The sequence below is a fragment of the Coregonus lavaretus genome (genome assembly GCF_964263955.1).
Source record: "Coregonus lavaretus genome assembly, chromosome: 20".
Lineage (NCBI taxonomy): Eukaryota > Metazoa > Chordata > Actinopteri > Salmoniformes > Salmonidae > Coregonus > Coregonus lavaretus.
Window position 1 is genome coordinate 20285889 of NC_140007.1, and position 68860 is coordinate 20354748.

Genomic DNA, 68860 nt, shown 5'->3' on the forward strand with positions numbered 1-68860 from the left:
GTGGTAAGGGTAGGTAACAACACATCTGCCACGCTGATCCTCAACACAGGGGCCCCGCAGGGGTGCGTGCGCAGTCCCCTCCTGTACTCCCTGTTCACCCATGACTGCATGTCCAGGCACGACTCTAACACCATCATTAAGTTTGCCGACGACACAGCAGTGGTAGGCCTGATCACCGACAAGACAGCCTATAGGGAGGTGGTCAGAGACCTGGCCGTGTGGTGCCAGGACAACAACCTCTCCCTCAACGTGATCAAGACAATGGAGATGATTGTGGACTACAGGAAAAAAAAAAGAGGACTGAGCACGCCCCCATTCTCATCGACGGGGCTGTAGTGGAACAGGTTCAGAGCTTCAAGTTCCTTGGTGTCCACATCACCAACAAACTATCATGTGCCAAACACACCAAGACAGTCGTGAAGAGGGCACGACAAAGCCTATTCCCCCTCAGGAGACTGAAAAGATTTGGCATGGGTCCTCAGATCCTCAAAAGGTTCTACAGCTGCACCATCGAGAGCATCCTGACTGGTTGCATCACCGCCTGGTATGGCAACTGCTCGGCCTCCGACCGCAAGGCACAACAGAGGGTAGTGCGTACGGCCCAGTACATCACTGGGTCCAAGCTTCCTGCCATCCAGGACCTCTATACCAGGCGGTGTCAGAGGAAGGCCCTAAAAATTGTCAAAGACTCCAGCCACCCTAGTCATAGACTGTTCTCTCTGCTACCACACGGCAAGTGGTACCGGAGCGCCAAGTCTAGGTCCAAAAGGCTTCTTAACAGCTTCTACCCCCAAGCCATAAGACTCCTGAACAGCTAATCATGGCTACCCGGACTATTTGCATTGCCCCCCCCCCCCCCTCTTTTACGCTGCTGCTACTCTGTTTATTATTTATGCATAGTCACTTTAACTCTACCCACATGTACATATTACCTCAATTACCTTGACTAACCGGTGCCCCCCGCACATTGACTCTGTACTGGTTTATCCCTGTATATAGCCTCCCTACTGTTATTTTATTTTACTGCTGCTCTTTAATTTAATTTTTTACTTATCTATTTTTTACTTAACACATTTTATTTCCTTAAAAACTGCATTGTTGGTTAAGGGCTTGTAAGTAAGCATTTCACTGTAATGTCTACACCTGTTGTATTCGGCGCATGTGCCAAATAAAATTTGATTAAAATGCTGGTTTTTGTAATGATAATGTAAAGAAACATAAAACGTATAGTCAATGATTGCTACATAGTTTATTTTTCCAGCTCATGGAATCAACAAATTATACATGTGCATCTATATTCATACATTTCTTTACTACTTTAAAACATTTTCATTAAATGTGATAAAAATGTACATCATATAGTATTGATAAGAAAATACTGAAAATGTTCAGTACAAATCTATACCTTAGGATTTATCTGGCAAGCAAAAATCCTTGCTCATTATCTTTAAAAAAGGAACTGACACAAACCAAAATAATTCCGAAGCCTGTTTAGTGTATTCTCTGACATACAGGGTCTCCCATGAATAAAGGAATTCACAGTATGGAAGAAAAAAAAAAACTGTCATAGTGAGTTATAATCTAAACCCCTATAAACTGCTTGTACAGAAAAACAATTGAATCAAACTACTTTTAATAGGGCAAGAAGATGTACCTACCAGGAATAGATGAGATAATGAACTTCAACCATGAATTAACAGTGGATCAGCTACACAAATGAAATGAATACTTACTTAGCAATGAAAAGTAATATGCTGAAACATGATTAGAAAATAAATAGTTGTGGTTACAATCCCAATGTCCTGTGTGGTTAAAACAAAAATAAATTAACAGATTTCTAAAATTCATCCATTCAAAATGTCACTCGTCATGCTTTGAATGTTACAGAACTGTTTGGAATGAGACAAAGCAATCTCAACTCTTCAACACCCTGTGTACCATAACAGAGAATGGAATAGTACCTCACAGTGTCAATGAGTCAGTATGATAGGGAGGGGGAGTTCAGTTCACATACCCTGCTCTGAGCAGATGTTTGATCACAGAGATGCAGTGTTTATGATTCTCATCAGGTATTTCTGCAGGTAAGACAGACTGCAGTCCAGCTCAGGAGAGGGGTAGAGGGGGTTAGAGCGGGTGGTGGGGAGTAAGGCAACTGTTCCCAGTACATTTTGGTTCCCCTAGCAAAAGCCAAAATCAATATGATGGGGCACATCAATGCCCCATCTGCTCTCAGAGGAGTATGTTAGCTTCTATTACTGTTTACATGTTGAGTACAACTTTAGTGTTAATTCCCAATTATACTTCACAACAGCTCAATGGGAACTAATCACACAGATAATAAAACTACAATCTATTGGAATGAAGATTTTCTGCAGTAGTATCCTTATTAGTTTCATGTTAAGCATTTGTAGTTTGGTGCATAGCCGCGGGAAGTAGTTTGGGGGCGGGGGTGCTGTTATTTTTTTTCTTTGCTGGGGGGTGCTGCAGCAACTTCAGCACCCCTACTTCCTATGGTTTGGTGAGGAACTGTCTAGTGTTTTGGGGAAGTCTGTTGGATCTACACTACCGGCATTCTAATCACCTTGCTGGTGTTGACCTTCCTGAACAACCACAGGTACAGACATCAGGTGACAGACATGTGACCAGGAACAAGTGAGAACACACACTCCCTCACCTGATCCAAGTCACACACAATGCGTAGCGGTAGACAAACTCCACCTTACTCAAATACAAGGTGCAAACACAGAGACTGGGTCGGTATATGTGAGAGCATGTGCAAGTCAAAATAGTAACTTCTTCCTGCTGACTGGGTTCTTTAACATTAGTCCCATCCCTCTCTTGGGGCATTAGTGTCCTAGCTCTAAATTATGTAACATCAGAAGCACTGTGCAGTACTCTGAGTCACAGTCCAGTTATCAATGTGCAATATATATCAGTATTACATTCTTTGAAATAGGGGAAAATACTGTAAATGAAGTTAGGGCACTGCTCAAACATGAATGATTCAGGCCACATCGAAGTGAACTTAGAGATGGAAAACTGTAAGAAAGCCAACCCTAACTGTTACATGTACTTCCTCCCTTACAAAACATGGACAGATGAAAAAGAGAGAGAACATGAGGAATATACTGAGATGAGTGAAGAGTCATGGTCAGAGAAATCAGAGAATCACATGTACAATCACATTCTGTCACGCTTTATAGACAAAGTGGGGAAATAGCCCTTGTCATGAGGTCAACGATGGATCTTCCTCACCCACACAACGACAGCGACATTCTGGATTATTGACCGATGACAGTAATGTAGAGATCTGGTCCTTAACCATGGGTCCTTATAATTTCCAATATGGTAAGTTGAGGTACACTTATTTTCCACTAAATAAAAAATCATACAGTAAATCATTTGATTGAAATAAAACAGAAAAGCCCCAGCATTAAACCTTCGAGATTTTCGAAAGTCCAGTTGCTTCGCATAATTGCTTCTAGTTTGTTTTTCGTGATTATCAACATTAAAAGCTTGGGGGGAAAACACAGGAATAGTGGTTAACCCTGTTCAGGTCCACACAAAGAGACCCATATTAGTTTTTTCTCCTCAGACTAAAATTAGAGTATTATTGCAGACCACTGCTCTTTGTTGGTTACTATGGTAACACGTAGGATGGAAGCCATTACTTTAGTTCCCACATGCTGTAATCACCTAGGGGAGGGGTTGTTTTCATTTGCAAAGTGACATGCCAAAAGCAGATTGTCAAAATGTGCTCAAGAGATAGTCTCCTCTATCTAACAAGCCAAGGTAGAATAGCTAGGGAGAGGTCAGAGCCTACAGATATGTGCATTCATTTGTTCACCTCGTTCATTAAATCAGTCCTTTCATACTGTTGACAAAATTGAAAAAACAACTGAGAATACCATCTCATTGCTGTCCTCAAGAGGAAGGATACAGAAACAGTCTCCCCCTTCCAAAATAGAAACAAGTGATTTTTGTGGTTTTGAATCAGGAGTTTCCCCTTCCACACAAACACCATGTGTAATTAATGTGTCTGTCTGTCTGTCACACAGTGTAGGGAGGGCTGTGTCGATACTATGGCACGCATGCGTGGGTCTTGGCATGGGTGTTCTTTGTGTATGCATGAGGGTATCTGAATGTATGTGCTTGAGTGTGTAAGACTATGTGTTTGCATATAAGAGAGAGAGTAAAAGTATGCATGTACAGTGAGGGAAAAAGTATTTGATCCTGTGCTGATTTTGTACGTTTGCCCACTGACAAAGAAATGATCAGTCTATAATTTTAATGGTAGGTTTATTTGAACAGTGAGAGACAGAATAACAACAACAAAAATCCAGAAAAACGCATGTCAAAAATATTATAAATTGATTTGCATTTTAATGAGGGAAATAAGTATTTGACCCCCTCTCACTCAGAAAGATATCTGGCTCCCAGGTGTCTTTTATACAGGTAACGAGCTGAGATTAGGAGCACACTCTTAAAGGGAGTGCTCCTAATCTCAGCTTGTTACCTGTATAAAAAGACACCTGTCCACAGAAGCATTCAATCAATCAGATTCCAAACTCTCGACCATGGCCAAGACCAAAGAGCTCTCCAAGGATGTCAGGGACAAGATTGTAGACCTACACAAGGCTGGAATGGGCTACAAGACCATTGCCAAGCAGCTTGGTGAGAAGGTGACAATAGTTGGTGCGATTATTTGCAAATGGAAGAAACACAAAATAACTGTCAATCTCCCTCGGCCTGGGGCTCCATGCAAGATCTCACCTCGTGGAGTTGCAATGATCATGAGAACGGTGAGGAATCAGCCCAGAACTACACGGGAGGATCTTGTCAATGATCTCAAGGCAGCTGGGACCATAGTCACCAAGAAAAGAATTGGTAACACACTAGTCAGTGAAGGACTGAAATCCTGCAGCGCTTGCAAGGTCCCCCTGCTCAAGAAAGCACATACACATGCCCGTCTGAAGTTTGCCAATGAACATCTGAATGATTCAGAGCAGTGTGTGGTCAGATGAGACCAAAATCGAGCTCTTTGGCATCAACTCAACTCGTCGTTTTTGGAGGAGGAGGAATGCTGCCTATGACACCAAGAACACCATCCCCACCGTCAAACATGGAGGTGGAAACATTATGCTTTGGGAGTGTTTTCCTGCTAAGGGGACAGGACAACTTCACTGCATCAAAGGGACGATGGACGGGGCCATGTACCGTCAAATCTTGGGTGAGAACCTCCTTCCCTCAGCCAGGGCATTGAAAATGTTGTCGTGGATGGGTATTCCAGCATGACATGACCCAAAACACACGGCCAAGGCAACAAAGGAGTGGCTCAAGAAGAAGCACATTAAGGTCCTGGAGTGGCCTAGCCAGTCTCCAGACCTTAATCCCATAGAAAATCTGTGGAGGGAGCTGAAGGTTCGAGTTGCCAAACATCAGCCTCGAAACCTTAATGACTTGGAGAAGATCTGCAAAGAGGAGTGGGACAAAATCCCTCCTGAGATGTGTGCAAACCTGTTGGCCAACTACAAGAAACGTCTGACCTCTGTGATTGCCAACAAGGGTTTTGGCACCAAGTACTAAGTAATGTTTTGCAGAGGGGTCAAATACTTATTTCCCTCATTAAAATGCAAATCAATTTATAACATTTTTGACATGCGTTTTCTGGATTTTTTTGTTGTTATTCTGTCTCTCACTGTTCAAATAAACCTACCATTAAAATTATAGACTGATCATTTCTTTGTCAGTGGGCAAACGTACAAAATCAGCAGGGGATCAAATACTTTTTCCCCCTCACTGTATGAATGTGTGTGTGCCGTAATTATTGTGCAAGTATGAAGGGTGTATGCGTCTACAGCGTGATGACTGTGCCGTCCTCCTCTAAGCTCCTTCCCTCTAGGCCCCTATCGGGCGTGCTGACCGTGCTCAGTGAACCGGTGCTGTTGCTGGAGGCCAGGGCTCCGTTGGCCGTGGTGCGGAGGTTCAGATGGGGCTCGTAGCGGGGCAGTGAGGGCATGCTGCAGCTGGCCAAGGCTGCCCGTGGGATGGGCACGGCCTCCCCGTCTGCCTCTATCACCAGGTCCTCATCATCCTCATCACTCTCCAGCTCCTCTGGATGGAAGTTCTGCATGATGTGTGCCGGGGTCGTCGCTATGGCAGCGCCCGGGGTGAAATAGCCGTAGAAACTGGCGCCGCTGTCGGAAGAGCGACCCGAGCTCCCGGAAGCCACCCCACCCCCTCCGCCACTGCTCCGTATGATGTTGTTGCGCTGGTTGGCTGGCTTCACCGTCACAATGAGGTTGTGGCTGTTGGCGATCATCATGTCAGTCACCTGGTCCAGAGACTTGCCTTGCACCTCGATACCATTGACCTCAAGCACCTCGTCGTTGACGGCCAGCAGGCCTGTGCTCTCAGCCAGGCCCCCAGGCACCATGCGGGAGATGAAGATCCCAGGCACCTTCTCCAGGCCCTGGGGCGTGACCCGGACGCTGGAGCCGTCGCGGATGTAGAAGCCCAGCGGTTTCTCCTGGCCGTGCTTGTAGAGGCGCACCCGGCGGTGTGTCTCAGGGAGGATGTCCACGTCGATGATGGAGGAGACGGGCCTGAAGTCCCTGGGCAGGCTAATGATCACAGGGGGCTTCTTCCGGTTGGCATCAGGCCGCAGCAACACGGCCGCTAGGACCGTCTTCTTAGGACGGGTCAGAGAGTCCGTACCAAACGCAGAGTAGTCTGCTTCCTCTGCAAAGAGAGAGATGGGAAAACATAATATGTATTAGAACCAACCACATCAATATTACATCAGTACAGTTGGGATCGAATCTCATCCCATAAATGCTTATTGACAATAATTATCATGGTGGAACTATAAATCATTACTGACATTCTACTGCAGACTATATTGTAGTTATGCAATAGCGATTGTGTTGCTCTAAGCCTGAGGGTTCCCTTAGCTTAGAGCCACTCCCTCCCTCCTTTCACTAGACTTGTTTCAGTGCTTTCCTCTGCCCACCCTTCCCCTGGTCTTATTCCTCATGTGCAGTAAATGTAGGCATAGACTCCGGTCTCTCTTTCATGAAAGGGCTTTCTGAATTCCTCACAGGATTACTCATGGCGACTGTGCTGCTGTGGGACATACCTGAACTTTCACCTGAGCATGGCTCAGAGCAGAGACAGGCCTCTAGACTAGATCAAAGGTCTGGGAGGACAGAGAGAACCAGGCAATGGCTCTCTAATGGTTAACCACCAGCACACGGATGCTAAACATTAACATCATAAACGTTGTGTGCCCCAGTCATTCCTTTTATCTATCGCTCTCTGTCTTTTTTCTCTCCCGCTGGCTATATATATATATATATATATCCTAGAATGAAAGGCATGTTCTTACATTTACATTTTAGTCATTTTAGCCAGAGCGACTTACAGTTAGTGAGTGCATACATCTTTTTATTTTTTTATACTGTCCCCCTGTGGGAATCGAACCAACAACCCTGGCGTTGCAAACGCCATGCTCTACCAACTGAGCTACATCCCTGCCGGCCATTCCCTCCCCTACCCTGGACGACGCTGGGCCAATTGTGCGCCGCCCCATGGGTCTCCCGGTCACGGCCGGCTACGACAGAGCCTGGATTCGAACCAGGATCTCTAGTGGCATAGCTAGCACTGGAATGCAGTGCCTTAGACCACTGCACCACTCGGGAGGTTCTTGTACCCCGTGGTGTTGTAATGTAGTGTACACTGTGCAGTTTGCTCAGGTGATGTGGATATACTGTATGCACCTAAGCATCATCTGTAATTGCCCAGGGATAGTTGCGTTGTCACTATAGACTGTGTGCGTGTGTGGATCTGGGATAGGGCCCAGACAGGTTGTAGATAAGGATTCATGCACTCAGATTCTGACAGGTACTCCCTCCTCCCCTCCCCATACCAACAAGAAAAACAAAGGATCAATTGTACAGAGAAGCGCTATCCCATTTCAATTCCCATGAGACATACGTTCATTGCCTCCTTATCAGGATGAATAAGAACTGTACAACAAAATACAGGTTTACATATTCACAAAAACACTCTGGTATGTTGCGTTAAAATACATACACACACACACAATAATCCAGACTCAATGTTTTTAAAGCATCCAGCTAATACATGAACAAAGGTATGTGGACACCTGCTCGTCGAACATCTCATTCCAAAATCATCAGTATTAATATGGAGTTGGTCCCCCCTTTGCTGCTATAAGAGCCTCCACTCTTCTGGGAAGGCTTTCCACTAGATGTTAGAACATTGCTGCGGGGACTTGCTTCCATTCAGTCACAAGAGCATTAGTGAGGTCGGGCACCGATGTTGGGCGATTAGGCCTGGCTCGCAGTCGCCGTTCCAATTCATCCCAAAGGTGTTTGATGGGGTTGAGGTCAGGGCTCTGTGCAGGCCAGTCAAGTTCTTCCACACTGATCTCGACAAACCATTTCTGTATGGACCTCGCTTTCTGCACGGGGGCATTGTCATGCTGAAACAGGAAAGGGCCTTCCCCAAACTGTTGCCACAAAGTTGGAAGCACAGAATCGTATAGAACGTCATTGTAAAGCCTCCCGAGTGGCGCAGCAGTCCAAGGCACTGCATCGCAGTGCTTGAGGCGTCGCTACAGACCCGGGTTCGATCCCAGATTGTGTCACAACTGGCCGTGACCGGGAATCCCACAGGGCGGCACACAATTGGCCCAGCGTCGTCCGGGATAGGGGAGGGTTTGGCTGGGGGGGCTTTACTTGGCTCATCGCGCTCTAGCGACTCCTTGTGGTTGGCCGGGTGCCTGCAGGCTGACTTCAGTCGTCAGTTGAACAGTGTTTCCTCCGACACGTTGGTGCAGCTGGCTTCCGGGTTAAGCGGGCGGGTGTTATGAATCCCGGTTAGGCATTATTACTCCTCCACCAAAATGTACAGTTGGCACTATGCATTCAGGCAGGTAGCGTTCTCCTGGCATCTGCCAAACCCAGAATCGTCTGTCGGACTGCCAGATTTTTACGCGCTACGTGCTTCAGCACTCCCATTCTGTGAGCTTGTGTGGCCTACCACTTTGCGGCTGAGCTTTTGTTGCTCCTAGACGTTTCCACTTCACAATAACAGCACTTCGAGTTGGCCGGGGCAGCTCTAGCAGGGCAAAAATGTGACAAACTGACTTGTTGGAACGGTGGCATCCTATTACGGTGCCACAATGAAAGTCACTGAGCTCTTCAGTAAGGCCATTCTACTGCCAATGTTTATCTATGGAGATTGCATGGCTGTGTGCTCGATTTTATACACCTGTCAGCAACGGGTGTGGCTGAAATAGCCAAATTCACTAATTTGAAGGGGTGTCCACATACTTTGGTATATATAGTGTATGTGTGATGTTCACACATAGGTATATTTACATCTACACACAGTAGGGCATTTCTAAGGACAGGCACGCACAGGTCTGGCAGACTGGTCCCTACAGTGCAGTCAAGCATACCAGTGAATCTCTAAATATTTCCCCTCTTCCTTCTTTATTTTTTTTACTCCTCTTTCTCGCAGCCCCCCCCCCCCCAAATATCAAAGTCTACCAATGAGGTTATAGTCAAGGATAGTGTAGAATAGGACGCCCCTGTGGGCCACTCATACAGCCTCAGCTAAGACATGCTGTTCTATAAGTCACATAAAACCCCACACACAACAAACCTGTGTTTAAACACAAACACTGCTCCATCCCTTGAGTGTTTCTCTGACTAATGATCCTCTCGCTGTGTGACAACTGATGCCAGTGAAAACGAATATCTCATCACTCATATCTCATTAAAGCAGCAAGAAAGGCTTTCAGTCTAATTAGACCACACACACACACCTGATCTCTCACACACACACCTAATCGAAGAGTTGACCCCTCCTAAATTGTCTTTCTCCAACCTGCCACCACTGGTTTCCTATGGTCGATAAAGCAGGCGGGTGTAAATAGTCAATACTATGGCGCTAAAGCCACATGGACCCAGAATAATCATCTGTGACTCTCTTGGTGTGTGTCCCTTTGGGGGTCCCCCACTGTCATATGTCCCAGCACATTTCCCTAGGGTCGAGCCGCCGGGTTCACCGTCACACTCAGTGCCTTGAGACAGTTTATGAGTTATCCTCATTATGTGCAATGGTTGGAAGTAAGCAGGCTAATAAACACGCACACAACAATAGAAATAACACCTGAAGTGAAGATATGAGTTCACCTTTATGCTCATTAAATACGTGACTCAAACTTCAGGAATGCAATGTAGTGAGCATAGTTCCTTCAGGAAGTACTCATACCCCTTGACTTATTCCACATTTTGTTGTGTTACAGCCTGAATTCAAAATGGATTAAATGGATTTTTTGTGTTCAACCATCTACACACAATACGCCATAATGACAAAGTGAAAACATATTTAGAAATGTTGGCAAATGTACTGAAAATGAAATACAGAAATCTCATTTACGTAAGTACTCACACCCGAGGCAATACTTTGTAGAAACATCTTTGGCAGCGATTACAGCTGTTAGTCTTTCTGGGTAAGTCTCAACAAGCTTAGCACAAGCAACATTTGGACATTCAGAGACTTATCCCGAAGCCACTCCTGCGTTGTCTTGGCAGTGTGCTTAGGATCGTTGTCCTGTTGGAAAGCGAACAGTCACCCCAGTCTGAGGTCCTGAGCACTATGAAGCAGGTTTTCATCAAGGACCTCTCTGTACTTTGCTCCGTTCATCTTTCCCTCGATCCTGAATAGTCACCCAGTCCCTGAAAAACATCTACACAGCATGATGCTGCCACCACCCTGCTTCACCGTAGGGATGGTGCCTGGTTCTCTCTTGGCAGAGTTCAATATTGATTTCATCAGACCAGAGAATCTTGTTTCTCATGGTCAGAGTCTTTAGGTGCCTTTTGGTAAACTCCAAGCGAGCTATCATGTGCCTTTTACTGAGGAGTGGCTTCCGTCTAGCCACTCTACCATAAAGGCCTGATTGGTGGAGTGCTGCAGAGATGGTTGTCCTTCTGGAAGGTGCTCCCATCTCCACAGAGGAACTCTGGAGCTCTGTCAGAGTGACCATCGGGTTCTTGTCACCTCCCTGACCAAGGCCCTTCTCCTCCGATTGCTCAGTTTGGCCGGGCGGCCAGCTCTAGGAAGAGTCATGGTGGTTCCAAACTTCTTCCATTTAAGAATGATGGAGGCCACTGTGTTCTTGGGGACTTTCAATGCTGCAGACATATTTTGGTACATATTTTGGTTCCAGGGACGGCCTGTTCAATAGGGCGATATGGGCGACGCACTGCCAAACGGGAAAAGGAAGGGATTTTTTTTCTAATCAATTATATCACGGCAACAGTAGTTATCAGTGTTCACGTCTGATCTGCCAGCCACTAAATGTCAAATCAGGCTAGAGTCGTGCTTCAAATGGCCCCGCCCGTTTTTGGGGCGATTTCAGTCAAGTTGAAAATCGCCCAGAAGTCTCTCATAGCCTGTCATGTAAAATCTATTTTTTTCAAATTTCAAAGCTTTCAATACATTCTCTATGGGTGTCTGTGGGCTTGCACTTACGCGCTTTCGTCATACGTGACGTAACCATGAACGTAACTAAGACAATAGCGGCTAGCAGCGTCTCTGTTGCGACCTGCAGTGTGGCGTTATTTTATGTTTTTAATTTGTAGACTTAGTTTACAAACATTCTGCCAACCATGGATTTCCAGTGGTTGGTTTTGGACTGATCTTGTTGATCGTGTACATACCCGCTACGAACGGACTAAATAATGAAAACGCTGCTGGCAGCGGAATCCCAATACAGCTGGGAGACTTGGCTGGATGACAGAGTCCCGGACAGAGAAGTGGAGCCGGCCGGCTTCACCCTGGTCAGAGCGGACCGCGATCCTGGTAAGAGAGCGACTCTGTACCCCGACATTGAACTGCTTTCTGTGTCATTGCGACCTTACTATCTGCCCCGTGAGTTCCCCCAATTGTTTGTTACCGTTGTGTACTGTTGATAATCACAAGTTTACTGGAGAACTGAGACCAAGTAGAGACTTTGGACAGGGTGGATATGGTATAATAAAGGCAGTTTATTCAGAGGTAAAGATATCTGGAATCGCGTGCACGGACTCGTTCGTCAAACTCTTAGGGAGAAGAGAGCCCCGAAAACATTGTGTGCAGACATTTTATACAATAAATGATGTAGGTTGAATCTAGTAGTTCTGATCTTCTGATTGGTCCTGATGAGTTGGGCGAGGTCCCCTCCACTGTTGCATTGGCTCTGAGTCGGGTTCTCTGTCTTCAAATGTTCAGCCTAAAGAGAGGGGATTTTTGTGTGTGTGTGTGTGTGTGTGTGTGTGTGTGTGTTTAACAGTGATGATGTGTGTGTGTGTGTGTGTTATCAGTGATGATGTGTGTGTGTGTGTGTGTGTGTGTGTGTCCTCAGAGCAAGAACTCGTGAGTTGGAAGAACTGAGAGACCTATGGCGTGGGTGTTGTCCTTGGCCACCTGCTGACAAGGCTGACAAGATAGGACTCTTTTGTCCATTGTTATAGGATAGGAACAGCATTGATTGAAAACAAACGCCCAACACAAAATGGGTCATGCACAAGATTTTAGTCAGACCAAGCTATAACATTATATATTTACTACGACAGTACATTCAACCAAAAGCTAATATAACAAAGGCATCAGAGATTATTTATAATCTGTCACAGAAACTGGAATCCATCTCCCCAGATCAGTCAATAAATGCTTCTGGTATTGACTTATATGCTGCCCCTGTCTTCATGTTGTTGCTGGACATATCTTTTTTAAAATGTGTGTAGGTCACCTAAATCATCAGAAAAATTGCCCCTCCTGAGAATTTTTTCAGGAGCCGCCACTGTTTGGTTCCCCAGATCTGTGCCTCGACACAATCTTGTCTCGGAGCTCTACGGACAATTCCTTCGACCTCATGGCTTGGTTTTTGCTTTGACATACACTGTTGACTGTGGGACCTTATATAGACAGGTGTGTGCCTTTCCAAATAATGTCCAATCTATTGAATCTACCACAGGTGGACTCCAAATCAAGTTGTATAAACATCTCAAGGACGATCAATGGAAACAGGATGCACCTGAGCTCAATTTCTTGTTTCATAGCAAAGGGTCTGAATACTTATGTAAATAAGGTATTTCTATTTTTAATACATTTGCAAAAATTTATAAAAACCTGTTTTCGCTTTGTCATTATGGGGTATTGTGTAGATTGCTGAGGACATTTTTATTTTATTTTATCCATTTTAGAATAAGGCTGTAACGTAACAATATGTGGAAAAAGTCAAGGGGTCTGAATACTTTCCGAAGGCACTGTAATACTTCATATTCAGGACAAAAAGTTAATTGCTTTGCCACATTCTTTGCATTATTACTTCAGTGCCTTATTCCAAAACATGCATCCTGTTTGCAACATTTTATATTCTGTACGGGCTTCCTTTTCACTGTCATTTGTGGAGTAACTAGAATGTTTTTGATCCATCCTCAATTTTCACCCATCACAGCCATTAAACTCTGTTTTAAAGGCACCATTGGCCTCATGGTGAAATCCCTGAGCTGTTTCCTTCCTCTCCAGCAACTGAGTTAGGAAGGACGGCTGTATCTTTGTAGTGACTGGATGCATTGATACACCATGAAAAGTGTAATTAATAACTTCACCATGGGAAATTCAATGTCTGCTTTTTCTTTTACCCATCTACCAATAGGTGCCCTTCTTTGCGAGGCATTGGAAAACCTCCCTGGTCTTTGTGGTTGAATCTGCGTTTACAATTCACTGCTCGACTGAGGGACTTTACAGATAATTGTATGTGTGGGATTCAGAGATGAGGCAGTCATTCAAAAATCATGTTAAACACTAGTCTTGCACACAAAGCGAGTCCATGCAATTGGATGTCACTTAAGCAAATGTTTACTCCTGAACGTATTTAGACTTGCCATAACAAAGGGGTTGAATACTTATTGACTCAAGACATTTCAGCTTTTCATTTTAAATTCATTTGTAAACATTTTGAAAAACATAATTCCACTTTGACATTATGGGGTACTGTGTGTAGGCCAGTGACAAAAAATCTCAATTTAATCAATTTTAAATTCAGGCTGTAACAACAAAATGTGGAAAAAGTCAAGGGATGTGAATACTTTCTGAAGGCACTGTATATGGGAGTTAATAATTAATCAAACCAATCAGTGGAAACTCTGTAGGAAGTAAACACTCAGGAGTTAGGTGAGGGTTGGGTACACAGCGGAAACAATAGAGTTGTTAAACATCAGACCTGTGTAGGACACAGAGTTGGGGTCAATTCAAATTTCAGTCATCAATTCAGGAAATAATCAGAAATATAAATTAAAATAATTGCCACCCATTTTTAATGACTTCACAAAAAACTCAAAATGACTTCAATTCAAATTGACTCCAACCCTCGCATACTGGATAAAATCCAACAGCTAGACATGTTTCATGGGTCTATACAGGTAAGCTATTCATACTATGCTATGATTATTATGATTTCCCACACACCCGTTTGAATAGTCATTGGAGAGAGAAACAGGCCAAGATTAAAGAGAGAAACAGAGCAGTAGAGGGAGACATGACATTCAAACTCTCTCTCGCACACAAGTGTGTACTGTGAATGGAATGCACTTCCAACCCCCACAGGGTCTGTTTAAAGTAGGGACTCTCCTCTCAGTTCAGGAGTTTCAACTTACTACGGCCTATCATACCCAAACAATAGTCACATAAAACTCACTCGATAGATCTTTGCGGTCTAGGCCCGTCTCAGGATAGAAGTGCCGATCTAGAATCAGTTTAGCCTTTTAGATCATATAATGAAAAATATTATAATGGACAGGAGGGACCTTGTCATAGATCAGCACTCCCACTCTGAGGCCCTTGATAAATACGGTGTTTAATCCTTATAAGGTCACGTCATCAGCTCCTGGCCCTATTCATCATGTATAGTCAGTCAGATATTTTGTCTACACCATATTTCTAAAAAGCTACTGTTACAATATCTATATCTGGTGACGTGATACCTGGAGGAGCCTCCGGACATCCTGTCTGTTGTTAGTCACAGACAGAGCAGAGGGCCATGTCAGTGTAATGTGACACCATGCTCAGGTGACACAATTACCTTCACAGAGCAACAGGACTGTCAATCACCCATGACCGTTAGAGTACTGTGAGTTAATGAAGAAAAAACACATTAATCAGTCATCTAAATACATATATTGAATGGAGTTTGTTACTGTACATGTGAACTGAACATTTCCAAAATTACATTACTAGGTGTTGAACTCTAGGGAACAATGTTTTGCATCTGTTCTGTGCTGAATGTTGCTCAATAATAACTGCTCTGGAAACAGTCTCATATGTTGACGACAGGCCCAGATATCCCCAACATGGTGAGTACCATGGTGTTCCAGTCACAGAGCGATAAAACTGGGAGGGAGTGCGTGAGGGGGTGAGTGAGGGAGGGGGTGAGTGCAGGAGGGGATAATGAATGATCATTAAAGAATGGGGAGAAATTATGTTCCTGTAGTGTTTCTATTCTGGGTGCAGTGAACTTTCCTTGCTACCCAGACTCCAAACACTACGCCCACAAACGTTAGTTTCTTCTCCGCAATGAGTCTGGATCCGAGTACCTCCACGATCCTTCACCGAATGCGAACACATTCGGGGGCCGTCTGATTGGTCCAGAGCCAGAACACACGTGGGTAAAGCGGCGGTTTGAATACGTGTCATTGGCTTTGATACTCTGATCGGTTATAGACGATCCAATCGCTGATGACTTTGTTTTGTACAACGCCCCTTGTCACCACAAACAACTTCAATGATGGCAGTCTCAGACTAAAGTATGTAGCGAACGACAGCGCAGCGGAAGAATTCAGTGTGAGTCCTCAGGCTAGCAGTGAACATACCTCCCTGGCACAGCTGAGATAAAAAGAGCCGTATGCTGATAAGAGAAGGGAGAGAAGGAATAGGAGAGAACAGCCGGGGAGAGCATGAGAGAGAGGGGGAGGATAAGGAGAAAAGCAAATCGGAAGAATGAGGGGAAGAGAGCAAGAGGAGTAAGCCAGTCCTTTGGTAAAGGGAAGTGGGGAGCAGAGACTAGTGTGTAGGTGTAACGTTTAACGGTAGATGGGAAAAGAGATGGGACAGATGTAGAAGGGGGGATGGACTAAATAAACACTGACCAAGCTACATTGCTATCATGGTCATACAATAACTAGGCCTTGTGCCGACATGGCCGTAATCGTATCCGTAAATTGACAGTTAATAGTCGGATCGGATGATACTCGTGATCGGGACAAAACGTAAATGTTTTAATATGCCCAAGTAAAATGTATATCTCCCTGAACGTTTATAGCGGAGGGGTGCGTGTCTGAGTGTCCTCAATTTGCAATCTGTCAGAACGCGCGTCGACGGTTCATATTTTTTCCCTACCCCCGCTTCTTGGATATTATGACACATTGATAGCAAGCGTCCTTGCCATTTGATTTTATCTTAGTAGCAGGCTAACAGGAGGCAGTAGCAGTCAATGATCAGACCGAAAAAGAGAAGTGAAAGTGAACGGGTGAATTTATGAAATGAGCGGACAGAGAAATACAGCTTCACTCTATCCAATCAAAGCAGCAAGATCATCGTACAGCCCGCCCTTTCCCTTTACAGACAGGCAAACTAGCCAGTTGAGTTATTTAGACCACGTAGCACCTCACTTGACTTACTGATATGAGAAAGTTGCGTGCTGGCACCCAAAAATTACTTTTATCCGATAACGGATAATAAAAAAAGAAATACTTGGATCGTATCCAGAACATTGCCCACATCAGTTACGATACTCGTTTTGTTCGACTATTCGGCACACCTCTAACAATAACACACCCCTCTAACAATAACACACCCAGCATATGAGCCAAAAGTTCAAGCAATTTAATGCTTTTCAACTGTTTACACTAGGATTATTTTCAGCAGTGGTGGCAGAGTTCTTCCTGGGACATACATCTGTACATCTACATTATATTTGTCAAAATAAAAAATAAAATACTTTTTTGCATTGGCGGCCACGATTTCGCAGCGCCGGTGCACCGCTGGCGCATTTAGCAGCGGCACACCAGCGACTCAGTCTCTCCCTGCCTCTTGCAGTCTCTCCTTCTCCCTCTGTCCCTTTCATCCACACTGGCTTGGTTCTCTCTGTCCTGCCTCTCTCGGTTGTCTGACTGACTGCTGATGATGCTGGACCATGCCTGTGCTGTATTTCAGTGTGTTGCTGCAGCCTGCTACACACAGCCTCCATGGCGAGAGAGGTGAGGGCAGAGGAGCAGGCACATGGGCTATTAAGTCCCATCCCTAGCCGGGCCATCCTATCACTCATTCTCCTAAACAAAGACTTTGCTGGTGATGCAGCCTGGCTCAGAACATATCTCTCCCTCTCTCTCTCCCTCTCCCTCTCGGGGTTCTGTAAAGACAGGGAGCTCAGCTGTCACTTTGATCTGGGCTCTGAGGGGGAAATGATAGTGTATAGTCAGATATACATTGTATACTGCGTTGTCTGCTTAATTAGGGCTGGGCGATAGAGACAAATACCCGTCACATCATGGATAACAATATGATCATGTAAATTAGCATTTATGAATAAGCCTTCATTATACTGGACACGTTCGGGTGGCACAGGAACAGGCTCCTTTTGAGATATTAGCAGCCAACTGAGTGTAGCCCTGGTAAGGCTGCGGTATGTGGAGAAATACTGTAAAAATTAAGGAATTATGACATCCAAAGATATGCGTATCTCCAACATTCATATCATGATCAGGATAACACCCAGCCCTACAAGGAGATAGCATCAGTTGAGGAAATCTACCTTCTTTTCTCTAAATGCAAGTACAGTACTACACCGCATAAAAGCACTGCCCTTTGACCAACATGGCAAACAATACCACATGTACTTTCCCGCCAATTTAGTCCCTCACCCCTTGCGTCATTTTGTTTCCCTCTCCCTAACTCCCTCCCTCCCACTGTCACCTCCCTCTCCACTGGCCCTCAGTAGTAAGTACTAGTTCCCTCTCCCCCTCCTCCCGTCATCCCCCTCTCCACTGGCCCTCAGTAGTTAGCACTAGTTCCCTCTCCCCCGCCTCCCTGTCTGTGTCATCCCCCTCTCCACTGGCCCTCAGTAGTTAGCACTAGTTCCCTCTCCTCCCTGTCTGTGTCATCCCCCTCTCCACTGGCCCTCAGTAGTTAGCACTAGTTCCCTCTCCCCCTCCTCCCGTCATCCCCCTCTCCACTGGCCCTCAGTAGTTAGCACTAGTTCCCTCTCCCCCTCCTCCCGTCATCCCCCTCTCCACTGGCCCTCAGTAGTCAGGACTAGCTCCCTCTCCCCCTCCTCCCGTCATCCCCCTCTCCACTGGCCCTCAGTAGTCAGGACTAGCTCCCTCTCCCCCTCCTCCCGTCATCCCCCTCTCCACTGGCCCTCAGTAGTTAGCACTAGTTCCCTCTCCCCCTCCTCCCGTCATCCCCCTCTCCACTGGCCCTCAGTAGTTAGTACTAGTTCCCTCTCCCCCTCCTCCCGTCATCCCCCTCTCCACTGGCCCTCAGTAGTCAGGACTAGCTCCCTCTCCCCCTCCTCCCGTCATCCCCCTCTCCACTGGCCCTCAGTAGTCAGGACTAGCTCCCTCTCCCCCACCTCCCGTCATCCCCCTCTCCACTGGCCCTCAGTAGTTAGGACTAGCTCCCTCCCTCCATAGCGGGGTGGTCCAGCTAACTCCTGTCCCATGGCTCCACTCTAGTGTGCGGTATGCTGTCCTGTTTAATCTACCCAGCAGTGGTGATCAGAGACTAGCCACATTCCACTCAAATGAAGCCCCCTCCTCTTCCAGCTCCCCATCCCCCACCTAAGGCCTCTCTGCCTCCCTCCAAACTGCATTCTTCACTCACTTGTTCACTCCTCTTCCTTTCGCTCGCTCTCATTACTTCTCCATGCTCGGTCTACTCGGTCACCCTTAAACTCAGTTATCATGCTTCATTGATTGCTTTACTGGGTGGGTAGACTTTATCGTGTACGCAAACACTATGCAGTGTTGTTCTCTTTATGAGTCATAGTTAATTGCTTTGCCAGTCATTGCTTGAGTAGCACAGTAATTTCACTCACCCTCATAAAAACCCTTCTGCTTTTCAGAACTGAAACTATGACGGTGATGACCTCATCAGTTGAACAAAACACACCCACCCAGATTCCCTGAATAACTGTGTTCCATCAGTAGATGTATGGAAACCTGGCCAGCGTCATGCTGTGAGGACAGGACAGAAGGTGAAGGGAGGGTGGAGTGTTCTGCTCTGTATGACAGACACAGATAAAAAATGTCATACGAAAATTGAATTCTATTATGACAACCCTGTGTTCCACTTGTCTGACAAACCCATTCCAGTGACAACTGATACCAAGGTTTACCTACTGTATTTGAGAGGGGTGTCCCCTACAGAGGTCTACATTTATTAATGATGATGGTGGAGGTAACCACAACGAGGCCAGGAGGTTCAAACTGTTGTGGTCACTGTGCTCAATTTTAACAAACCTAACGCAATGGTACATTTTAGTGCTGATGATAGCGCTATAGGTCACACTACAAGTTACAGTGCATTCGGAAAGTATTCAGACCCTTTCTCCACATCTTGTTACGTTACAGCCTTATTCTAAAATGGATTAAATTAGATTTTTTACTCAATCTACACACAATACCCCATAATGACAAAGCGAAAACAGGTTTTTAGAAATTTGCGCAAATTTATACAAATAAAATAAATAAATACCTTATTTACATAAGTATTCAGACCTTTTGCTATGAGACTCAAAATTGAGCGAGATGTTTCTACAACTTGATTGGAGTCCACCTGTGGTAAATTCAATTGATTGGACATGATTTGGAAAGCCACACACACAAACACCAGTCTATATAAAAAGGTCCCACAGTTGACAGTGCATGTCAGAGCAAAAACCAAGCCATGAGGTCGAAGGAATTGTCCGTAGAGCTCCGAGACAGGATCGTGTCGAGGTACAGATCTTGGGAAGGGTACCCAAAAATGTCTGCAGCATTGAAGGTCCCCAAGAACACAGTGGCCTCCATCATACTTAAATGGAAGAAGTTTGGAACCACCAAGACTCTTCCTAGAGCTGGTTGCCTGGCCAAACTGAGCAATTGGGGGAGAAGTGCCTTGGTCAGGGAGGTGATCAAGAACCCGATGGTCACTGACAGAGCTCCAGAGTTCCTCTGTGGAGATGGGAGAACCTTCCAGAAGGACAACCATATCTGCAGCACTCCACCAATCAGGCCTTTACGGTAGTGACCAGACGGAAGCCACTCCTCAGTAAAAGGCACATGACAGCTCGCTTGGAGTTTGTCAAAAGGCACCTAAAGGACTCAGACCATGAGAAACAAGATTATCTGGTCTGATGAAACCAAGATTGAACTCGTTGGCCTGAATGTCAAGTGTCACGTCTGGAGGAAACCTGGCACCATCCCTACGGTGAAGCATGGTGGTGGCAGCATCATGCTGTGGGGATGTTGTTCAGCGGCAGGGACTGGGAGACTAGTCAGGATCTAGGGAAAGATGCGCTCAAGGATCTCAGCCTGGGGCGAAGGTTCACCTTACATTTTTACATTTTAGTCATTTAGCAGACGCTCTTATCCAGAGCGACTTACAGTTAGTGAGTGCATACATTTTCATACTGGCCCCCCGTGGGAAACGAACCCACAACCCTGGCGTTGCAAGCGCCATGCTCTACCAACTGAGCTACAGGGGACCTTCCAACAGAACAACGACCCTAAGCACACAGCCAAGACAACGAGTGGTTTCAGGACAAGCCTCTGAATGTCCTTGAGTAGCCCAGCCAGAGCCCGGACTTGAACCCGATCTAACATCTCTGGAGAGACCTGAAAATAGCTCTGCAGCAACGCTCCCCATCCAACCTGACAGAGCTTGAGAGGGTCTGCAGAGAAGAATGGGAGAAACTCCAAATACAGGCTGTAATCACTGCCAAAGGTGCTTCAACAAAGTAGTGAGTAAAGGGTCTGAATACTTATGTAAATGTAATATTTCAGTTTCTTACTTTTAATAAATTGGCAAAACTTTCTAAAAACCAGTTTTTGCTTTGTCATTATGGGATATTGTGCGTAGATTGCTGAGATGTTTTGTTTTTTAAATAAATTTTAGAATAAGGCTGTAACATATCATGTGGAAAAAGTCAAGGGGTCTGAATACTTTCCGAATGCACTCTGTCTCAGAAATATTTTTACAGCGGGAATTATGGCCGCAAAAGCTGGCGGTGGTGCGGAAGGGCTGGGTTTTGATGAATAAATACGTTGTAGGTGGGACGAGGGCTTGACCATTCACTGGCCAATCAACATGTTCCATGGCTTAATACTGCATGCGGTTGTCTCAAGTTTTGTATGTTATTGACTGTCTTTGCATTGTCATCACCTCTAATTCGGCTGGGGGGCACAGAATATTCTCGTCCTAGTCCGTTTATGAAATAGAATAGGCTATAATAACAAATGATAGCAACGGTACAATACATCAAGTTTTTGCTAACTATGTTTGGTGTTGGCAATCAACATTGTTGTAATTGCTTCAACGAGTATAGGCCTATACGCGCCTTTACGCATTGCATTTCTACAGAAATAAAAGAATACTAGGCTCCCCTTAAAATTAATTGTAGGCTGTGTGTGAGGCACGTTCGCAATAAGAAAGATACCCTATCCAACATTGATATGGCATTATAGGACTGAATAATTTGAATACGTTTGGGAGGACCTTTGTTAACTGTACAAGAGGCGCTCTTTGGAAATGGGGATGGATAAGCTACAAGCGAAATGGAGTATGCAGGTAGGCCCATGTATTGTGAATAATGTAAAAGCCTCACAAGTAGACCATTTAGAAACATTTTATGGATAGGCTGGAAAAGAACTTCAATGTTTCTAAATACCAGGGTCACCGGCGTCATCTCATCTCTCGTTCCATGACGGGCATGTAGCCTGCATGAAGGGGATTTTACGCTCATCCAAAATAACAGGAACTGCCTAAAATAATGTACATACACACTACCAGTCAAAAGTTTGGACACAAGGGGTTTTTCTTTATTTTTACATTGTAGAACAATAGTTAAGACATCAAAACTATGAAATAACACATATGGAATCATGTAGTACCCAAAAAAGTGTTAAATAAATCAAAATATATTTTATATTTGAGATTCTTCAAATCGCCACCATTTGCCTTGACAGCTTTGCACACTCTTGGCATTCTCTCAACCAGCTTCATGAGGTACTCACCTGGAATGCATTTCAATTAACAGCTGTGGCTTCTAAAAAGTTAATTTGTGGAATTTCTTTCCTTCTTAATGCGTTTGAGCCAATCAGTTGTGTTGTGACAAGGTAGAGGGGGTATACAGAAGATAACCCTATTTGGTAAAAGATCAAATAAGCAAAGACAGCTCAAATAAGCAAAGACAAATGAAGTCCATCATTACTTTAAGACATGAAGGTCAGTCAATACAGAACATTTCAAGAACCTTGAAGGTTTTTGTGACTGCACTTGAAGAAACTATCAAGCACTATGATGAAACTGGCTCTCATGTGGACCGCCACAGGAATGGAAGACCCAGAGTTACCTCTGCTGCAGAGGATAAGTTCATTAGAGTTACCAGCCTCAGAAATTGCAGCACAAATAAATGCTTCAGAGTTCAAGTAACAGACACATCTCAACATAAACTGTTCAGAGGGGACTGTGTGAATCAGGCCTTCATGGTCGAATTGCTGCAAAGAAAACCACTACTAAAGGACACCAATAAGAAGAAGAGACCTGCTTGGGCCAAGAAACAAGAGCAATGGACATTAGACTGGTGGAAATGTGTCCGTTGGTCTGGAGTCCAAATTTGAGATTTTTGGTTCAAACCGCTGTGTCTTGTGAGACGCGGTGTGGGTGAACAGATGATCTCTGCATGTGTAGTTCCCACCGTAAAGCATGGAGGAGGTGGTGTTATGGTGTGGGGGTGCTTTGCTGGTGACACCATCTGTGATTTATTTAGAATTCAAGGCACACTTAACCAGCATGGCTACCACAGCATTCTGCAGCGATACGCCATCCCATCTGGTTTGGGTTTAGTGGGACTATCATTTGTTTTTCAACAGGACAATGACCCAACACACCTCCAGGCTGTGTAAGGGCTATTTTACCAAGAAGGAGAGTGATGGAGTGCTGCATCAGATGACCTGGCCTCCACAATCCCCTGACCTCAACCCAATTGAGATGGTTTGGGATGAGTCGGACCGCAGAGAAGGAAAAGCAGCCAACAAGTGCTCAGCATATGTCGGAACTCCTTTAAGACTGTTGGAAAAGCATTCCAAGGTCAAGCTGGTTGAGAGAATGCCAAGAGTGTGCAAAGCTGTCATCAAGGCAAAGGGTGGCTACTTTGAAGAATCTCAAATATAAAATATATTTTGATTTCTTTAACACTTTTTTGGTTACTGCATAATTCCATGTGTGTTATTTCATAGTTTTGATGTCTTCACTATTATTCTACAATGTAAAAAATAGTACAAATAAAGAAAAACCCTTGAATGAGTAGATGTGTCCAAACATTTGACTGGTACTATAGATAAACAGGGGATGTCAGCTCACTGTTTTGCTGCTCCCAAACTTGATCATATAAAAAAGTTTTGGTGATTAAAGATTTATTTGAAAGCGGTCTCATGAGCCAAACCCTTTTTTGACAGTCTTAGGTACTTGGCGATTGCATTGCAAGTTTACGTTTATTGGGATGAGGCTTGTCCTTGAGGCAGAACTGAGCGATTTCCGCTAGCTGGGCCAGCTACAAAGTCAAAATTGCCTATATTGTAGAAATTCATGAAAACAAATTAGCTTTTTAGTCTTAATTTTAAGGTTTAAAGTTAGGGTTAGGCATTAGGGTTAGCAACGTGGTTAAGGTTAGGTTTAAAATCAGATTTTATGACTGTGGCTGTACCAGCTAGTGACCACTCTGCTAACCTGCGAATGGATTGGCCAGGACCCCCCAAGGCGATGCTTGGTTTTTAAATCAACAACAACAAATAAATCTAAATAAATAAATAAAGTTTCTAAATACAAGGTTCATGGGAACAAAAAGCAGATCTCTCTTGCTCCATGAGTATATGGGCACTGTGCATCACAGCTGGTTTGTAGAGGTGTGAAAGTTTAAACACAATTGGGATCCTTAATGTTAAGTTACTGCTTTACTGAAGCTGAGACATTGCAAGCCATGAAATTGTGAAATACAGCATTCCATTGCGAAATACTGCTTTTGATTGCCGACAGATAGGCCTAGTGCATGGTTCTGACTTCATCTGCCTAGTGGCAGACCTGCCTATACTGTGCTCCTCCCCTCTCTCTCCGTCCCTCGCTAGTTCACTATGAAAGATGCAAGTGTTTGTGTTCTCAGAAGTATGGCAACTAATCAGTCTCCTCCATTCCAAAAATACTGAATCTTAGGAGTCGATTCCTAGCGGAAGATGTGTTTTCTTTCTACCTAGGCAGGTCAGGCTGTGCACAGGCAGCTCCATATTATTTGATTGACAGTTCTGGTCGCCTAGTGATGGACGTTAGTCCCACTTCAGAAGCGGCATTCATTCACAGACAAGTAAAAACGCCCGTTCAGTGGCGCTTCAAAACTATCTCCAGAGAAGGTTGTGTGTCTGCATTTAAAAAGCAATAGTGTACCCTTACAGACAAACAAACATGCCGCAGTCGAGGCGCTTTCAAGGGTATATGACTGCGGTATATATATATATATATATATATATAAATAAATAAATAACTTCATTGCCCGGCCCTAGCAGTCATACAAACATAATAGGACCCTTATTCTGCATTGTGAATTGACATGTTTTTTTTATTTTTTGTTTTTTTTGCTGTTTAAACGTTATGCAACATTGTCCATTTGTCACGTTCCTACTGGATAGGCTGCGCTTCCGCTGTCAAAATCCATGCCATAACCAACAGCGTTACCACTAATACCTGCTAAATCTCCCGATTTGTGCTGAATTAAAGTTGTCACTTTTGCGCTCGTTTTTAAGGACACACCTCAAATATTTCCACACCTCCCACCTCAGCACAAGCGAGCTGATGTTAGACAGGTCAATTGCAGAACCTTACGCAAAGGGTGGAAAATGCCAGAGCGCCAGTTTTTACATGCCGAAATCAGAAACTAACGTGCGTTTGACACTTGCGCCGCCTTAGCGCCAGCCAAAAATAGAGCCCATTATCTAAATAGTGTTTAAGTGATGAGAACAGAGGAGTACAGCGCTCTTTCTCTGGCTGACCACAATAAACACTTACACTGACCTCAGCAAAAACAGTGTGCCTGTATGACATGGGGAAGGTACGAGAAAAGGCACACTGCTCTCCTGCTGGTCTCATTCAGTAAATAGAAAAATAAAACAATAGTTAGACTCCTATGTCAGAACATACTGCACTGGGAACAAACGCAGCAGCTTCACAAGTGGCCACATGAACTCCAACCAATTTGTCGTGCAGGGGAAAGAAACAGTGTGTCATTCATAAACATAACCCTTGAACTTCACACATCACAAATGACAGAAAAAAAGTATACAAACTGTAAATGTTTGTCTGTGTGTGTGTGGGTATTTCCCCCAGCAGGCTTTGCAGCTCCCACCAGCCCTAAACAATACCCAGGGCCATTAATACAATGGTTCACAGGCCTCTTCAGGCTACCATGGCAACAGGTAAACAGGCATGGGACTGGTTGCACTGCAGCCATCCAAACATTGTGTAAGATTTAGGGCTGGGATTTGCCAGGGACCTCAAAATACAATATTATTACGATACTTAGGTACTGATGTTTTCCCCCCCCCATCACTAGTAAGAGTCTTTTTTTCAGTGTGTGTATTACTATCCTCATAAGTACCAGAAATTCCCAAAAGGATAGTAAAACATGGGGACATTTCCCAGGTCTCCCACAAGGACAAAGGCTTAGGGGTTAGGTTAAGGGTTACAATTATGGTTAGGATTAAGTTTAGGGAAAATAGGATTTTGAATGGAAATCAATCTTTGGTCCACACAATGATAGTAAAAACATGTGAGTGAAAGAGTGAGAGAGGAGAATCACTAGGTAATTTCGATCATCAATAGCTTGACATACTGAAATCAATCATTTGGACACACACACACACACACACACACACACACACACACACACACAAACACACACAGGCTAAAGGAGGCAAGCAAACACTGCCCAAGAATGCTTTCATACATTACCATCAACAGAGACATATCATGTCCAAAAACGTTCACAACCCCCACAATCTCCCCACATCTGAAGCCCATAAACGGCATGTGTAGACACACAAAGAACAATTTTTCATTCAGATTATTTGAATACCGCTGCATATTTAATGTGTGTTGCCAACATATTAACTCCACACACATTCCACAGAATCCCCATCAACATGTACAATATTCAACAGCCACACAGCTCATCAAAACAACTATATTCTTAAAATCTGGCTTTAAAAGAGAAGTCTGCTACTTGCTTAAAAGTCTAGTTTACTTCCACAGTGACAAGGTCAGCCATGGCTGGAGGGAAAACATTCTGGCTAAACACATACAGCTCTTTTACAACCCCCATGAGTTCTTGTCAAACAAACGTATAGCCTAGAGAGAATTCCCAGACTGCAACAGAGGGGAGTAAAGACAGTGATAGGCAGCCAAAGAGCACAACCTGCTCTTTACATCCTAACAGACTGAGTCCAGAGACAGAGAGAACGCTGATACAGCCATCGTTATTTGTTATTAAGAACCCTGCCATCATTTAGCCTAGCAGTCCGGAAACCATTAGTAAAAGAAGACAATACATGGACCCACATCCAGACAACTTCCTATGGCCATGCAGTAGTGCTGAGTATTAACTGAACATTTTAAACAACAAATTGACCAATGTAGTTAAATTATTTGAATTCCATTTCGTTCCGTTTTTTTCTGTGAGCTCAATGCGCACATTGCGCAGATCCTCTAGAGATTAATCAGATCAATCCCAAACTGTGCGATGTAGTAGAGAGTTAGTTTCCAACAGGCCAATATTCTACATAGTTTAAAGGCAGAACATGTGGTAATTAACTACAATGGCCATAATCCATTGCGCGCCTACTTGTCCGGTCTGTGGGTTTCTTTTACTCCTGCTATGTTAGGTTAGTGTGCAGCAGACATGGAAAGGGAGTGAAGAGACAGAAGAATGTGTGATCGAGAGGGATGAAGAGTAGTTGCTTCGCGAGGCATCTCTCCCTGAAAATACATGATCTAAGTGATTGATAGTTGGTATTCAGCAGTCATAAAAGTATGCCTCATTTACTTTGAAGAACTACTAAAATAGTGATTTTGTCAGACAGTATAGGCAGCAGCTCTACAGAGATGAGATAATGACTTGGAATCAATGAAAACAATGATTCCAAGTCAAATAAAACAAATACAACTGGAATATTTTATTAAAGTAAAGGAATAAATTATGCAGGCAGTCACTACCATCATGGGGCTTTTATTAATTGTTGTATTCTGTGTTCTTACAGTATTCAATCCACATTTAAATGTAAAACAAATATATATATTTTTAATAACCTAACTGAAACTACCTCAAAAAACACTAATCGCTCAGCACTACTAGGCAGTCAGAACGAACTGCTTCCTATACTGTTGGGTAAAGGCGGTGGGCAAAGATTAAGAGTGTGTGTGTGTGGTTGAGGGGTGAGGGGCTGCAGCCAAAGATGTTAGTGTCTAGCATGTAATTGAAACACAGGGCCCACACAGCGTGACACAGTGACCCCTGTAATCCCCTCCTGACAAAGAGGCTTAGCATCTATAGGTCATATGGCACAGTGAGACAGCTTAGACTCACCGCCCAGAGCTCCAGTCTCTCTGGTTTGACCAGATTGCACTGAACACTCAATTATGACAAAAAGACTACAAGACTGATGAGTTCAACACCCATACTAAAAACAGCAATTATCCCCTCAGTGAAAAACAGACACACACAACTAGGCCTAATTCATTGCTCAACGATTATCAAAATGTCCAGAATTCTATAGTACCATACTATAGTACCATAGTGAGACAGTAGGCTAAATTAGGGCTGGGAGGTATACCGTATTTTACTACTGTATATACCGTTATTGATGCACGTACCGGTTTGGGTTTTTACTTTATCTTTTAGGCTTGTTAAATGTGATACGCCACTCTGTTTTTATAGTTTACTCTGCTACTTGAGTCGTCTCCCAATCACCAAGCCCACCCAGTCACTCAAGGAGTGCAGTTGTTGCTCGACCCAAGGGGCCAGGGTTCCGGTCTAGAAGCACGGTTGACTGCTCCTATAGTTTTGCTTCGGTACTGCAGTTTAACTGACACCCGGCCAATAAAGAACATTTCCATACACAGCCACATAGAGAAGTCAGATTAGAAAATTCCTAACAAGACAATTTAGTCATCACCTTTGCGCACAAATCATCCTTTGAATTATTCCCCCCCAAAAAACTGCCATGTTTTTGGATGACGTGATGTCGTCGCTGCTCGCACTGCTCCCTGTGCGCAATGAGTGCTAGTGCGCATGTTATGTTGGTCCGTATAAACCGGATGCAACCCGGATATAGACGGTCCATGAATCGGTGTATGCGAACGTGAGTAGATTACCTTAAACAGTCGGACATCTTGGACACAGTCTCCAGTTCTTATTATACCTCAGTGGCTCGACCACAAGATAATTTGCTGATCGTTCAGATCGTTTAGAATTGCCAGACGGACTCCTTTTCCTAACTTGATCAATATTAAATCAGAATAATTTGAGTGCTCTTCTCGACCATTGATGGCCTGATAAATCCTACCCCTGCAAACCTATGAACTTCCCTCCACATCTAAACGTGAAGAGTTTGCGGCATATTTCAGAGATAACCAACATTAGGCTGGGTTTCAGTGAAGCAAGACCTGATGAGAAAATTGATGATATGTGCCCTAGCCTACCACGCAAAGGCACTATGGATTTATTTTCGCTGGTAGACAAAGACCTGCTCAGGAAAGTGATATCATAACTTAAGCCTTCTACCTGCCTTCTTGATCCTATCCCCTCCACCTACTTCAAAATAGTTTTTAATTGCATATCTGAAGAAGTGCAAGCTATTGTTAATCACTCTCTGTTCTCAGGTACTTTCCCCACTGCACTAAAACATGTTATGGTGAAACCCCTTCTGAAGAAAAGTAATTTAGATTCTTCAGCTCTTAGCAATTTTCAGACAATCTACAACCTTCCATTCAAAATTCTGGAGAAATGAATGTTCAAATAGCTAGAAGATTTAAGTGCCAACTGTGTTTTTGAAAAATTCCACATCTGGTTTTCGTGCCCACCACAGCCTTAGTTAGTGGTAAATGATCTTATAGCCAACACAGATGCCAAACAGCTCTCTGTCCTTGGACTCTTAGATTTAAGTGCTGCATTCGACACTGTTGACCATGATGTCCTTCTGGACAGACTGGAGAGGTGGGTTGGCCTCTCCGGTACAGTTCTAAATTGGTTTAGGACCTATTTAACAGGTTGAGAGTTTATCAACCTTGGTGAACATAACTCAGAGAAAATACGTATCACATGTGGTGTTCCACAACGTTCGACTTTGGGTCCGGTACTGTTTAGTGTATGTACAGTGGGGGAAAAAAGTATTTAGTCAGCCACCAATTGTGCAAGTTCTCCCACTTAAAAAGATGAGAGAGGCCTGTAATATTCATCATAGGTACACGTCAACTATGACAGACAAATTGAGAAAAAAAAATCCAGAAAATCCCATTGTAGGATTTTTAATGAATTTATTTGCAAATTATGGTGGAAAATAAGTATTTGGTCACCTACAAACAAGCAAGAATTCTGGCTCTCACAGACCTGTAACTTCTTCTTTAAGAGGCTCCTCTGTCCTCCACTCGTTACCTGTATTAATGGCACCTGTTTGAACTTGTTATCAGTATAAAAGACACCTGTCCACAACCTCAAACAGTCACACTCCAAACTCCACAATGGCCAAGACCAAAGAGCTGTCAAAGGACACCAGAAACAAAATTGTAGACTTGCACCAGGCTGGGAAGACTGAATCTGCAATAGGTAAGCAGCTTGGTTTGAAGAAATCAACTGTGGGAGCAATTATTAGGAAATGGAAGACATACAAGACCACTGATAATCTCCCTCAATCTGGGGCTCCACGCAAGATCTCACCCCGTGGGGTCAAAATGATCACAAGAACGGTGAGCAAAAATCCCAGAACCACACGGGGGGACCTAGTGAATGACCTGCAGAGAGCTGGGACCAAAGTAACAAAGCCTACCATCAGTAACACACTACGCCGCCAGGGACTCAAATCCTGCAGTGCGAGACGTGTCCCCCTGCTTAAGCCAGTACATGTCCAGGCCCGTCTGAAGTGCATTTGGATGATCCAGAAGAGGATTGGGAGAATGTCATATGGTCAGATGAAACCAAAATATAACTTTTTGGTAAAAACTCAACTCGTCATGTTTGGAGGACAAAGAATGCTGAGTTGCATCCAAAGAACACCATACATACTGTGAAGCATGGGGGTGGAAACATCATGCTTTTGGGCTGTTTTTCTGCAAAGGGACCAGGACGACTGATCCGTGTAAAGGAAAAAATGAATGGGGCCATGTATCGTGAGATTTTGAGTGAAAACCTCCTTCCATCAGCAAGGGCATTGAAGATGAAACGTGGCTGGGTCTTTCAGCATGACAATGATCCCAAACACACCGCCTGGGCAACGAAGGAGTGGCTTCGTAAGAAGCATTTCAAGGTCCTGGAGTGGCCTAGCCAGTCTCCAGATCTCAACCCCATAGAAAATCTTTGGAGGGAGTTGAAAGTCTGTGTTGCCCAGCGACAGCCCCAAAACATCACTGCTCTAGAGGAGATCTGCATGGAGGAATGGGCCAAAATACAAGCAACAGTGTGTGAAAACCTTGTGAAGACTTACAGAAAACGTTTGACCTGTGTCATTGCCAACAAAGGGTATATAACAAAGTATTGAGAAACTTTTGTTATTGACCAAATACTTATTTTCCACCATCATTTGCCAATAAATTCATTAAAAATCCTACAATGTGATTTTCTGGAAAAAAATTTCTCATTTTGTCTGTCATAGTTGACGTGTACCTATGATGAAAATTACAGGCCTCTCTCATCTTTTTAAGTGGGAGAACTTGCACAATTGGTGGCTGACTAAATACTTTTTTCCCCCACTGTATGTATGTATGTATGTATGTATGTATATATATATACACTGCTCAAAAAAATAAAGGGAACACTTAAACAACACAATGTAACTCCAAGTCAATCACACTTCTGTGAAATCAAACTGACCACTTAGGAAGCAACACTGATTGACAATACATTTCACATGCTGTTGTGCAAATGGAATAGACAACAGGTGGAAATTATAGGCAATTAGCAAGACACCCCCAATAAAGGACTGGTTTTGCATGTGGTGACCACAGACCACTTCTCAGTTCCTATGCTTCCTGGCTGATGTTTTGGTCACTTTTGAATGCTGGCGGTGGTTTCACTCTAGTGGTAGCATGAGACGGAGTCTACAACCCACACAAGTGGCTCAGGTAGTGCAGCTCATCCAGGATGGCATATCAATGCGAGCTGTGGCAAGAAGGTTTGCTGTGTCTGTCAGCGTAGTGTCCAGAGCATGGAGGCGCTACCAGGAGACAGGCCAGTACATCAGGAGACGTGGAGGAGGCCGTAGGAGGGCAACAACCCAGCAGCAGGACCGCTACCTCCACCTTTGTGCAAGGAGGAGCAGGAGGAGCACTGCCAGAGCCCTGCAAAATGACCTCCAGCAGGCCACAAATGTGCATGTGTCTGCTCAAACGGTCAGAAACAGACTCCATGAGGGTGGTATGAGGGCCCGACGTCCACAGGTGGGGGTTGTGCTTACAGCCCAACACCGTGCAGGACGTTTGGCATTTGCCAGAGAACACCAAGATTGGCAAATCACCACTGGCGCCCTGTGCTCTTCACAGATGAAAGCAGGTTCACACTGAGCACGTGACAGACGTGACAGAGTCTGGAGACACCGTGGAGAACGTTCTGCTGCCTGCAACATCCTCCAGCATGACCGGTTTGGCGGTGGGTCAGTCATGGTGTGGGGTGGCATTTCTTTGGGGGGCCGCACAGCCCTCCATGTGCTCGCCAGAGGTAGCCTGACTGCCATTAGGTACCGAGATGAGATCCTCAGACCCCTTGTGAGACCATATGCTGGTGCGGTTGGCCCTGGGTTCCTCCTAATGCAAGACCATGCTAGACCTCATGTGGCTGGAGTGTGTCAGCAGTTCCTGCAAGAGGAAGGCATTGATGCTATGGACTGGCCCGCCCGTTCCCCAGACCTGAATCCAATTGAGCACATCTGGGACATGTCTAGCTCCATCCACCAATGCCACGTTGCACCACAGACTGTCCAGGAGTTGGCGGATGCTTTAGTCCAGGTCTGGGAGGAGATCCCTCAGGAGACCATCCCCCACCTCATCAGGAGCATGCCCAGGCGTTGTAGGGAGGTCATACAGGCACGTGGAGGCCACACACACACTACTGAGCCTCATTTTGACTTGTGTTAAGGACATTACATCAAAGTTGGATCAGCCTGTAGTGTGGTTTTCCACTTTAATTTTGAGGGTGACTCCAAATCCAGACCTCCATGGGTTGATAAATTTGATTTCCATTGATACTTTTTGTGTGATTTTGTTGTCAGCACATTCAACTATGTAAAGAAAAAAGTATTTAATAAGATTATTTCATTCATCCAGATCTAGGACGTGTTATTTTAGTGTTCCCTTTATTTTTTTGAGCAGTGTATATATATATATATATATATATAACCCCCAACTTTACATTTCTGTGTCACCAGAGGCTTTTAGCGCCACAGAAATTATTATACTATTAGTGATTTAAATACTTGGATGGCTCACAACTTCCTCCAGCTAAATGAAGACGAGACCGATGTACTTATTGTTGGAGGCAAAGCACAGAGAGAATCTAGCTGCACATTTTAATTCACAGGCAATAAAGATAAAACATTAGGTCAAAAACCTAGGTGTTATTTTAGAGATTCTGAACTAAATTTTGAATCACACATTAGGAATGTGACCAAAATAGCTTTTTACCACCTGAGGAACGTTGCCAAGGTTTGACCGTTTTTCTCTCAGGCTGATGAGACTCATCCATGCTTTTATAACAAGCAGGCTTGACTACTGTAATGCTCTCTACCCAAGAAAGCCATTGGTCAACTGCAAAACATACAGAATGCTGCAGCACGGGTACTGACCAAGGCCAGACGGCGAGGACACATTACACCGGTTTTAAGGTCTCTGCACCGGCTGCCTGTGAGTTGTAGAAATAAATTTAAAGATTCTTCTATTGATTTTTAAATCAATCCACGATTATGCACCCCAATACATGTCAGACATGCTTTTAAGTTATGTACCCAGTAAGTCCCTCAGGTCCTCTGGCACTGGCCTTTTAACTATCCCAAAGCCTAGGACCAAGAGGCATGGAGAGGCAGCCTTTAGTTATTATGCCACCAGCCTCTGGAATAGCCTGCCAGAGAACTTGAGGGGGGCTGAAACTGTAGACTTATTTAAAAGAGATCTTAAAAACACAGTTTTAGCTTTGCTTTTCCTTAGGGTGCTTTTTAGTTGTTCAGTTTGTGTATCTTATGTTTGTTGTGTAGTAAATATTCCAGCTTTTATTTTCATAGTTTTTTAATGTAAAGCACATTGCTTTGCATTACATGTATGAGATGTGCTGTATAAATAAAGCTTGATTTGATGACAACAATGCTGCTTTCCACTTTGCTTCTTAATATAAATCCACAAGTGTTCTATATTTACACTATTAGTTTGTGTATTTTACAGTCTGCAAACAGCTAGTTTGTCTTAGCAAGTTGTGGCTAAAATAAATAATGTTAGCCGCTAATGCTAATCACAAGTTAGCTAGTTAATAAATGTACTGAGTCAGATCAAATGTAGCTAGCTAATACAGCCTGATACCAGTGCTGGTGTAGGCCTAAATCAGCATATTGTTTGTGCAACAGTATCTTATAAATCAGAGAGGAATAGGCTAAGTATGAATGTGTTAGCTACATGAAGTAAGAGAAAACATTTAATTGGTGTCATCTAGAACAGGTACAGCCTTTGTCAAAATTGACTTTTTGTAGCAGGTTTATGAGAACTTAAGAACCAGGTTAGAATAATTAGGTTAAGTTTAGGAAAAGGGTTAGGGTTAGCTAAAATGCAATAAAAGAAAATCTACTTTTGATGTCAAATTATACAAAAGCAATATCCCATCTAGACATTAACCATTTAATGTAGCCAAAGATTATAGGGTCCCACTCCCCTGGGAAACACTGACCAACACTTTGGTTCCTACCCTGTCAGAATAATGCCTCCATAGAGATCCTATTAGTATTAGAACGCCTCTCTGGCTTTTTCATTCGTTGTTATGTCAAACATATTCAGTGCCTACTATTACATTCTAACTATAGATTTAGAATCTTCATTCTATTTCCATTCTATTTCCATGATTCCAACCGTTCACCCAAGTGTTTTGATCTAAATCGCACTTGCAATATTTGGTAAAAAAATAAGGCCTAGATTTTTTTGCCCATATCGTGCAGCCCTACGTGGCAGTGTGGAAATGATCTCAAATGAGATCCAACTTTTGGTTTGATTGAACAGTATAAAACAAATCAGAATGGAGAAAGCCGACATTGAAATCACTTACAATTTGTGTTGCCACCCTAGGGTCATGCACAACTCATTAAGCAAATGTAGAACTGTTATTTTACAAAAAACGAAATACCGTCAAAAATATTGTGATATGATATTTTGCCCAAATCCAATGCGTCCAATGCGCCCAGGCTTGACAGACCTATTTACAGAACACATGTTTGTCATACTAAAAGGGAGATTTTGGCATGCTAGCTCAGGTAGACTTCCAGTCATTGCGCTAATTCTAGTTATCAATGGCTCCAGAAACTGCACAGAGAGACATACAAATGGTATCCATGAGTTCACCTGACTCTGGGTAAGTAGACAAAAGGGCTTAATTGTCAAAATCTCAAAGTATCCCTTTAAACATTCAAGAGAGGATAGGCTACTAAAATAGCAGAAGGCAATGGCCATACAGAGGGTGGAATAGGACACTTCGCTTGAAACCACAGAGATTGTTTTAGGAGATGGAGGAAAGACTGTGGGATTACACACATAGAATCTCACGTGACTGTTAGATAGCTGATTTAAAAAACAAAAAAAACAACAAGCTAACTCACACGAACAAGGAACACCCGTGTGACTAAGCAAGTAAGCAATTCACTACAATCACCATAGAAGAAGAAGTACCAGTAAAAAGTTACAATAAAAAAAAAGATAAACTTCGAAAAAATAATCCTTCCCTCTGCCCCATGCTGACCTGCCCCCTGGCTCTGTGCGATCCTTCTCTACCCGGTACAGCCAGAAGAGGACTGGCCACCCCTCGGAGCCTGGTTCCTTTCTAGGTTTCTTCCTATGTTCCTGCCTTCTAGGGAGTGTTTCGTAGCCACTGTGCTTCTGCCTCTGCATTGCTTGCTTTTTGGATGTAAAATAAATTTGTTTGATCCTTTCTTACCTTTCCTCTGCAGGAAGAGCCGTAGCAGCGGGCTAGCCACAGAGATGGCCTTGTGGTAGTTGTCATCGTTGTTGATTGGCAACAGGTCGCCTTGGACGTCGGCGTAACCCACCAGCAGGTCCACGTTGGGGATCCGGTGCACGTGCTGCAGGAGTCCATAGAACTCGTCGAACCGACCCGGCTTCGACCGGTCCAGGGAGAACCGACGGAATTCGGCCCCAAACTGAGACACATAGGAATGCGCAAAGACACACAGACAGAGACAGACAGACAGACCGCAGTTAAAGATTGGATAGGAGGAAGGATAATGATCTTGGTGTTTGTAGAAAGAATTAAGCAGCAAACAGTTTTGACAAACCAGAAAAACATTACACAGTGGTTGGAATAAGTATATTGAGTGTTTAATCCTTAAGAGTATATTGACACAGCTGTGTGTGTCAATCTACACTGAACAAAAATATAACGCAACATGTAACAATTTCAAAGATTTTACTGAGTTACAGTTCCTAAGGAAATCTGTCAATTGAAATAAATAAATGAGGCTCTAATCTATGGATTTCAGATGACTAGGAATACAGATATGCATCTGTTGGTCACAGATACCTTTAAAAAAATGTAGGGGCATGGATGAGAAAACCAGTCAGTATCTGGTGTGACCACCATTTGCCTCATGCAGCACAACACATCTCCTTCACATAGAGTTGATCAGGCTGTTGATTGTGGCCTGTGGAACGTTGTCCCACTCTTCAATGGCTGTGCGAAGTTGCTGGATATTGGCGGGAACTGGAACACGATGTCGTACACGTCGATCCAGAACATCCCACACATGCTCAATGGGTGACATATCTGGTGAGTATGCAGGCCATGGAAGAACCGGGACATTTTCAGCTTCCAGGAACTGTGCAAAAATCCTTTGTGACATGGGGCCATGCATTATCATCCTGATACGTGAGGTGATGGATTAAATAGCAAGACAATGGGCCTCAGGATCTCATCACAGTATCTCTGTGCATTCAAATTGCCATCGATAAAACGCAATTGTGTTTGTTGTCCGTACAGTGAGGGAAAAAAGTATGATCCCCTGCTGATTTTGTACGTTTGTCCACTGACAAAGACATGATCAGTCTATAATTTTAATGGTAGGTTTATTTGAACAGTGAGAGACAGAATAACAACAACAAAAATCCAGAAAAATGCATGTCAAAAATGTTATGAATTGTTTTGCATTTTAATGAGGGAAATAAGTATTTGACCCTCTGCAACTTAGTACTGACTTAGTACTTGGTGGCAAAACCCTTGTTGGCAATCACAGAGGTCAGACGTTTCTTGTAGTTGGCCACCAGGTTTGCACACATCTCAGGAGGGATTTTGTTCCACTCCTCTTTGCAGATCTTCTCCAAGTCATTAAGGTTTCGAGGCTGATGTTTGGCAACTCAAACCTTCAGCTCCCTCCACAGATGTTCTAAGGGATTAAGGTCTGGAGACTGGCTAGGCCACTCCAGGACCTTAATGTGCTTCTTCTTGAGCCACTCCTTTGTTGCCTTGGCCGTGTGTTTAGGTCATTGTCATGCTGGAATACCCATCCACGACCCATTTTCAATGCCCTGGCTGAGGGAAGGAGGTTCTCACCCAAGATTTGACGGTACATGGCCCCGTCCATCGTCCCTTTGATGCGGTGAAGTTGTCCTGTCCCCTTAGCAGAAAAACACCCCCAAAGCATAATGTTTCCACCTCCATGTTTGACGGTGGGGATGGTGTTCTTGGGGTCATAGGCAGCATTCCTCCTCCTCCAAACACGGCGAGTTGAGTTGATGCCAAAGAGCTCAATTTTGGTCTCATCTGACCACAACACTTTCACCCAGTTCTCCTCTGAATCATTCAGATGTTCATTGGCAAACTTCAGACGGGCATGTATATGTGCTTTCTTGAGCAGGGGGACCTTGCAGGTGCTGCAGGATTTCAGTCCTTCACGGCGTAGTGCGTTACCAATTGTTTTCTTGGTGACTATGGTCCCAGCTGTCATGAGATCATTGACAAGATCCTCCTGTGTAGTTCTGGGCTGATTCCTCACCGTTCTCATGATCATTGCAACTCCACGAGGTGAGACCTTGCATGGAGCACCAGGCCGAGGCAGATTGACAGTCTTTTGTGTTTCTTCCATTTGCGAATAATCGCACCAACTGTTGTCACCTTCTCACTAAGCTGCTTGGCGATGGTCTTGTAGCCCATTCCAGCCTTGTGTAGGTCTACAATCTTGTCCCTGACATCCTTGGAGAGCTCTTTAGTCTTGGCCATAGTGGAGAGTTTGGAATCTGATTGATTGATTGCTTGCTTCTGTGGACAGGTGTCTTTTATACAGGTAACAAGCTGAGATTAGGAGCACTCCCTTTAAGAGTGTGCTCCTAATCTCAGCTCGTTACCTGTATAAAAGACACCTGGGAGCCAGAAATCTTTCTGATTGAGAGGGGTCAAATACTTATTTCCCTCATTAAAATGCAAATCAATTTATAACATTTTTGAAATGTGTATTTTTTCTGGATTTTGTTGTTGTTATTCTGTCTCTCACTGTTCAAAACCTACCATTAAAATTATAGACTGATCATTTATTTGTCAGTGGGCAAACGTACAAAATAAGCAGGGGATCAAATACTTTTTCCCCCCCCTCACTGTAGCTTATGCCCGCCCATACCATAACCCCACCGCCACCATGGGGCACTCTGTTCACAATTTTGACATCAGCAAACACAACGCCATCTGCCCGGTACAGTTGAAACCAGGATTCATCCGTGAAGAGCACACATCTCCAGCGTGCCAGTTGCCATAGAAGGTGAGCATTTTCCCTTACGACGACAAACTGCAGTCAGGTCAAGACTCTGGTGAAGACGACAAGCACGCAGATGAGCTTCCCTGAGACGGTTTCTGACAGTTTGTGCAAAAATACCTGTTTCATCAGCTGTCTGTGTGGCTGGTCTCAGACGATCCCGCAGGTGAAGAAGCCCGAATGTGGAGGTCCTGGGCTGGCGTGGTTACATGTGGTCTGCGGATGTGAGGCCGGTTGGACGTACTGCCAAATTCTCTAAAACAACGTTGGAGGCGGCTTATGGTAGAGAAATGAACATTCAATTATCTGGCAAAAGCTCTGGTGGACATTCCTGCTGTCAGCATGCCAATTGCACACTCCCTCAAAACATGAGACATCTGTGGCATTTTGTGTTGTGACAAAACTGCACATTTTAGAGTGCACCTGTGAAATGATCATGCGGTTTAATTAGCTTCTTGTTATGCCACACCTGTCAGGTGGATGGATTTTCTTGGTAAAGGAGAAATGCTCACTAACAGGGATGTAAACAAATTTGTGCACAAAATTGGAGAGAAAAAAGCTATTTGTGGAACTTTTCTGGAATTCATAAGGAAACATGAGACCAACACTTTACATGTTGAGGTTATATTTTTGTTCAGTATAAGTAACATAAAAGACTCCCCATCAAAATCCGTCAGTTTAATAAGCATGGCTGCATCTCGATCCACCGCATCCGCCTATGTTGGCCTTTCGCATCTGCGGTGGAAGGTGGCCGAGCTACAGCTGTGTTTGTCAGACCATGAGACATCCCGAAAATCGGTGGTTCTCTCTACGACCCCCACAAGTGTCACAGGACTCGTCTGAAGGTAACTTATACAAACAAATGGAAGTACAGTGCTTTCGGAAAGTATTCAGACCACTTCCCTTTTTCCACGTTACAGCCTTATTCTAAAATGGATTCAAATTAATTTTTTCCCTCAAACTACACACAATACCCCATAATTACAAAGAGAAAACAGGTTTTTAGAAATTGTAGCAATTGTATAAAAAAATAAAACAGAAATACCTTATTTACATAAGTATTCAGACCCTTTGCTATGAGACTCAAAATTGAGCTCAGGTGCATCATGTTTCCATTGATCATCCTTGAGATGTTTCTACAACTTGACTGGAGTCCACCTGTGGTAAATTCAATTGATTGGACATGATTTGGAAAGGCACACACACCTGTCTATAAAAAAACCAAGCCATGAGGTCGAAGGAATTGTCCGTAGAGCTCCGAGACAGGATTGTGTCGTGGCACAGATCTGGGGAAGGGTACCCAAAAATGTCTGCAGCATTGAAGGTCCCCAAGAACACAGTGGCCTCTATCATTCTTAAATGGAAGAAGTTTGGAACCACAGAGACTCTTCCTAGAGCTGGCCACCCGGCAAAACTGAGCCATCGGGGGAGAAGGGCCTTGGTCAGGGAGGTGACCAAGAACCCGATGGTCATTCTGACAGAGCTCTAGAGTTCCTCTTTGGAGATGGGAGAACATTCCAGAAGGACAACCATCTCTGCAGCACTCCACCAATCAGGCCTTTATGGTAGCGGCCAGACGGAAGCCACTCCTCAGTAAAAGGCACATGACAGACCATGAGAAACAAGATTCAAGCGTCACGTCTGGAGAAAACCTGGCACCATCCCTACGTTGAAGCATGGTGGTGGCAGCATCATGATGTGGGGATGTTTTTCGGTGGCAGGGACTGGGAGACTAATCAGGATCGAGGGAAAGATGAACAGAGCAAAGTACAGAGAGATCCTTGATGAAAACCTGCTCCAGAGCGCTCAGGACCTCAGACTGGGGTGAAGGTTCACCTTCCAACAGGACAACGACCCTAAGCACACAGCCAAGACAACGCAGGAGTGGCTTCGGGACAAGTTTCTGAATGTCCTTGAGTAGCCCAGCCAGAACCTGGACTTGAACCCGATCAAACATCTCTGGAGAGACCTGAAAATAGCTGTGTAGCGACGCTCCCCATCCAACCTCACAGAGCTTGAGAGGATCTGCAAAGAAGAATGGGAGAAACTCCCCAAATACAGGTGTGCCAAGCTTGTAGCGTCATACCCAAGAAGACTCAAGGCTGTAATCGCTGCCAAAGGTGCTTTAACAAAGTCCTGCGTAAAGGGTCTGAATATTTATGTAAATGTCATATTTCCATTTATTTATTTTTTGCTAAAATTTCTAAAAACCTGTTTTTTTTTTTAAATCAATTTTAGAATAAGGCTGTAATGTAACAAAATGTGGAAAAAGTCAAGGGGTCTGAATACTTTCTGAATGCACTGTATGCAGGTAGTTTTGTGCCAACAAAAATAAAGGGTTAAATATGTGTCCAAAAAAACTAATATTTCCTGAGCTTTGTTATCTCCTAGATATAGGATAGACACTTCAAAACCTTATTCCTTATGATTTATTATTGTTTGCCATTTATGAATGTGTTATTCAATGCGTTTCAATCAGTTATAATAGTAAAGGCCAAATTCAACATTTTATAAAATAAAACTCTACCACATAGTGGTCGTGAGTCAATTGGTTGAGTGTCTAGTAGTCCAGAGCGTCACTCAGTTAGTATAAACACTGATTATGTGTCCTTGGCTTGTATGTGTGAAAATGAGTACAATCTGTGCATCAGTGAAAATGTTCAATATGCAGATGTGGGTGTGCTTGTGCCTGTGTATGTCATAGCAGCCTATAATTACAGAGATAAGGACTCACACACCCATCTCGATCGCTGGCACATCGATAGGAAAAGCACTGATCTGAAATCTACCAAGTCAATCACACTGTGGTCACTGGTTGCAGTAACTCTTGTTGGTGGTACTCTATTAGAGAGGGCAGTTTGCCACAAACATGTTTTGTTTGACATGGTTGGAGTAATGCCTGTTGCCAAAGTGAAACGAAAGACAAGGGTTGGATCCTCCCGTCCCTTTTTTGCATTACGATGGTACACCCAGCGACTAGCAGTGTTGTGGTTACTGCTGCACAGTGCTGGGGACTGGGTTTGTATGGTTGATTAGTACCCCATTGTCTAATCAGGCTGAAGATGACAAACAAATTGTATTCTTCTTTATCTGCACTTGGGAAACTGGGGATCAGTACCATTGTCACCCTTTTCATGAGACTAATGTCTGTAACCTTGACAACATCTCATAACATGTATTGATGAAAAAGTTAGTGTTTTGAATGGATTTAGGGACCCCTGCATTATTATTAGTGACATTCCAATAGTGACACTGAATATTAATTTGGGGATAATCACAATAATGGAAAATGTAGCTATTTAGAGGTATGGAATATTGAACCCAAACTGCGCAATGACTTATGTTTACTATTAGAAATCATATGCGGAAGGAACCAAGATCACCTGTGCCTTTGGCACCTGCGCACGGGACAATGAACAGCAGAATGACTTGTCAGCGCTCTAGGCCAACAACCTTCATAACCGATTAGCAAACCTAATTAACAACCAGACAGTAGGCGATGCAATCTCAGATGCTTTTAAAGCTTGTTAAGTATGGCTATTTTAGTTATTTTATTGTAACCATAAATATTCACCCAATCAGATCATATAAAATTGTGTAACATATTGTCCAAACTCAACCACAACAATGTGTGGTTCGCTGACAAGTATTCGCTCATTATGTGGGTGGCTGGGTACAGTCACAACATTGCCTAATCTCCAAAGCTTTTGACAGGGTTCCGACCGCGGCGTAATAATAGAATTCGTACAAATAATGTGGTAAAACATCGATCCATGCATTGGATACCAACACATGCCTTCCTCACACCAATCCACATTTTACACTTGTTTGTTCGTTCGCTGGCTAGATAACTGGCTCTAGATAACTGGCTGGCCAACTAGCTAGCAAGCAAACTGGTACAGCTAACTGGCGCAGAAGAGACAATTGAATTACAACATAACTTGCTGACAAGCCACTTAGCAGGCTAATTTAGCCATCATTTGTAAGTAGTAACCTAGGAGCCTTCAATAACTCATAAAATAGTTACATAGTAGCTGTTTTGTACTGGCAACTAGCTAGCTAATATTGCAAGCAACGCACCTTGCTCTTCACCTCCACGGCGCTCAGAGTTCGGTTGCTCGGCACTCGGTGGTTCTTGTTCATCTTTCGCTAGCAGGACCGCCACAGCAGCACACACTTGCCCTCGCGGGGCTGCCCTCGTCTGTTTCGCACTCCCCTATATCCCAAATGACATCAACACAGGTATTCCAGTTAGCTGTGTGTCCTCATAAGACACTTTAATTCCCTCGTTTGCGTTGTCCTCCTCCGAGAATGCGACAACCGCTGCCAACCAACCTGCTGTAACTTATCTTCTCATACTCGCCACATCGCCAGCTAACCACTTCATCGTCCTGTGTGACGCTTTCACGCACCCAGGAAACTGCGCTCGTTCCCAACAGGCGCGTTCCCGCTTGTAAGAATCAAGTAAAACTTATCTTGATCACTTTTTACCTGTAAAAATGTATTAGCTTATATGACGTAACCAAAAAGTAAATCAATGTTTGTCTCTTGTCCACATAATAAAATAATATTGTCTAACTGTTTTTCTGCATGTCCTAAGTGTCTTTTAAAATGGTCAAGTGTTTTTAGTACAAAGAAAGTAGCCCTAAGAACTACAGGTGCTATATTTCTGTCTATAAAGTAAATCAAAGATAAACATTCACAAATTCACCTTGGCCAAGGTGTTTGCTCCACTCCTTTCCCAAACTCCTTACTGTTCGTATCTTATGAAATTGCGATATCTTGTGGCCATCTGGTGTTAGCGCAGACCATTGTCCTCAAAAGATGCAATCCAGCTATTTCAAATTTACATACAATATGAGCATCGATTATATGAGTCAGAAACATTTATTCTAGTGTCAAAATGTACTAAAATGTGCAAATAGGAAAATGTTGGTCATAAAGTCAGTCTCATCCAAAACTGAGATTTGCGAGATGATAGGAAAAAATGTCATGGAATGAAGGGTACCATAACAGTTTTCATTTGGTTGCGTTTATGGTGCGTTCAAGACAACTGGGAACTTCGGATAAACCGAAGTCAAGTCATGACGTCAGTGATCTTCAGGACGGAAAGTCAGAGCTCTAGAAAGAGGCCAGTGTTCGCGACTTGGAATTCCAAGTTGGATGACATGCAAATAGATTTTTCCAAGTCGGAGCTAGTTTTTTCGAGTTCCCAGTTGTCTTGAACTCAAGGAAGTCGGAGATTTCCGAGTTCCCAGTTGTTTTGAACGCGGCATTATTTCAATTCTGCCCACATGCCCACAGCTGGCAGGCAGCACCCAAGTAATCATCAATTCTGAGCGCAGCTGCACACGACCCAGATCGTAATGCCCATGGTCATTTGGTTTAACATTTGATATCCCTATGGGGCTAGTTAGGGACCATCAGTAGCCTAAATTACCCAATATGCATGGCCCAATATTTTAAAATGTCAATAGTTTCAAATGCCAAATTTCAATTACTTCAATTGTGTACAGATCCATGAGGTGATGGCGGATGAATGGCACGACAATGGGCCTCAGGATCTCCTCACAGTATCTCTGTACATTCAAATTGCCATCGATAAAATGCAACTGTGTTCGTTGTCCATAGCTTATGCCTGCCCATACCATAACCCCACCGCCACCATGGGGCACTCTGTTCACAACGTTGACATCAGCAAACCGCTCACCATATACGCTGTCTGCCATCTGCCCGGTACAGTTGAAACCAGGATTCATCCGTGAATAGCATACTTCTCCAGCGTGCCAGTGGCCATCGAAGGTGAGCATTTGCCCACTTAAGTCAGTTACGACGCCGAACTGCAGTCAGGTCAAGACTCTGGTGAAGACGACAAGCACGCAGATGAGATTCCCTGAGACGTTTCTGACAGTTTGTGCAGAAAATATTTGATTGTGCAAACCCACAGTTTCATCAGCTGTCCGGGTGGCTGGTCTCAGACGCAGGTGAAGAAGCCGGATGTGGAGGTCCTGGGCTGGCGTGGTTACATGTGGTCTGCGGTTGTGAGGCCGGTTGGACGTACTGCAAAATTCTCTAAAACGACGTTGGAGGCAGCTTATGGTAGAGAAATGAACATTCAATTCTCTGGCAACAGCTCTGGTGGACATTCCTGCAGTCACCATGCCAATTGCACGCTCCCTCAACTTGAGACATCTGTGGCATTGTGTTGTGTGACAAAACTGCACATTTTAGAGTGGCCTTTTATTGTCCCCAGCAGAAGGTGCACCTGTGTAATGATCATGCTGTTTAAACAGCTGTTTGATGTGCGACACCTGTCAGGTGGATGGGTTATCTTGGGAAAGGAGAAACGCTCAGTAACAGGGATGTGAACAAATTTGTGCACAAAATTTGAGAGAAATATGCTTTTTGTGCATATGGAACATTTCAGGGATCTTTTATTTGTTGCGTTTATATTTTTGTTCAGTGCATTTCACTCATATTGTAATTAATTATAGGTCAAATGTCATAGAAATCTGGAAACACTGGACACTTACTTTAAAGGTTGACTTTGGGCAAAAACTTAAAAACTGAATAACTGATCAATGCACCATTATAAATTGGATAGTTTGAGCACTGAATACTGATTGGCTGAAAGCTGTGGTATTTCAGACCGTATACCAATCAGACCGTATCCCACGGGTATGACAAATCATTTATTTTTACTGTTCTAATTATGTTAGTAGCCAGTTTATAATAGCAATAAGGCACCCTTGTGGTATACGGCTAATATACCACGGCTAGTGGCTTTATCCAGGCACTCAGCGTTGCGCATAAGAACAGCCCTTAACCGTGGTATATTGGCCATATACCACACCTCCTCGGGCCTTAATGCTTAAAAAAAAAACTTTCTTACCGATCTTCCGTCCTAAAACAAATCCTTTGAAATTACATCAATATATAGTGGAGGAGTAACTGGCTAGCTACAGGTGGCTAGCTTAGCTAACGAACTAGCTAAGTCGGGATGCGCATGACCAGGATGACACATCGATGAACCACACCCCATTTCTGTTTGGAAACTGAGAAAGAGGAGTTGGACTGTTTTTTTTGTGCCCAAAGTCAACCGTTAAGGCTAATTTCCTGCAATTCTACACATGTTACCATTGTTTATGATGCGTTTTTTATTTTTTATTTAAAGAAATTATTGGGGGGACGAATCAACCTGTTCTGAATGTTGTGGGGGACATGTCCCCCCATCCCCTGTGGCATTTTTGCCTTAACATCAAAAATACCTGTGCTGACTGTCCCTAACCTTTGGTGCACTTGTCTCAATGCTTGCAGTGTGCTGTGTCTAACACTAGAGACATTACAGAGACAAGAGCTAGTCTCTAACTCCAGGGGGCGCCAGTCATAGCTCCCTTCCCCTCCCCCTCCCTCCCTCCCGGTCTCCCTTTCTTCCTTCACTCCCTTCCCCGCTCCCCTCCTTCCCCCTTCACTCCCTCCCTCTCTCTCTCTTCTCCCGTTCTCCCCTCCCTCCCTTTTTCTCTTTCGGCTCCCTTTCTCCCCTCCTTCCCCTTCCCCCCTCGCTTCCCTCTCTCTCTCTTCTCCCCTCCCTCCCTTTCTCTCTCTCGGTCTCCTTTTCTCCCTTCCCTCCTCTCCCTGTCTTCATGTCTCCCTCCCTTTCTCACAACCTTCCCCTCCCCCCTCGCCTGCCTGTCTGCCTCCCTTTCTCCCCTCCCCCGCCTCGCTCCCTCCCCCTCTCTCGCTTAGTCTCCCTTCCTCCCCTCTCTCACTCAGCCTCCCTTCCCCCTCAATCTGCTTAGCGCTCTTGCTGCTCACAGCACTGCAGATGAGGCCTCCACGTCCCCCAGTCTGCTAGGCCTCTCTTCCAGCCTCCCCCGCCTCCCTTCAGCCTCCCCCTGCCACTCCCTCCCTCCCTGCTGCTCCTCATACCAGCATTGCAACACTAAACAAGCCAGCAAGGGAGAGGGTGCTCTCGCTCTCTCTCTCTTTAGAGGGGCAATTTCCCTCCATTTTATATCCTTCCTACCAGGAGACAAGGGACTGTCAGCCTATCTATGGTATGGAACATAAGCACAATACCCCCCCACATTTGCAACATACTGATTTACTCACACAAATTATCACTACAACACAATCAAACAAAGGTAGTCAATAGGACTCAGTCATTCTGTTTTTGTTTGGCACCATATCGATACACATAGGAGCAGATGGTGCGCCTCAGCAATGGGTTAGCCTAATACATGCATTCTCTTCTGAGTCCAACTGTTGACTTCTCATCAACCATCTAACCATAAGCATCTCACCCGTGGGTGCATTTAGTCCAGATACCTCATTCTCCAAAGTCACTTTCACAGACTAGCATAGCTCACATAGCCTAGATGTGTATTCTGTTCCAGGTGAAATACAACAATTCACAAAGCATTAGAACCCCATATATTACACACCTAAAACCTTGTGGTTTAGGATTCACTGTAAATACCTGAGATAATAGGATTTGCACCACCAGTGACTGTGTGCTGCTCATGGGTTACATTTGGAAAACCTAACTTGTGGTGCTACTTCTTGAAACAACAGTACATAGTCTCCATAAAGGGGTGTGTCACATGAAAGAGAATTAGACAAAGGAAATGGGAAAAAAGGCAAGAGTAGGAGAACTGTGAGAAGCACAATATAGCACTTTATTGTTCATAAATGCTTAAGTGAAAAATGTAAAACAAAAACACACAAATTGAAGATCACAAATTAAAACACACAGAAAAGTCATTAATAGCAAATGCTCTCTCAGTTTCACAAGCCACAGCAAACATCCATTCTCGGGGGGAAAATAAGTAAAAGATAGGTACATGAAAAGAGACAAAGCAAGTACAGTCTAGACTACAAAGCACTGGGCTACAGAGATCAGTTGAAATGCCCCTTTACTCTAACCAAGTGGGAGGATAAGAACATGAGAAACTGTTTTTTTCAATAGAACCAAAGTTATTACTGCAACAAAAAAAAAAAGAGTACAATCAATCAATAATCAACAAACAGCGAAAAACTAAAGCAATCGATTATGTTCATTTAAATTTGGATTTATATATAGATATATTATTTAGCAAAAATTGTATGGTTTTCTTAAAAAAATAAACAAAAACATACAGAAAATACCAGCCACCAAAGCGACATTATCGTCTAGCGAACTAATGTAGAACATACGAGGCTAGCTTGTATACAGAAAGAATAGCTCATCTTTTATGAGTACATCTACAGCAACTTCTCTCCAAACATGTCTAAAAGACTGTACAAATATACATGAGCTATTCCTGCATGACTACATGAAACATTTGGGATATTCTAGTTTTACTTAAAACCTAGTAACTCGTAATGACTCAAATGTTTTTGCCACAGTGTAACTTGTGGCCAAATGGACAATAAGTACTTATCTGAATTTTGTAGTAAAGTAAATAGAAGGCAAACCATTTCCTATCGTTTGGTGCATCTTCAGTGTTTTCTTTTTTTCACCCTGGAGGAAAAGTTTAATCTTTGTTCACAAATCTTATGTGACTCCTAACTACTTCTCACTGCAGAGCAGCTTCAATTGGCTTTTGACTTGACCAAACGCCATTGGATGGCTTGTTGTAGAGAAAAGGGAAGAAGCTCTCCTTAATACTCTCCCCTTGTTGTCCCTCATGTCACCATTGACCATTTCCAGCTCTAGAGTTCTGGTGAGGCAGAGTTGTTGGCATGGATCAAATGTTAGTAACTTATCTGTGTGCATGTTATTTGTTTGTATGTGTGTGTCCATTGGTCAGACCTGCTGCTTGCCGAGTTGGGCACTTGTTTTTCCACTTTCTGATTGTCCCAGTTTGGCAATAGCTTCCTTCCCCTTAACCGGTCTCTCCGGTAACGCCGAGGAGCCATATCCATTCTCTACATGACCCTCTTCTTCCTCCTCTTCCTCCTCTGACCCATCCTCCATATCCTCTAGGTCTGAGCTGGAGTGGGCTCCTGTCCCTACCACCTCTCCCTCTCTCCCTGCAGCCAGCCTGTCATTACCCGTGGAATTCAGTTCTACTACTCCCGTTTCATCCTCCTCCTCGTCATCATCTTGCATTTCATCCTTATCGCTGTCTGAGTCAATAGCGATGGGTTCTGAGAGATACTGAGGCCCTCTCTGTTTTAAGGTGCTTCCGATTGTCTTGTTTTGGTCGCTCTTGGCACCACCAACGGTGGTGGCACTGGCCCCACTGTCAGACCCTGCTGGCGTACCCTGCTGGAGTGTAGCACCACCGTTAGCCGCAGCTCTCTCCTCTATGCGCAGGATGGCCTGCTCAGACCGCCCTATGCACGTCCTAGACGTCCGCCTCTCCACTGTCTCTCCACTTTCTTTGCCCTCAGACAAGCACTCAGGGTCAAAGGTCAGTTCGTGGCTGAGCCGACTGACCTCCCACATGTTGAAGCCCAGCAACACCTTGGCCTTCTGGGTCTCACAGTCCCGCGTGCATATCCTCCTGCGGTTGGTGAAGTGGCTGGAGATATCAGACTTCCACAACCACAGACTGGCGGCTAGCTTCTCCACCTCCCTACGCGTTGGGTAGGGCTCACGGTTGAAGTACTGCGTCAGGAAGGCTTTCCGCGCCTCGTACGACTCATCCTCGTGTCCTTTGGGGTCAAGGACCAGGTTGACAGGATCGTCTGGGTTCTCTACAAAAGCCACAGGGCCCTCCTGCTCTCCAGGCAACAGCTTACGCCGCTTTGGGTCGTTAGGGTCACAGTTCTCAAAGCCGGCCCGTTTGAGGGCAGTGCCCTGGGCCTGGGAGACCCTGGGGGAGGGCGCAGGCCTGCTGTCTTGCCCATTCTGGGTCTTGCCCACACCACGGCAGTGCACCAGGTGCAGTGTGATGGTGGAGGCGGTCATGTTGCTTGTGTACACACCCAAGCAGTGAATACATTTGTAGGTTAGTTTTTTCTCCACTGGGTGCACTGTTTGGATGACCTGGTGCCTCTCCCTCAAGTGGTGTGCCAGTGCATCAGAGATGGGGCCCTTGAGGATGGAGAAGCACAGCGGGCACAGAGTCTTGCCCACGTCTTTCTTGTACGGCACAGCCGCCTGAGGTGCACTCTTGGGAGGTGAACCATCTTCAGATTCAGAGGGCATCTTTGGGGGTTGGCTGGGCACGGTCCTCTTGCCAGTCTGTGTGGAAGAGGAGGCACTCTGGGCATGGAAGGCCACGGACTCCTCTGGCGCGTCTCTCATGTTGTAGGTGGTGACAATCAGCTGGACGTTCTTGGGGTTGCCCTGCTGCAAAGTGAGGTCAAAAGTCAGAGGGGAGTCAGTGCGCGGCCCCACCGTCTCGTCCGGGTGGGACTGTCGCATGTGTGCCACAATCTTCTCCACATCGTTGAAGGTGGCGCGGCAGTGTGGGCAGGACAGGCCGTGGATCAGCATGTGGTTGAGGAGTGTGTCGCTGGGCAGGTAGCGGTTGCAGTACAGACACTTGCTGGTAAAGTTGTGTATCTTCATGATGTAGTTGGCTACTGCAGGGACCTTCTCGGCCTTGTGCTCCTTCTCAAAGTGCGAGCTGTACACATTCTCAGGGAAGAGCTCGTTGCAGATGGTGCAGATCTTCCACTTCTGGGTGTAGGACGTGCCCAGGACTGAAGAGCCCCCCTTCCCCTTGGCCGTGACTGAGGCAACCGTAGTTGCAGCTGCCTGGACCCGGGAGTTCAGCTGGGTGGGCTTGAGTGTAGACGAGGTGGAACTCACCACTATGGGGCTCCTCAAGCCACCAGGGAGGTTCTGTTTGGCAGCCTGCGAATGCTGGGGCACAGACACCTGTGCGTTGCCGGGTAGAGTGATTCTCACCTGTTGCCCGCCTATAGAGAAGGACTGAGTGGTCCCGCTCTTTAACCCAAAAGCCCCCTGCTTCAGGTGAGACCCAGGCAGGAGTCCCGTTGAGCTCAGGCCTGACTTTGGGATGACGATCCTGCTGAGCGGCTGGGTGGGAAGGGAGCGGACTCCCCCCACTGTGGTGGTCACCAGCTGACCTTTGGGTCCTACCCCAATGACAGTCTTTTCCCCCAGCTTGGGGGATACCATGATGACAGGCTTGACCCGTGGCACCACCACGTTTGTGTGACCAATCATGGCAGTCACCTGGTAACCAATGCGCTCGTGGTCCTCAATAACATGCTGCACAAGTGCCTCATAGGTGCGTAGCACAAAGAGACAGCGCTTGCAGTGGATGGTGTTGCTGTTGGCGTTAGCATTGACATTGGTATTAGTATTGGTGTTGCTGCTGTCTGTGTTCCCTGTGCCCGTTGTGGCGCCTGCTGCAGCACCGTTAGGTGTGGTCTTTTCCCCAGGCTTAATCAGGTAGGGTGCAGCCACATGCTGAAAGTGTTCTCTGTAGATGTGCTTGCGCACCACGTTGTAAAGCGGGTCCCTGTAGGTGCACTTCTTGCAGTAGTACACCGCCTGCTCGATGCTCTCTCCAGGCCTCTTGCCCAGCTGCATGCCGTCCTTCAGCCCCCCCATTGCCCCCTGCATGCCCCCGGGACCCTGGCGCACCACGTTGTTGGGCATGTGGAACAGCTTGATGTGCGTCTCCAGGGTCTTCTTGTTCCCATTGTAGGTGCAGTAGGGGCAGTTAAGCAGGATGCGGCTCTCAAAGTCCTCGCTGTGGACATTGCGGAAGTGGCTCTTGTACGCCGAGAAGAACTTGGAGGAGAAGGGGCAGCCGGAACAACAGAAAGGCTTTGATCTGTATTCCTGGGAGACAAGGGTAAAATAAGATGACAGCGGTCAGTCAGTTGTTGATGTTTATCAAATGTAAATAAAACATTGTTTATTGAAAATAAGCAGACACAATAACAATACAATTAACAGTGGGTTCCAGTGAGCCACTCACCTGGGCTTTGGTCAGTGAAGGATCCCATATACACACATCATCCCAGGTGGTGTGCTTGATGTAGAACTCATTAGGTACATAGTCTTTGTAGTCCTAAGGGGAGAGAATGACATGATCACAATTAATATATAATCAATAAAAACAAAGTCTGATAGAGGTGATTTGCTAGGAGGGGTTTTAAAGACCACAACCTTTGTGAATGTTATTATTGTTATGGACTGGGCTTATTATAACATCAAACCGACAAAGTGATGGACATCATAAACATGAGAAATTTGAGAACTCCTGTGTTGATGGCTGAAACAATGACTGATTGTTTAATTAGCTATTCATGAATGAGCTATTATTTCTTCATGTTTGAAAAAACAGTGTGATGAAGTGTGGTCAAGGGCATGATGCTCATCCACAGATAATAGAACAGTTCAAACTCTATGTGCTGCTCACCTCAATGCGGTCTTTACAAAACTCCAGGCCGATGTCTCCCAGAACCCGCTTGACATTTCTCCTGGCTTTCCGTAAGCTGCCCAGGTTGTTGACCGGGAGCTGGAACATGCTGGCCACTTGGAGAAGGGAGGGACACAGGTGTGAGTAATAGGTGAGGTCAGGTAGGTCAACATATGTACTAAGCATTGTTGTAGAGAGCAGAGTTCAGCAGACCCAACACAAAAACCTTAGTGTTACCCTGGCTGACAGAAACACACTTCCCCCTACATTAACATAAATCACTGGAGTGACTAGCGCTCCTATGAGGGAAAAAAGCCACAAGAGAACGTGCTGTCTGTCAGTCACCTTTCATCATAAAACCATCGGTGGTTTTCCTCAGCAACATTACTCATCATGTCTATCCATTATGACCCTACCACCATCTTTATGTGACTGTCTGGACTGTTCGGATTGTTATATTACAGTCAACACTAAACAATCAAAACACTGTAGAATGATTCTCTCCTCAGGTCAACGGTCAGAGAGGACAAGATGCTTTAGTGACAAACAGCATGAGACCAAACACTCTTCACCTATCCAGTGATGTCATAGCTCTAGTTGTATGTTCCAGAAGATGCAACTATGGTACAGTGCTGCTGAGCTGAATGCCGTCTGTCTGGCTGGCTGTCTGTCTGTCTGACTCCCATGGCGTGTAGATGGCGCTAGAGGACAGCTCTGCCTCCATTATGTAAGGCCTCCATTGCTCTGCCTGCCCCTTTTTGCAGCCTCTCTGCAATCACGGAATGGCGCCTCCTATTGAGTCAGCAGCAGAGCCCAACATTTACAATATGTCTGCAGTGTATTTTGGGGGGAAGGGGAGGGGAGTGGGGGCTGGGTGGGTAGCTGGCAGAGAATAGCCACTCTCTACAGCTGAGGCGAGAGGAAGAGAGGAAGAGGAGAATAGCAGAAAAGGAGATAGTAGTAGTCTATATTTTACCCATAAACCTTAGGCCTAACTAAAAAAAAAAATCCCTTTCCCATGTCCTCTATAAGTGAGTTCTGTCCTCAAAGCATCAATGATGACATTCCCTCTGGTCACCATAAGATCCTCCAAACTCACATTGTTTACAAAAATAAAAGTTGATGTTTCAGTCATACCCTCTTTAAGCAAATTGTCACCTATGACCATAAACACCAAAAGGAAGAGAGTTGGCATTTAAGTAGAACACCTATCTAAATGACCAAAAGGTTAAATCAGGATCACCACATTCTTCCTCCTGATTGCCCTCACACAGGGACCATGGGAACAGATGGTTGAATCAATAGAGTACCAGTATAAAACTAACCTCGAAGACCATGTTGACACCTTACATAAGTTGCTGGCAACATTGTATCACTTAGCCATTATGATAATTGTGAGGTGAATAAAGGAGGTGAAACTTAGCTATCTGACGTCAGTTGTTTCCACACAAAATCAAATGTGCGACCTGCAGATCCCCCTTGTCACCTATACACACTCTGTAGGCAAGTTGCTGAATGAGTCTGACTAACGTACCAGTTAGCTGCCAGCTAGATTATAACACCCCGGTTCAGATCTCTTTTAAATAATGGGGAAAAAATACCATTACATTTGATTATAGGAGGGACCTGATATAGGTAAATGTGTCTATTCGCTAGGGGAGTAATGTTAGAGGAGGTTACGAGCTATCGTCTCCCCCCTTCAATTTGGCTAAATGATGGCTTTGATTGAAGTCAATGATGAATATCGTTTATGGCTATCTGGTCGACCAATGAAAGAGGATACAAATATGTATTACTCGATTAGCTACTACGTGTATCATACCTCTTGGTTCTATGCCTTAATAACGTCTGGTTTGGTAATACTGTTACCAGATCGATAGCTGATCGCTTCCTCGCAGTAGCTAGTCACCCACCACAAAGGGAAGCGCACGTAAAACACAGCGAGCAAGCAGCTGCTATCTGAGTACTAGAAAGGAGCCCCGCAGGAGCTCTTCAGTAGGTGCTGATTTTGAGCGCTACTCCGTGCCCAAGTTTAACTGGCCAAAAGTGGTACGATTTTTACCGACAACTTATGATATACGGTATCACAATACTCCACATAATGTTGTTTCATTTGTTATCATCAATACATATCAAGCTAAAGTCTAACATTTTCGCCGACCGAATAGCGGCAACGCATCATCGTAGTTAACCCGCCTAGCTAGTGAGGTTGTATGAAAAGCGGAGTGTGACGAGTTTACCTGGTTTGAAATACGGTGGTCCCGTTGGTGTAAATTATTTCAATTACGAGAAACTGTGAGACAAATCGTTGTGCACTCTCACGTTCCTATTCCTCCAAATAAGCAGCCGGGACTAACCGCCTTGTCGTCTACTCTCCAAGCGGTCACACCACACCGAGAGAGAGCTCGACTCCTCTCACTATCCGACACAGAGTATCTTCTCGACTGGCGGGGATGAGGTGCCGCTGAAACTCATTTAGCTAGATGAACATCGAAAATGCCCATTGTAGGAAAAGATAAAGTAGCGTTGTCAATATTACGATGTAGTTACCCCTCATCCAAAAATGTGTTAACTATGTGACTGTTTACTGATAATAATGCATTCCCATCTCTTCCCTATAGAGACAATACACCCATCCTAGACTATAAACTGCCCTATCCAAAATGGCGCAATTGAAAGGGCGGAAGTGACATGTGTTTGATTAGCATAAAAAGCTAATTGTGATATCCAAATGAGTCGAGATTTATAAAACTAAATTACTGTGTGGTAATCAAGTCTAACCTCTTACCGCGCAAGACAGGCCTCAGATTTTGGCCTCGGTCGTTCTTCAACGTCTGCCAATTTCTATGCCTGGGGGATTGGGGTAAACAAGCTCGAGCTGCAATTACCAGATTGAACCAACAGGAGGCGCCCTCTAGTTGAGCATGAACGCATGCGTTAAGACTAGCTACAACTGGCGCCCTCCCCTGCAGAGGGTCGGATGTATACTGTACAGTGCCTCAGTACTAACACAGTGCCTTTGCACTTGCCCAATGTCAGAGTGCTATGAGAACAGTAGGTGGCGCTGTTCTATGCTGGCACTTAACTCACCGGGACTACTTTCCTCAGAGACTGGGCAGCTCCCAAGCCTGAGAGCATATTGTTCTCTGCCCATTTTAGCATTGGCCCCTTGGAGAGATTGGGGTGGGGGTGGATGGAGAGACCTCTTTATGTTAATACTGGATTTCAATTGATGGGTGATAGTATGACATGGATAGTATAACATGGCCTCATTGGAGGTTTCTCAGCTTTTTGTGTTTTCCATGTAGAGGTCTTCTCGGGTCCGGACTCGAGGACAATCAGACCCAGACGGACCCGATCATTTTTTAAAAGGGGGACTCGAATGGACCCAACGACAACCAGACCTAGACCCGACCCGTACCCAAATGGGTCTGGGTCTGACCAGACCCAATTGCACCCAAGTGACAAAAAGCTGATGTTTATCAGCCAAGTTGCTCTTATGGTTAATGAATAGGTCTTTATATGCTGGCTAGGCCTTCTATAAGTCAATAACTTGACCTTATTAGCGTAAAATAAATATGCTATATGCCAGTGGTCACCAAGTCAAGATAATAATATAATAATATATGCCATTTAGCAGACGCTTTTATCCAAAGTGAGATCACTTTCTGGGTCAAAATGCAAGCCAAGATCTACCGCTCAGATTTGTTTTAAAAACATGACTTAAAAAAACGTAAGCCTATGAAATATTAACCAATTAAAAACAGTTATGTAGCAATGATGTTTGTGCAGTAAGCTATAGGCCCAATACATTATCACTGCATATTGGCTATGCTTAAATTGCCCTTCCAATGTTGTTCTTCTCAGACCATTTTAAAATTATATTTCTGGACTGATGGCCTGCATCTGATGGTCAGTCTGAGGGAAGGGAGGAGCAGCGGTGAGGCTGCCTCTCACCGACACTGTCCCTTCGCTGTCCCTCCCTCCACTGAGAAAAGTGGACACAGTTTTCCAGCTGATCGTGAAAGCATTATTTCTGCCTCATGCATCAATTCATGGTGTTACTCCTATGACCAGAGAAAGTGAAATATTCCTCTATTAAAAAAGACACAAGCCGCTAATGAGAACAACGTGAGCTTATCGAAACACTTTGCTATACTCATTCATTGCAGCTGCAGTGCTGGTTGTATCGTGAGTGGAAGTACGGAGAATGCAAATTTTTATTGCTTATAAAACTGTTGAACAAAGTGACAGTGCTGAATAACAACTTAAACATGAACTTACTCATAAAAACAGCAGCTCTTTGCTGTATTTGTCGAGTCTCTCTCTAGTCATGGTTTTAAAAGTTTTGAAATCTCACATGATCAACTTAGCTGTGCGTTTGAGGCTTCATTTTACAGTTTATGGAGATCGGTTGGTGACCACTGCTATAGGCTATGCAGAGCCGTGGTCGGGTCCATTCGGGTCGATCACCTGTAGTTACATACATTACCTTCAGAAAGTATTCACAACCCTTAACTTTTTCCACATTTTGTTGCGTTACAGCCTGAATTTAAAATGGATTAAATATAGATTTTGTGTCACTGGCCTACACACAATACCCCATAATATCAAAGTGGAATTACATTGCCTTCAGAAAGTATTCATACCCCTTGACCATAGCTGCGGGAAGTAGTTTGGGGGTGATGTATATTTTTTCCGGGGAGGGGGGGTGCTAAGATTTATTTGTCGACGGCGCTACAGTTGGCTCTCTCGGTCCGCTAATAAAAGACTAGTAAAGGGCCAGTGCATTACTTATGTGATTTTTTCTTTTTTTTCTTCTAATTTTTCAGGGGGTGCTGCAGCACCCTCAGGACCCCTACTTCCCGTGGCTATGCCCTTGACTTATTCCACATTTTGTTGTATTACAGCCTGAATTCAAAATGGATGTAATATTTTTTTTAAATCTCACCCATCTACACATAATGACAAAGTGAAAACATGTTTTTCGATATTTTTGTAAATGTATAGAAAATGAAATATATAATTTACATAAGTATTCACACTGCTGAGTCAGTACATGTTAGAATCACGATTGGCAGCGATTACAGCTGTGAGTCTTTCTGGGTAAGACTAAGAGCTTTGCACACCTGGATTGTACAATATTTGCACACTATTCTTTTTTAAATTCTTCAAGCTCTGTCAAGTTGGTTGTTGATCATTGCTAGACAGCAATTTTCAAGGCTTGCCATTGACTTTCAAGACGATTTAAGTACAAACTGTTAGGCCACTCAGGAACATTCAATGTAGTCTTGGCAAGCAACCCCAGTGTATATTGGAGCTTATGTTTTAGGTTATTGTCCTGCTGAAAGGTGAATTTGTCTCCAAGTTTCTGTTGGAAAGAAGACTGAACCAGGTTTTCCTCTAGGATTTTGCCTGTGCTTAGCTCTATTTTTCTACTTATTATTTAAAAAACTCTGCAGTCCTTGCCGATGACAAGCATACCCATAACATGATGCAGCCACCACCATGATTGAAAATATGAAGAGTGGTACTCATTGATGTGTTGTGTTGGATTTTCCCCAAACATAACACATTGAATTCAGAACATAAAGTACATTTCAGTTTACTTTAGTGCCTTATTGCAAACAGCATGCATGTTTTGGAATATTTTTTATTCTGTACAGGCTTCCTTCTTTTCACTCTGTCAATTAGGCTAGTATTGTGAAGTAACTACAACGTTGTTGATCCATCCTCAGTTTATTTTCCTACCACAGCCATTAAACTTTGTAACTGTTTTAAATCCCTGAGCGGTTTCCTTCCTCTCCGGCAACTGAGTTAGGAAGATCGCCTGTATCTTTGTAGTGACTCAGTGTATTTATACACCATCCAAAGTGTTGTTAATAACTTCACCATGCTCAAAGGGATATTCAATGTCTGCTTTTCTTTATTTGTACCCATCTACAAATAGGTACTCTTCTTTGCGAGGCATTGGAAAACCTCCCTGGTCTTTGTGGTTGAATCTGTGTTTGAAATTCAATGCTCAACCTTACAACTAATTGTATATGTGGGGTACAGAGATGAGGTAGTCATTCAAAAATAATGTTAAACACTATTATTGCACAAAGAGTGAGTCCATGCGACTTGTGACTTGTTTAACAAATTCTTACTCCCAAACTTATTTAGGCTTGCCATAACAAAGGGGTTGAATACTTATTGACTCAAGACATTTCATCTTTTCATTTTTAATGAATTTGTAAAACATGCATCCTGTTTGCAATAAGGCACTAAAGTAAAACAGCAAAAAAATGAAATTCCTGAATACAAAGCTTTATATTTGGGGCAAATCCAACACAAAACATCACTTGGTACCACCCTTCATATTTTTAAGCATGGTGGTGGCTGCATCATGTTACAGCTATGCTTGTCATCGGCAAGGACTAGGGAGTTTTTTTGATCTATGTACCCCTCACATAAAACGGAATGTAGCTAAGCACAGGCAAAATCCTAGAGGAAAACCTGGTTCAGTTTGCTTTCCAACAGACACTGGGATACAAATTCACCTTTCAGCAGGACAACAACCTAAAACACAAGGCCAAATATATATATTTTTTATTTTACCTTTATTTTAACACATTTACATATATACACATTTACATACAGTACCAGTCAAACGTTTGGACACACCTACTCATTCAAGGGTTTTTCTTTATTTTTACTATTTTCTACAATGTAGAATAATAGTGAAGACATCAAAACTATGAAATAACACATATGGAATCATGCAGTAACCAAAAATATATTTTAGATTTTTCAAAGTAGCTACCTTTTGCCTTGATGACAGCTTTGCACACTCTTGGCATTCTCTCAACCAGCTTCCTGAGGAATGCTTTTCCAACAGTCTTGAAGGAGTTCCCACATACGCTGAGCACTTGTTGGCTGCTTTTCCTTCACTCTGCGGTCCAACTCATCCCAAACCATCTCAATTGGGTTGAGGTCGGGGGATTGTGGAGGTCAGGTCATCTAATGCAGCACCATCACTCTCCTTCTTGGTCAAATAGCCCTTACACAGCCTGGAGGTGTGTTTTGGTTCATTGTCCTGTTGAAAAACAAATGATAGTCCCACTAAGCGCAAACCAGATGGGATGGCGTATCGCTGCAGAATGCTGTGGTAGCCATGCTGGTTAGGTGTGCCTTGAATTCTAAATAAATCACAGACAGTGTCACCAGCAAAGCACCCCCACACATGCAGAGATCATCCATTCACCTTCTCTGCGTCTCACAAAGACACGGCGGTTGGAACCAAAAATCTCAAATTTGGACTCATCAGACTAAAGGACAGATTTCCACCGGTCTAATGTCCATTGCTCGTGTTTCTTGGCCCAAGCAAGTCTCTTCTTCTTATTGGTGTCCTTTAGTAGTGGTTTCTTTGCAGCAATTCGAGCATGAAGGCCTGATTCATTAGAGTTAACTGCACCTCAGTTTGCAGCCCAAATAAATGCTTCACAGAGTTCAAGTACAGTGAGGGAAAAAAGTATTTGATCCCCTGCTGAATTTGTACGTTTGCCCACTGACAAAGAAATTATCGGTCTATAATTTTAATGGTAGGTTTATTTGAACAGTGAGAGACAGAATAACAACAAAAAAATCCAGAAAAACGCATGTAAAAAATGTTATAAATTGATTTGCATTTTAATGAGGGAAATAAGTATTTGATCCCCTCTCAATCAGAAAGATTTCTGGCTCCCAGGTGTCTTTTATACAGGTAACGAGCTGAGATTAGGAGCACACTCTTAAAGGGAGAGCTCCTAATCTCAGTTTGTTACCTGTATAAAAGACACCTGTCCACAGAAGCAATCAATCAATCAGATTCCAAACTCTCCACCATGGCCAAGACCAAAGAGCTCTCCAAGGATGTCAGGGACAAGATTGTAGACCTACACAAGGCTGGAATGGGCTACAAGACCATCGCCAAGCAGCTTGGTGAGAAGGTGACAACAGTTGGTGCGATTATTCGCAAATGGAATAAACACAAAATAATTGTCAATCTCCCTTGGCCTGGGGCTCCATGCAAGATCTCACCTCGTGGAGTTGCAATGATCATGAGAACGGTGAGGAATGAGCCCAGAAATACACGGGAGGATCTTGTCAATGATCTCAAGGCAGCTGGGACCATAGTCACCAAGAAAACAATTGGTAACACACTATGCCGTGAAGGACTGAAATCCTGCAGCGCCCGCAAGGTCCCCCTGCTCAAGAAAGCACATATACAGGCCTGTCTGAAGTTTGCCAATGAACATCTGAATGATTCAGAGGAGAACTGGGTGAAAGTGTTGTGGTCAGATGAGACCAAAATCGAGCTCTTTTGCATCAACTCAACTCACCGTGTTTGGAGGAGGAGGAATGCTGCCTATGACCCCAAGAACAGCATCCCCACCGTCAAACATGGAGGTGGAAACATTATGCTTTGGGGGTGTTTTTCAGCTAAGGGGACTGGACAACTTCACCGCATCAAAGGGACGATGGACAGGGCCATGTACCGTCAAAGCTTGGGTGAGAACCTCCTTCCCTCAGCCAGGGCATTGAAAATGTTGTTGTGGATGGGTATTCCAGCATGACAATGACCTAAACACACGGCCAAGGCAACAAAGGAGTGGCTCAAGAAGAAGCACATTAAGGTCCTGGAGTGGCCTAGCCAGTCTCCAGACCTTAATCCCATAGAAAATCTGTGGAGGGAGCTGAAGGTTCGAGTTGCCAAACGTCAGCCTCGAAACCTTAATGACTTGGAGAACATCTGCAAAGAGGAGTGGGACAAAATCCCTCCTGAGATGTGTGCAAACCTGGTGGCCAACTACAAGAAACGTCTGACCTCTGCGATTGCCAACAAGGGTTTTGCCACCAAGTACTAAGTCATGTTTTGCAGAGGGGTCAAATACTTATTTCCCTCATTAAAATGCAAAAAAATGTATAACATTTTTGACATGCGTTTTTCTGGATTTTTTAGTTGTTATTCTGTCACTCACTGTTCAAATAAACCTACCATTAAAATTATAGACTGATCATGTCTTTGTCAGTGGACAAACGTACAAAATCAGCAGGGGATCAAATACTTGTTTCCCTCAATGTACTTGAACTCTGTGAAGCATTTATTTGGGCTGCAATCTGAGGTGCAGTTAACTCTAATGAACTTATCCTCTGCAGCAGAGGTAACTCTGGGTCTTCCTTTCCTGTGGCGGTCCTCATGAGAGCCAGTTTCATCATAGCTCTTCATGGTTTTTGCAACTGCACTTGAAGAAACTTTCAAAGTTCTTGAAATGTTCTGTATTGACTGACCTTCATGTCTTAAAGTAATGATGGACTGTAATTTCTCTTTGCTTATTTGAGCTGTTCTTGCCATAATATGGACATGGTCTTTTACCAAATAGGGCTATCTTCTGTATACCACCCCTACCTTGTCACAACACAACTGATCGAGAGAATGCCAAGAGTGTGCAAAGCTGTCATCAAGGCAAAGGGTGGCTACTTTGAAGAATCTCAAATATAAAATATATTTTTGATTTGTTTAACACGTTTTTGGTTACTACATGATTCCATGTGTTATTTCATAGTTTTTTGAGGTCTTCACTATTCTACAATGTAGAAAATAGTAAAAATAAAGAAAAACCCTTGAATCAGTAGGTGTTCTAAAACTTTTGACCAGTAGTGTATGTATATATACACTACCAGTCAAAAGTTTGGACACACCTACTCATTCAAGGGTTGTTCTTTATTTGTACTGCCCAGGTTAACATATTTTACAGTTTACATAGATTCCAATATAGGAAAAACAGCCATGCTCCAATTTTCACAATTTCACAGGTCATACATGAACAAATAGAGTGACAATTCAAAACATTACGAAATAAAGTAAACTATTTATTTTTTACATCAATCACAGATCTATCAGTTTTGTGTGAATATAAACCCACCAACATGCATAAATAAGTAACAAAAAGCAGTTAATCAATCTACAATAATATATAGGAAGAAGCTTGTGACTGTTTTCACTTGGACTGATGCTTCAACATCTCTATGTCTGTTTGGAGATCCAGCTGAAGCAGAGGCAGTGAAGATTGATTATTTTAATGTATACTTTGTGCTTTGATTTGTCAATAATCAACTACTCATAAAAAGAGCGTAGTCTGTCCATTTTCCCTAAGCTCATTTTTATCAGTGACATAGTGCAGTTTCACGAGGTCCCCGCGCAAGGTCCGATCAAGGACCCCCCCTTGAGAGAAAATGTTGCAGTTTTAAAGCACATTTCCTGCAATTCTACACACATTGCCATGGGGCAGAGAGAAAAATGTGCTGTTTTATAGCTAATCTCATGCTATTCTACACATTTTGCCATGAGGTTGAAAGAAAATGTTGCAGTTTTAAAGCTAATTTCCTGTCATTCTAAACATTTTGTCATGACTCATGAAGTGTTCATATGCTATCTGGGGGGCCCCTGAGTTTTAGAGGTTCCCCAAACCTAGAGCATCATAAATCATGTTGTCGCGAAGAGAGTAAGCAGTCCTTTCAGGAAGGACACTATTTCATTTCCTCCCAGTTTAGACTCCCCATAAACACGATCCACAAACGAAATTGGAACCTGTTTGGAAGAAGGATATATAGTTAAGGGGGAAGAAAATATAGTTTAAAGGGATAGATTGGATTTTGGCAATGAAGAGTCAGATGAACTCCTGGATACCATTTTTATGTATCTGCGTCCAGTATGAAGAAAGGTAGAGGTAGTGTTCCCATACACTTCCAGTCAATGCGCTAACGCTAGTTATCAATTGTACACTAGATAGCAACTTCCTTCAAACTGCACACAGAGACATAAAAATGGTATCCACAAGTTAATCTGGCTATGGGGAAGTAGATAAAAGGCCTCATTGCCAAAATCCCTAACTATCCCTTTAACTTAGCTACATACAACCTATTGACATGATAAACAGAACGTCCAAAATGTTATTAAATTGAATTTATTTAGGTAAAAACATATACAACAATGTATTCCCAGAGGATAGCACTTAAAAGTATTAATTAAAATACTTCGTCCAAAAGTGGTCCTCGATGGTAAAAACAAATAAAACATCTCATGATTAAGAAATGAAACAAAATTACACAAAACCCACAACACAAAAAAACACACAAAGGGTTAAAAGGCCTCACCTCTCCAATGGTGTAGTTCAGCTGTCTAGCACGGACAATCATCTCCATCTGAAAGACGTAGCCTTTGGACACACACCTCTCCACCAGACTCTCCAGTACCTCCTTCTTGTAGAGCCTGAGATCACCATGCATTAAAAACAACAGTGAGATAACACACTGGTACACTGATAAAGGATGATGTAGCGGTATGTAAGTAAGTGTGATTACTGTGCCTGCTGTTCTTCACACCTATTTACATTTAGCCACTTACCTGAAGCTGCCTGTCAAGTCTGATGCCCCAGGTCTCAGCAGCACCTGTGTGACATAGTTAGCTCCCCGACTGTTAGAGAGGTAGGGACACACACAGATGAGAGTTTAATGCTTGCCTTGTGTATGAGCACAAGCAGAATAAATGATAGCCAACAACCTAGATGTACCAGTAGGGAGAGTGTGTCACTGCTGTCACCTGATGAGTTTCCTGCGCAGGTCCCAGCCGTATACGCCCCCATCTCCTCTGTATCGGGTGCCTGACACCAGGTCATACCCGCCTTCTCTCTGTTTCCTTGGAGACAAACACATTCACATCAGATACTTGGCAACAGACAATCATATGGTAGAGATGTAGGTTGCTAGCAGACATACTATATTCTGAATTCTATATTTAAAACTTTTCAGAAAAAGATACACATTCACATTTTTGGATGAATTAAAATAGATGACTTACCCTATGAATTCTGGAATAAATTTAGGCTGCAAGTAAAGAGAAAAATGTATTTTAGGATGCATGCATGCATTCAAAGGATTTCATAAAACATAATCCTGGCTATGAAGCATTTTCATACAAATATCCAACCAAGCAAGTAATGTAACACCACAAGTAACCTCCTGAAAATAGTATGTTTTTGGACCCTTTTTACATTTTAATTATTGAATGTACAGGGTCCGGTGCCACTATCCCAACCTGCTTCTCTGATACTGTATTGTCCAGATATACAGGAGATCCACTCACATGATGGGAGAGGTCTGCATCCATTATGAAGACATAGTTCCCTTTGGCATGTTTAATGCCATGGATGTAGGCAGTTCCTGTTTGCAGAATTAAAGGACATTACCAGACATATGTACCTGAGATAGTGTTCTATAACACTGTGTTCACTCTGATGAATGAGTATGTGACACTTACCTAACCCTAGTTTCTTTGCTCTTGGTCGAAGGAGCTGAAAAATAACCACAAAGAGCAGAGAGTGAATGAGTGTCTTGGTATGCCAGCAGGTATGTGAATGTAAAAGTATATATAAAAAAATGAACAACTAATCTACTAAATTCACTTACTATCTTGTCCTCTCCGTATATCTTCTGTAGTTGTTCTGCCACCTCAAGTGTCCCATCTGGACTTCCATCATCAATGACAATAATCTCGTAGTCGTATCCACTGTAAATAAGTAAAAAGACGTTTCAACCATCACACAACAAATGCTAATCTGACATTTGATGAAAACAGGGACTTTATAATGAGCTCTATCATAGTTCCAGTTATAGCTTGAATTTCAATCAATATGTCTTTCAAATTTGCAATATCTGTTCAAATGTAGTTAGTTAGAAGCTATACTACTTTAAAAGGTACAATCTGTAAAATGTTATTGCAGTCTTTGTTGTCTACGGAGTACAATGTTGCATGTTTACGTCATTGCTTGGCCCACCCACAACTTCATGTTGTTGTTATGAAGACTGCAGAGGTAAGACAGCTGTAATAAGTTCATGAAGGTATTTATATAAGTCATATTCTACACACACAAAAAACAGGGAGTATGTCATTAGCTGAAATTATCAATGAGCAGCAGGAAATCCCAGCAACAGAATGCAAAAGTAAGCCATTGGCTATCCCCTATCCCCTCCTCTGATTTTAGTGACAGCTCATCAGTGACATCTTGTCACACACTCTGTGCTACATAACTTGAAATGATCTACCTTTCACCGAAGTATTTTACCAATAGCCACACAATAAGCGGTAGATTATCTCGTTCATTGTAAGTGGGCAACAACACCGAGTATTTATCACCATCTCCCCGGCTTTGCTGTGAACCTTTTCTGCTTGCCATGTTGGTTGGAAGGTTGTTGAGCCGGATGCGGGTGCGGTGTAAAATATTCACTCCTGTAACAAATTCTTCAAAACATTGGTTCCTAGAAATATAGATTCCACTAGATGGAGCCACACAATATAGTTATAAATATATTTGACTGTATGGGTCTTCTTCTTCTTCTTCTTCTTCTTCTTCTTCTTCTTCTTCTTCTTCTGGATTGGGTTGGCTGATCGCATCCAACTTTCAAGGTGCATACACCATCACCTACTTTTATTGGAGTGTGAGGGCAGTCACAGCCTAAGTACATTAAATTATCTTCAGTAGTCCTGTTCCTCTAAAAAAGTGAAATAGAGCCCTAGACACCACTTCCCTCCCCCCAATACACCACCCAAACCCTAACCAGCCTCAACCCTTTCACACAATGTCTCCCCATCTACGTCATACAATTCACAAAATATCAACACATGCTCCACTGTTTTCTCCCTTACAGTAAAAGTGCAGAAACTGCAGTCGACTGTGGTAATTTGGACACAGTAACTGCAGAATAACTGCAATGTAGTGCAGTTGAACTACAGTTATACTGCACTCTAACTGCAGTTACACTGCAAATTTAATGCAGTAAAAAAAACTGTCTTATTTTGGATGCAGTATTTGCAGAATACTGCACTCTTTTTTCGTAAGGGCTCCACTAAACACTCATCACACAGACCTGTTTCATGCCTCCCCATTATCATCCACAACGTGGCATTCAAACCTGTATGCCCAAACAGTAGTCTACTCCACACAACTTCCTCTCGCCTACATCCCATGCTCCTCACCTCTTCCTTTACTGACCGATATCGGCACGCGATAAAATTGCCTGCCCTTACTACTAGCATCCCACTCCCTTTGCCAAAGATCGAGCCCTTTTGCCCGGATCAAGGACTTGACTTTCCTACGGCCCAGCGGGACCTGAATATCTACCCCTGCCTGATTTAGATATGTTTCCAACATTTTGGTAGGCTATTTGTTAGTCAACTTGTCTATAATTAGATACATGCAAACAAACAAACCCTTGCTCACCAGAATAATGTAATAAATGCAGCTGCGATTTTAGCATGTAAATCTTGGTAGGGCAAACAATTTTTTTTTTTTTTTAGATGCATGCCAGCAAACCCACTACACAACACAACACTAAACAATACATTAATTGCACTATAACGGTGACAAACGGTGCCCAGACACTGTTAGGGCCTACATAAAGCTGTCCCAACAGCAGTCCAAACAGCAGTCCCAACACCTTACCATTGCTACAACTGGCTATCAGCAGAGCCTTGTCTGGCAGCGAAACAGTTCATTCGCCTCATTTACTGCCTTTAAAAAAACATAGCTGATATGGCTGACTTGCTTAAACAAATGAGGTTTCTACTGACAATTGAGATGTACAAACTATGGCATAAGGAGACGACAAGTGGATAAGAGGCAATACGTAATTTCGATGAAGACATTCATGAGCGAGCTAGGACGGACGTAGTAAATATAACTATTTGTTCAGCACTTTTGAAATGTACAGCAACAGAATTCAGAACATGGGCCGTTCTGACAGTATTCTCCCTGTACACCAAGTCAGAACTGTAGGATAAATAAAGGGGGCATATAAGCAGACAATGAAAGCTCTTACAATATTCGATGATTACATTTACCTAAAATAGGCTATAGGCTACATGTGCACCACCAAGTCAGAACAGTAGGCGAAATTAAGAGGGGAAACAGGACCAAATTATTGGGGTGAGGCACATGGGCCACTAACAGTTTACTACACAACATACACTTAGGATTACTTTCTTAGCTACAGTATACATATCTCCCTGGCATATTACATAATTTATGCAGCAGCATACAATACATTTTTGGACTCACCTTGGTGTGCTGTGCTCACTTGAACAGGAAGGTGGCGCGGCAGTCCTTCTTGGGCATATTTTGTCATCAAACTTTGCCATCAAAGTCTGACATTCTCTGGATTTATGGTGCTTTCAAGACAACTGGTCAAATCATGATGACGTCAGTGATCTTCAGGTTGGAGCTCTAGAAAGAGGCCCGAGTTCCCGACTTGCAATTCCGAGTTGGATGACCGTTCAAAACGTATTTTCCCAGTCGGAGCTCGTTTTGTTCCGAGTTCACAATGTTGAATGTTTATCCTTTTAAGCTTGGAAAGGAGACCCTTAAACCCAGACTTGGGACCACACACCCACTCCACTGAATAGCAGGCTAGTGATTGCTTTGCAATGCTTGCAGTTAGCCACTGATTCCTTCCAAACCACTCATTGTTCAATTTGCGATTTCTAACTTGTTGTGTAATGTTTATGTCCAATGGCCGATGAGCACCGATACGTTTTATCTATTATTTATCTTCATATGACAAGGATTAAAAGGGATTTGCCAGTACACTAGCTAAGATTTTTAAAGTATGATGTTGACATGATCAGTCCAATCAAATCTGCTGTAGATATGTGATTTGACGTCATTTTATCGGTGGCAAATGACATTGAGCCTTTTGGATGGGCACTTCTGATGTAACTCTATGGCAGCACCCAAGGGGCTTGAATTGTCGAGCTCTACCCTTTGATTTGGCGGTGACGTAATGTCCCCATGAGTGACAGATCACTGTGACGGCGCAACTAGAGAACATTACTAACCCCTACGCTCCGTATTTTCCGCTGGCTGCCCCACCACCACAGAAAGCACTGACCTAGGCTGAAACACATGCATTTTGGAGATGCCTTAGTCAAGAAACCAAAAAAGAGACCAAGTCGTTTTTTTTAAAACATTGTTTGCAAACTGATATGTGACACGTATTAATGCCAAACTAACATGCAAAACAGGCTTTTTAAAAATGTTTGCTAGAAAGGTGGGGCTCAAAACAATATACCACGGCTAAGGGCTGTTCTTATGTATGACGCAACGCGGAGTGCCTGGATACAGCCATTAGCCGTTGTATATTGTCCATATACCACAAACCCCAGGAGGTGCCTTATTGCTATTATAAACTGGTTACCAATGTAATTAGAACAGTAAAAATAAATGTTTCGTCTGATATACCACAGCTGTCAGCCAATCAGCATTCAGGGCTCGAACCACCCAGTTTATAAATCCTCATTTACCACTTCACCAACAAACATTACTTTTCTGGCCCTCCCTTCTCTTTATTTTCAACTCATTTCACAGCTTTTCTCTTATTGAATTAAACCCTGAGATTGTCCTTTCTTCCACCGTCGATCGATGTTAACTTTTTCTGCCTCTTCCCAAAATAATTTGGCAATTGGCTTGTAAGGGTTTTTGGGGGGCGTAGGCTACAGTTGAAGCTTAGGCTTACTCACTAATGCCAGATAGCCTAAAATAATTAATAAAAAACTCAGTGTAGCCTATAGATATAAATTGCACAAGAATGATACATTTATGGATTTTTTAAGCTATTGTTTTATTTTTATTCAACCTGCCCACCACCCACATGCCCTTCAGCCACACACAATATTTCATGGCCATGACTGCGGGTTATGAGTCAACCCTCACATCAATACTTTGCATGACCATTGGGGCGAGGCTCGGACTTGGAGTTCAACGTCTTCACCACAAGTAATTCATCCCCACTCTCGTCAGGTTCAATTTCTGAGCCATCAGAGACAGCAGAGTACGTTTTGTTGGCCTACTTGGCACCATTCTC

At 43.8% G+C, this 68860-nt stretch overlaps 3 protein-coding genes across 5 annotated transcripts; all 3 read right to left on the bottom strand.

Annotated features, from left to right (window-relative positions):
* Positions 1 to 5764: 5764 nt before the first annotated feature.
* On the bottom strand, positions 5765 to 42985 carry LOC311147460 (partitioning defective 6 homolog beta-like). The gene is made up of 3 exons (XM_084184163.1): positions 42669 to 42985; positions 35768 to 35990; positions 5765 to 6741 (listed from the first exon to the last, which is right to left on the bottom strand). The coding sequence occupies exons 1-3, from the start codon at positions 42729 to 42731 to the stop codon at positions 5855 to 5857; spliced, it is 1173 nt and encodes a 390-aa protein (XP_084040289.1). The 5' UTR covers positions 42732 to 42985; the 3' UTR covers positions 5765 to 5854.
* Positions 42986 to 47240: 4255 nt separating this feature from the next.
* LOC311147927 (activity-dependent neuroprotector homeobox protein-like) lies at positions 47241 to 54544 on the bottom strand. Of its 3 annotated transcripts, none has more exons than XM_084184773.1 (4): positions 54163 to 54544; positions 51923 to 52038; positions 51479 to 51571; positions 47241 to 51339 (listed from the first exon to the last, which is right to left on the bottom strand). In XM_084184773.1, the coding sequence occupies exons 2-4, from the start codon at positions 52028 to 52030 to the stop codon at positions 48376 to 48378; spliced, it is 3165 nt and encodes a 1054-aa protein (XP_084040899.1). In that variant the 5' UTR covers positions 52031 to 52038; positions 54163 to 54544; the 3' UTR covers positions 47241 to 48375. The 3 variants fall into 3 exon arrangements, with proteins under 3 accessions (XP_084040899.1, XP_084040900.1, XP_084040898.1); XM_084184774.1 differs by lacking the exon at positions 54163 to 54544 and adding an exon at positions 52495 to 52704; XM_084184772.1 differs by lacking the exon at positions 54163 to 54544 and having other exon boundaries at positions 51923 to 52194.
* A 7250-nt stretch (positions 54545 to 61794) lies between these two features.
* LOC311147551 (dolichol-phosphate mannosyltransferase subunit 1-like) lies at positions 61795 to 65203 on the bottom strand. The gene is made up of 9 exons (XM_084184300.1): positions 65048 to 65203; positions 64412 to 64511; positions 64263 to 64296; positions 64089 to 64165; positions 63804 to 63829; positions 63546 to 63641; positions 63351 to 63419; positions 63101 to 63215; positions 61795 to 62534 (listed from the first exon to the last, which is right to left on the bottom strand). The coding sequence occupies exons 1-9, from the start codon at positions 65176 to 65178 to the stop codon at positions 62430 to 62432; spliced, it is 753 nt and encodes a 250-aa protein (XP_084040426.1). The 5' UTR covers positions 65179 to 65203; the 3' UTR covers positions 61795 to 62429.
* Between the last annotated feature and the right edge of the window lie 3657 nt (positions 65204 to 68860).

Bases quoted from the DNA above. Each gene is read 5' to 3' on its own strand.
- LOC311147460 (XM_084184163.1), bottom strand. From the start codon at position 42,731: ATGAACAAGAACCACCGAGTGCCGAGCAACCGAACTCTGAGCGCCGTG. The intron at 35,991-42,668 runs GTGCGTTGCTTG...TATGTGTCTCAG, and splicing joins CCGTGGAGGTGAAGAGCAAG to TTTGGGGCCGAATTCCGTCG. The intron at 6,742-35,767 runs GTAAGAAAGGAT...CTCTCTTTGCAG, and splicing joins GCTCTTCCTGCAGAGGAAAG to AGGAAGCAGACTACTCTGCG.
- LOC311147927 (XM_084184772.1), bottom strand. From the start codon at position 52,108: ATGCTTAGTACATATGTTGACCTACCTGACCTCACCTATTACTCACAC. The intron at 51,572-51,922 runs GTGAGCAGCACA...CTCTCCCCTTAG, and splicing joins TTTGTAAAGACCGCATTGAG to GACTACAAAGACTATGTACC. The intron at 51,340-51,478 runs GTGAGTGGCTCA...CTTGTCTCCCAG, and splicing joins CTTCACTGACCAAAGCCCAG to GAATACAGATCAAAGCCTTT.
- LOC311147551 (XM_084184300.1), bottom strand. From the start codon at position 65,178: ATGGCAAGCAGAAAAGGTTCACAGCAAAGCCGGGGAGATGGTGATAAA. The intron at 64,297-64,411 runs GTAAGTGAATTT...GTTATTTTTCAG, and splicing joins TATACGGAGAGGACAAGATA to CTCCTTCGACCAAGAGCAAA. The intron at 63,642-63,803 runs GTAAGTCATCTA...TTTGTCTCCAAG, and splicing joins TTTATTCCAGAATTCATAGG to GAAACAGAGAGAAGGCGGGT.